Source organism: Rhinolophus sinicus, chromosome 6 (assembly GCF_057876585.1).
Source record: "Rhinolophus sinicus isolate RSI-liver-muscle chromosome 6, RSI-T2T, whole genome shotgun sequence".
In the NCBI taxonomy this organism is placed as follows: Eukaryota; Metazoa; Chordata; class Mammalia; order Chiroptera; family Rhinolophidae; genus Rhinolophus; species Rhinolophus sinicus.
In genome coordinates, this window is record NC_142506.1 from 23,304,355 (window position 1) to 23,376,443 (window position 72,089).

Sequence of the window (72,089 nt, forward strand, 5' to 3'; positions counted from 1 at the left end):
AGGGGATCAAATATATGACAGAAGGAGAACTCACTTTGGGTGGTGAACACACAATGTGATTTATAGATGATGTAATACAGAATTGTACACCTGAAATCTATGTAACTTTACTAACAATTGTCACCCCAATAAACTTTAATTAAAAAAAAAAGGTAGATTAATTCATAATCTACGGATGAGTAGTGATTAAGTGACAGAAGAAGGATTCAAACCTGTGTCTTTAGAATCTCAATTCTGTTCTTTATTGATTCTTACACCACCTCTCCATGCCTTTCCTTTCCTGAAATCATCTTAACAATGTGCGTACCTATTTACAGCCCAGATGTTGTCACGCTTACTCATAGTTTGTGCTTTTGCCCATAAAATTCCCTTTTCCTGAAAATGTATATTTTTCAACTCTTTATCTCAAGATTTTACCCATTTTAAGGACCTCTTAGAAACATTGCCTCCTTTGTGAAGGCTGTCCTGATATCTTTAGAAAGAATTTACCACTTAGTCCGGGTGATTTCAAAGCACTTTGCAGATCTCTAGGCTACAAAGCCTATTTCATTGTAGCTATACATATGTCAATTTACAACTGAGGACAGAGGTGGCCCTCACCTAGCACAGTTCCTGGCACATTGTAGGTACTTAAAAAACTATTACTTAATAAATAAAATTTCATGATTTTTACATTCACTGACTCTAATTGACATGGGTCTATGAATTGGAGAATGTGTAATCAAAGTTAACAGAAGCTAATACTTACAGGCAGCTATAAGAATTTATCAACTCAAATCATTGCCTTAGATCACAAAGCCTGGTTTAAAAAAATGGTCTTTGGAGTCCAGCCGGCTATGCTTTAATCAGATCATATCAATTCTTCCATTTGGTAAAATGGATTTCAATAATCGTTTATTCATTTCTCTACAGAGTACAGCTTAGACTTGGATATATGCAGACTATTCAATCATTTAGATTTAATTCTAGTTTTAATGCTGGAGGTTGCTACAATAGTGGGCTCTCCGTCGGAAACCAAGATTGTGTACCTGCAGGATGTTCAGGCATGTCCAGCTGTGTCTGAATGGCTGACAGGGAGAGTAATTATCACCAGCAATTGTTTTTCTTTTTTTTTTTTTTTTTTTTTTGAGGGAATCTAACAACCTCACCCACAACGAAGGAAATGTTGAGAAATGAACTCTTGGTGTGAGTACAATGGGGTATTTTGAATTTAGCAGGAGTGTGACTTACGGCCCAACACTACTGGCATCAATTAAGTAATATGTGAATTCAGGCCATCACCATTGTTCTTTTTCATGCTACAGTTTACCCTTGAACAATGCAGGCGTTAGGGGTGCCAACCACATGAGCTGTTGAAAATCCACCTATAACTTTGGTCGGACCCTCCACATACTCGGATTCCCAAACATCAGCTGACCCTTGAACAACTTGCATTTGAACTGGGCTTGTCAGGTCAATTGAACTGCTAGGGTCAATTGGAAAAACTCTACATATAAGTGGACCAGTGAATTTCAAACCTGCATTGTCCAAGAGCCAACGGTACTTGCATACTGATAACAGAAATATTTTAAAACTTTTAGAAACTTGCTCTCTCAAGTAATTCAAAATATAGAGGTGCCCCTGCAGTTTTCTAAGTGTGTGAGTTATTCCCAGGTGATTCTTGGTCCACAGCTCCTCTCTTTCCTACATCCATTTCTTCAGAAAATCTCCCCCCATGACTACTAAGCCAAGGACTACTGGCTCTAGCTACCTGACATTCATTGCCCCTTCTTCTTCCTACACAAATCCTGATTTTGCTCAGGTATCAATACCTGTACCACACAGGCTACATGATTAAGGGGAATTGGACACAGTCCCCAGTACCAAGGGTGGATAATTTTTAGCCTAAAGGAATCAGCATGTGACATTCTCTTGGCAACTGTTACTGATGTAGAAGCGGGCTTCTGACTTTAGTTGGTTCAATCAGATTTATTTCCATTCTTTGGCAGTAATCTCTCTCTCTTCTTCTCGATGTGAACAAGAAACCATGTTGCTATAGTTGCTGCAGGCAGCCATCTTGTGACCAAAACAAAAAGGACCCTTAGGATAAAGAAAATACTATAGCTAGCAGAGCGGAAAGATAGAAAAATCAGGATCCCTGATATCCTAGCTTGAGCCACTGAATCAAATCCTCCAACAGTCAACTGCTGTACTTCTTGTTATGTGAAATAATAAAGTTTCTTACTGCCTGATGAATCATGGCTTCTGTTATTGCAGTTGAAACCATACCAACTGATACATTATAAAAACAGCTAATTATGAGGACTGAGAACATAAAATGTTTTGTTGTACTCAAACAAAACAGAGTTAAGCTGACTCATGTAGTGATTTATGTAATTGTTATCACACCATGTAATAATTAGATATATATGGTAAACAATTCACAAAAATGACTAATTTTCCAGGGAGATGGTGGGAGAAGCTGACATGGAGAAATAAAAAGCATACCTTGTTTGGAATTATGGAGAGAAATCTTCTACTCTTCTTATTTCTAAGAAGAGGAGCCACCTATAAATTTGTGATCAATGATCTGCTCTCAAGTGGAAAAAGCCAGGCACAGTCCCGGGCACTTTTTACACAGCTGGAATCAAGCAGTCATTAAGCAGTAGATGGGGAGTCACTCAGAACTGGTTCTGTGGGTGCCCGTGCTGGAGCTGGCCAGTTCCGAATTGAAAGAGTAAGTGGAGTATATGTCTTTCCCACTCTGCTTCATCCAAATTCCACACTTGGATTCCCAAGACTCCCAAAATTAGTCCTCTTAGCTTAGTCAATCTTTCCCAGCACACACAACCACTATGCCCCAAGGAACTGGTTCCAGAGAAATTCCGAAATTAACCACATGCAGAGTCAGAATCAGCCCTTCCATGCAAACTCTTAGGCTCTTGTGTTAAGGTTCCATTGAAAGCCCCTAGCTAGTTATGCTTTTCATCAAGGTAAGTTTATGTCATATTGCTGTTTCTTGCCAATGAAACCTGATCAGAGCAATCCCAGATAGACCCGTCAGGTCTCCCTAAGTTCTAAGCTCAGGGCTGTGATTCCCTGACTCTCAGAAGTCCCATGGGTTCCCAGGGAACTCTTCTGAGATCATGACCTGATGAAGTTACAAAAGGTTTAATTTTACACAAATCTAAGAGTGCTTACTTTCCTACACGGGAACAAACAAGGGGTTTGCTCAGGTGACCTTCACTTCATAAAGAATTTTAAAAATTTACATAAAAACGACATATACAAATTATACACATGTATATGTACATGTAAAAGCAGATCATTACACAAATGCTATATATCTTTTTAATGGTTCCATGGAATTCCTTCTGTAAGAATACCATAGTTTACTTAATCTTTTAATACTGAATTTTTACATTGATTCTAATTTTTTCTCTCTTATAAATATTTCCTTGCAATGAAAGCTAGATACATAAGTTTAAATGCTCCTGTAACATTTAAAAATTTTCAATTCAATTTATTTGGGTAACATGGGTTAATAACATTATATAAATTTCAGGGGTACAATTCTATAATACAACATCTGTATATTGCATTGTGTACTCACCATCGAGAATCTAGTCTCCTGTCACCATCCCTATATAAGTCCTGACAATTATATTCGCAAACTCATTTTAGAAACACTGCTACATACCTCATTGCTAAATATCACTACAGTCACCTTCGAAGTACTCACCTTGGGAAGCTATGCACTGATGCTAGCACCTAGTCCACCCTTCAAAGCAATTTTGGAACTCTTTCTGGAATGGCCATCAGAGCTCTCGTCGTATTACGCTTCATGTCCTGAATGTCATCAAAATGTCTTCCTTTCAATATTTCCTTTATCTTCGGGTAAAGAAAGAAGTCATTGGGGGCCAGATCAGGTGAGTAGGGAGGGTGTTCCAATACAATTATTTGCTTACTGGCTAACAACTCCCTCACAGACAGTGCTGTGTGAGCTGGTGCATTGTCATGATGCAAGAGCCATGAACTGTTGGTGAAAAGTTCAGGTCGTCTAACTTTTTCACACAGCCTTTTCAGCACTTCCAAATAGTAAACTTTGTTAAGTGTTTGTCCAGTTGGTACAAATTCATAATAAATAATCCCTCTGATATCAAAAAAGTTTCGCAACATCATTGCAACAAGTTTGCAAATTTAATTGTCTGACCTCGTATTTGACCCCCTATAAAAGGCCTTTCAAACTGAAAGTGAACTCAGGGAAATCCAGGTTTATTGTAAAATAATTTGGGAACTGCTTCCCACATTCCCTTCCTCAGTCTTTAGTGATTCCTCATTACTTTCCCCAAGATGACCTTTAACCAAGGCCTTGCTCCATCCCAACTAGGCATTGGGGTGCAATTGAGAACCCAGCCCAATGACTGCTTTCTTCCTGAGCTCCTTTAAGAATCGACAGCTTGCACCAGCCCTGCTCTCTGGTGAAGCACAAAGAAGTGAACATACCAGGGTTTTTCTTTCTTTCTTTCTTTTTTTAAACTAAAGTTTACTGGGGTGACAATGGTTAGTAAAGTTACATAGGTTTTAGGTGTACAATTCTGTAATATATTGTCTATATATGACATTGTGTATTCACCATCCAGTCAGTTCTTTTATCGGTATTTCCCCGAAAATAAGACGTAGCCGGACAATCAGCTCTAATATGTCTTCTGGAGCAGAAATTAATATAAGACCTGGTATTATATTATATTATAGTAAAATAAGACCGAATCTTATATTAATTTTTGCTCCAAAAGATGCATGAGAGCTGATTGTCCGGTTAGGTCTTATTTCTGGGGAAACATGGTAACGTGTTCGGATTAGGGTGGGAATATAGGCAGGATGGAGAGCTGTGCTAGGTAGTTGAAAACTTAGGGAAAACAACTTCAGAGCACAGATCCCACCCTTTTCCTACGTGCCTCATAGCCATTATATTTTACTTTATTTCTTCTTTCTGACTCAGACTAATGTTTCAGTGAACTGCACCTGAGCTGTAAGTTTCATTTGTTTTTGTGTTTTATTTGCAAGCAGCTGGCTGGGCTCCTATATTTTACTGAGCTGCACTTGCTTCTGACTATTCTTCCTTCTAACTTTTCTTGGATCCCCTGGGGCCCCAGGTGCCTCTCCTTCATCAGGTTCTCTTGGTAATGAAGTGGCTGTGTTGCTCAGTCATTTATTCAGTCATTCCTATTCAGAGAAAAGCATAAAGACAATTTTCTTAATTGCTGTACTTGATGCTGCGATGTGTCTCCCAATTTTCTATGTGTGGTTTCATCTGTGTAACAGACACTCTGCATAAATTCAACACTTTTAATTGCTGGGGAATTTTCTCCAGGAGAGGTAATATGCAAAGAGGGAAATAGACTTCTAAGATTCCATTTAACGAACGATAATTTGACTCTGGTCTTATTGGGTACAGGGGGCTCGGCTGAGCTGTTGCTTTGTGATTTACATGTACAAACCAAAATTAAGCTTCTGGTTTGTATTCCTCATTTGCTAATGAAAGTTCTGTTTTATATTTACCTATAGGTGAAGATTTAGATCTCTCTCTCTCTCTCAGGAAATCTGTGAAGGAGGTAATAAGAAATTTGATGGTCTCTAAAACATGGAGAGAGAAATGCTGCAGCCTTTCACCATAAAAGTGAATTTGTGAATCCATAAATTAACAGCTATGGATTGTGGGGGCAGTATATAGTATAGACTCTGTGACCTCCCTCTACATGCAGTGGAAAAATTCAGCAGGTCTAAGTTGGTTGGGATGACTGCTTTGTGAGCTCAGGTCAGTCTGGAGGATTTCAAAATAACAGCAGGAAGGAAAATAAATACCACTGAATACATTTGGTTTTAGCATCTTAACAGCGAAATCATCTTGTTTCATTGCAAAATTCCATTTTATCAGGTGTCAGTTGGTCAAACTAAGTAGATATTTGTCTTTTTAGTCATTTACTGTCTAATGACAGCCAAATATGTTTCATTCTGGCTCTGCCCCTCACTCATCCCATCTGAATGCTTGAGGCTAGTTCTGCTTGAGAGAATGTCTGAAACCAGGAACACTCATGTCTGTTGCTGGTCTTAGCGCCTCTTGTTGGGGGAGGGTTGAACTCGGATTCGAAGTAATCCTTGGGATTTTCTCTTCTTTCACATTTTTTTTTTTTTTTTCTTAAGTTCCAGAAAGAAGAGTAAACTAGCATGTCTACTTTGTTCCTCAAACTTAATTTTCAGTATAACTATAATTTTCACTGAATCTAAACTGTGATTCTGTCTGCTGCTCTTGTGGGCCAGTGCCTTTCATTGTCTGCACTCCTGAGTTGATTTGTATTCAAGCAGAAAGGCACACCAGAGGCAGAATTTTGTGATGAATGTCTGAGAGCAGAGATGAGGGGAGGAAGGCAGAGGATGGTAGATGTTTTTCCTTAGCCTGAACTCAGGCCAGATGTGATCTTCTAGCAAGAGAACATGTGCAGGTAGAAGCTGAGAGCTTATTTTCATAGGAATCATGGCTACACACAGAACACAAGCAGTGGTATCCAGAACAAGGTTATTATAAAAGATGATGTAAAATAGGGGAAAGAGGCACATTTTACATGGAGCAGGGAAAGAAGTGCAGTTTTTTTCAGCAATTCAAAAACTTTGCACCTTTAGAAGTCAAAGGACATGGTTCCCTGGGCAAAGCGGCATTATCACGGTGAGAACTGGCAGCCATGGCAGCTAGGAAACGCTATCCTCGGGTGGTTTTGCATTCGTGAGGGGGGCAGAAGTTGAAGAACAAGGTAAGAGAGGTCCTGAGCATTGTGATACACCCCCAGGTCTGTAAGAAACAACGAAAGTGGAGGCTGAGGCCCTCTGGTTAGACGGGTGAATTGACCAGCCAGTGAAGCTGTATACTAAGGCTAATGTGACTTCATTTGTGTCTGCAAATTTTAATTCACTTGGAAACAGAGACATTGCACTCTTGTCCTAGGGCACTTTGAATTAGTGCCAAATTATTGGCAGAGAAAATCATCCTTTTTGCTGCATTTCCATTATTTCAGCCTATTTGCATTTGATGTCTTTTTCTAAAATCTGATGAGGAAGACTTTTATATTCTTTTTGTGTTGTATCAAAGAGAGAAGATTGGAAGAAGTGGTATCATCCTAGAGTTGATACAAAAAAATGTGGAAAAGTTTATTTCATATACCTATAATTAGAGTTTTGACATCAGGAAAGCTAGATAGAAATTATTTTAATTTTAGCATACATAAAAGTTCGGTTTTATAATTTCGGGTGGTTTTAATTTTGAATGACATATGTGTGCATGTGGGAGAAACTATATATTTTAGTGCTGCTAAAGATTATAATGTGACCCTGGAGTCTGGAGTCCAACAAAAAGGCTGGTTTCTGTCTCTGCTTATGTGCTCCAAGCCCTTGGGCACAATGTGATGTGATGTGAGCTCCTAAACAGGGCTCTGAAGTCAGACTGTCTGGATGCAAGTGATCCTGAGCTCTCTGCAAGCTGTGTGACCTTAAGAAATGTACCCATTGTCGGATGGTTGCTGGACTTATCATGGTGATCACTTCTTTAGGTATATAACTGTTGAATTACAATGGTGTACACCTGAAACTAATATAATATATAATATTGTATGTTAGCTATATATTTATAACAATCTTAAAAAATAAGTAAAAATCAAAAAATAGAAGCTAAAAAAGGCAAAGGAAGAGCTTTTACCATGGAGTGTCCAGAAGGAATGTAGCCCCATGACCCATTTTACATTTCTGATCTCCACAACTCTAAGATAATAAATTTATGCTGTTTTAAGCTTCTAAAAAAAAAAAGAAAGAAAGCAATATATTTACCCATCTCTCTGAGTTGTAGTTTTCGTCCTTGTGAGTGAGGGATAATAACAAGACATTATGGAATAGTGTTAGAGATCAAATGAGACATGTTCTCAGTTCTTTTTATGGCGGAGTTCCTTCATTTATAGAAGGAAATACATAGTACACATCTCATGGGAATCTTGTGAGAATTATATGAGATGATACATGCAAAACGCTTGGCATGATGCATAGGGTATAATAGATGAATGTTATTGATTTTTTTTACTGCACATTCTTAAAACAAGGAAGCCACTTTTTGGTAATATGTCTATTGAAGGCAAAGAAAGATTTTCACAAATTTCTAATTTGGACAAAGGAGATGTTCTAATGCATGAAAATATTGTCAGTAAAAGGAAGTTGCACAAATGCATCAAAGAATTTTCACTTGAGAGCCATCTTTAAGGCTCTCTTCATTCTCTATCCAGTTCCTCTTCCCCTACACTAATGACCGTTTTCCACCAGTGGGCCCTGCCTGCCTTATCTGACCAGCTATGGAAAGCTCCCCAGAATGTCAGGAGACTGTTAAAAGCCAGGAAAGCAGAAAGCAATGGAGAGGTGTTTGCTCGTTTTATTTACAAATGTTAATTATAGTAATGATGATGACCTACCGGGTGCCAGGTACTTTACATACATTATCTCTACTCTTCCGCAGCAACCCCAGCAAGGTTATAGTCTGCATTTTCTGAATGAGGAAACAGCTCAGTAAATTGCAAAGGACACCCAGGTAATAAGGGCAGAGGGAAAGTTCAAACCCAATTCTGACTTTAACGCTGCTTTAGATTGAATGCTTCTGTTCCCTCCAAATTCATATGTTGAAATCCTAACCCCAAAGGTGATGGTATTAGAAGGCCTTTAGGCGAGGATTAGGTAATGATGGTGGAGTCCACAGGAATGAGATTAGTACCCTTATAAAAGGCGTCCCAGAGAGATCCTTTGTTCTTTTTGCTATGTGAGGGCACAGTGAGAAGATTGCTGTCTATGAACCAGGAAGCAGGCTTTCAGAAAACACCAAATCTGGGACAAACGGGTGGCTCAGTTGGTTAGAGAGCAAGTTCTGGGCAACAGGGCTGCCAGTGTGATTCCCACATGGGCCAGCGAGCTGTGCCCTCCGCAACTAGAATGAAGTCAATGAGCTGCCGCTCAGCTCCCAGATGGCCAGATGGCTCAGTTGGTTGGAGTGCGTCCTCTCAACCACAAGGTTGCCAGTTCGACTCCCACAAGGGATGGTGGTCTGCACCCCTTGCAACTAACAACGGGACCTAGAGCTGAGCTGCACCCTCCACAACTAAGATTGAAGGGACAACAACTCAACTTGGAAAAGTCCTGGAAGTACACACTCTTCCCCAATAAAGCCCTGTTCCCCTTCCCCCAAAAAAGAAATTATATATATATATAAAAAAAAACAACCCACCAAATCTGTCGGTGCCTTCATTTTGGATATCCCAGCCTCCAGAACTGTGAGAAATAAATTTCTGTGGTTTATAAGCCACCCAGTCTATGGTGTTTTGTCATAGCACCCCAAAGAGACTGAGACAAAGGCCCAGGCTCTTTGCACATATGTACTCTGACTCTTTTATATCTATAGTTGGTCATTGTCTCTACTAAATGCTGTGATCAGTCAGGATATGCTATAGTCCCAAAAAACCAAATGTATCATTGGCTTAACACAACTAAGTTCACTTGTTACTCATGTATAGTCTGATGCAAATCTGGGTGACTCTCTAGTTGGATGTGTTAGTGAGCCAAGCATTTTGATTTGTGTCACCTCTGTCATATACATATGTTATCATTTTGCCAGCAGGGAGAGAGAGCATGAATTGTGTGCTGTATCTTAAGTACTTCAACCTAAAAGTTTAGCCACAACTACTCATATGACACCACCCAATTGCAGAGGAGCTGGGATATGTGGTCTTCCTGTGCCTGTGATGGTGAAGAGAATTAGAAATTTTGATGCTTTCCACGATGCTCAAATAGCTTTACGAGACATGGCAGCTCCAATTTACCTTGACATTTTTACAAATTTCTCACAATACCCATGTCTATTGTTAATGAGTGTATTAATGTGCCAGGTACTTTGAACCCATTTCTCACCCATACTTACCTAAATCTTTAGTTTGGTCATTTTATAGGTGCTCAGGGAAATTATACAGCCACCCTGAAATCACATAGCAAGTAGTTGTAGAGCTGGGATTTCAACCTAGATCTGCTTTGCTCTAAAGTCTCAAACGTTTAGAGTAAGTTTCCATACTGTGATTTGATATTCACGAAGACTGGACTCATCAATTTCTGTAGCAACTGATGAACACTGAGATCATCTTCCCTTTGAATTGATTCCTTTCTCCCACTGAGTGGGATTCTGAAAGACTAAAGCGTCTAATTCCTGACACACTCTTCTTTGCAAAAACTGTATGGGTTGTTTTCCATCATATAATGACCAAAACTTTTTTCCCCTAAAAACTCTACATAAGTCTCAGCACATAAAGTATCCTGACACAAAACAATCCTTTAAGTTATTCTTTTATAATCTGCATGTTTTGTTACTTGTGATCCCAAATATTGAAATTTATCCTGGTACTTGTTATAGATTTTGGTATGAGAACACACACACACACACACACACACACACACACACACACACACACAGGCAAGAGATCTTAATAATTTTTATCGATTCTGGAACATTCTTTCATTCCTAGTTTTGTGGTTAATCAGAGTTTTAAAACCAGTAAACAGGGGTTTCTTTCTCTTTCCAATAAAAACTTTTTGTTTAAAATATTTAAAACATACAGATCAAATTCTTCAAACATGTACCAGCTTTGCTCTGGCAAACAGCTGGGGTAACACATGTTTCTGCTCATCCCATCCCTGAAAAGACAGACTGAAATTTTCCTTTATCCGAATAGTAATCACAATGTTTAAGTAGGTGAGGAAATAGGTCAGGTCTGTCTGGTCTTTGACTCTCTGCAGTCGCCTTCCCAGGGCTGGGGCCTCTTGCCCTCTCCTTGCAGGCCCAGTCCTATTCCAGGTTCTCAAATAAGTTGTGACATCAGTTGGCTCTATATAAGCATGTAGCTCATCACTGCAATGAATGCACAGCATGATACTCAGTGTGGCTCTGATTATTTACATTGATGTCTGCCTAGTTAGTTTCTGAATAGCACTAAATTCTTTCAGGTTTCTTCTGAGTCAATAAACAATTCTACACTGGACTCCCTGTTATCTAATATATGTAGTGTATTTTGTATTCTACCAGTCATAGTGTTGGGACATCATAGACGCTCACTTCCCATTGGCTGCCTTAAATTGAATTATATGCACCCCATTTTCCCTAATGGACTGGATTCCCTCTCCACTTCTGTAGATAGATGGGCCTTCACCCCAGCTTTCTACACAGCGCTTGCTTCTTATAGGCAGCAGTTTTGATGCTGGGTCCCAACTGCTTTGTGTCTTCTAAGTGTAGCTCCGTTTGCTATATCATGCCAATCATAAGGCATAGCAATGTTCATTTTTACAAAAATCCCAAACATGTATAACTGACACAAGAAATTAAAGGACAGCAATTCATATTAATTACACCCATTGCTATTTCTGATCAGCAAGCAGAAGGACAGTGTGAAATACAGCTTAGGTGAAAAGTACATGATGTGGGTAAACTTAGCAAATGCTCTATTTGAAAGAAGCTGTAGTTCACCATTTGACTATAGAAACCAGTGTTTCCACATCTCTTATATCTTGGCATTAAGAAGAATGTGTTCGATGATCCAAGCAAAGGCAATGATTCTTTCAGCTATCTCAAATCATCTGGTGGCCAATTTCATTCTTTCGAGATAAATGACTGATTGGGAATAAAATAAAAGTGTTCATATTAAATATTGAATCCTAAACTCAAAAAGAAGATTTTCTCCAATAGATCCAACACAAAATATGCTATTTCGAAGTTATTTTCATCGATTCTGTTTTATCTTCTTGTTTTTCTTCTCTTCATCTGACTGTTGGGGTAATGTCTCAAGATATTTCTGTACCTTCTGTCCAATTACAGCTAAGACTAAGAAGCTAAACAAACAAACAAATATTCTAATTGTTGCTATTGTCACCTATTTTTCAGAACTTGGAAGTTGCCACAACCCTGTCACCTGCCATCATAGCTGAAGACATGAGACATGTGACATTTAAGGTGTGGAGTGTGGGGTAAAAGTTAAAACACCATTTGATCATTAATGCTAGAATTTCTCTGAAGGGAAGTTGGCAAAGGTAGAATCATTAGAAACTCCACGGAGTCAACCATTTTATAACACCCGAGAATGACTGAAGTCATGTAGTAGATATATATTTCAGTGGATGAACAGTTATGTGGATGAAGTGGAGAAAGAAAGATGTCTACGGTCACTCTGGGCTCCCTATTATTTTATACTTTTGTAAATTCTGTAATCTGGCAGTGTGTGTGTGTGTGTGTGTGTGTGTGTTTGGGGTTAGGATGTGGCTTTTCTGGCTTATACAGCTATATAACAAAATATGAAGCTAACTGACTCAACTGAAAGCTATTCAAAAGGCTCCTTGCAAAAACGCCCTGCTACACTTGAATTGTGGTTGGATAGTTATGAACTTTGTTAGTGATTCGGGCAAGAGGGTTTGCCTACTTTTGCCATTTGAATAATATTTTTAAAAACCATCTTAATGTCAAAATAATGTGGGGCTGTATAGGGGAAACATTCTAGATCAAACTGCTTTCCTCCTGGACTTCCACAACAAACATTTGTTATTTTTTTCAGTAAACATATTATTAGGGAATAATTTAGGTTTACAGACAGGTTCAAAGAGAGTACTCTTATTCCGCTTACTTTGTACTTACACTAAACCAGAAGCAAGTTAATAAAAATAGTATTTGTCATACCCGCTTGGGCTACTATAACAGAATACAGAAGCTGGATGGCTTATAAACAATAAAATTTTTTTTCACACAGTGCTAGAGTCTGGAAAGTTCAAGATCAAGGCACTGACAGATTTGGTGTGTGGTACATAGATGGTAAAGTTCTTGCCAAATAACATGGCAGGAGTGAGGGAGCTTCTGAGGTCTTTTTATAAGAACACTAATCTCATTAATAAGGTTCTGCTTTATGATGCAATCACCTCCGAAAGCCCCTACCCCCAAACACCATCACCTTGGAATTAGGATTTCAACGTGAGTTTCAGGGGGACACAAACATTCAGTCACACAAACATAACAGTATTATGATTTTCAGGCCTGATAGTTCCAGGAAAAAGTTCTTAGTTTGACAATGAAACATACCCCAACTAAATTCCCTTTTTGAATTAGTGCTATCTCATTTTCAGATCATTATTCTGCCCTTGATAGTCTATTATAAACAAATTCATTTCCCATAGTTTCTATCACACTCCTCTGTCTCCACACCATCATATATATTCATGTTTTGAATGCCCCCCTTTCCATCTACTTCACTACATAGTTTCTCTTCTCTTTCACAGCTTACTACCATTTAGCATTCAGCTCATATTCCAATGCCTTTCAAGGTCTCTTCTTGATGACTAAACCTGCAGTGATTTCTCTCTCTTCTGAACTTTGTTGGTAATTATTTTCTGCGTTAATACTTAGGGAACTATGCATTTCTTTTTTTTTTTTTTTTCTTGGCATCGTGAACTGGTAGTTAAATTTTGTACTGTTACCTAAATTTTAAATGCTTGCATTTGGTCTCTTCAGCCAGATTGTAAGATTCTTGAGAAGAATTCTTATCATCTTTGCCTTATCCTAGGAGCTAGGGAAGTGCCTTCTTCACAGCACTTCTCAATGAATATTTGTGATTTGACATGGTTGGAGCTCCTTGTCCTAAATCTAATTAGTAATTGTTAAAAAATGTTGAGTGCATACCATGGGCCATGTATCTTATAACTGATTTTATGTGTAATTCAATTTAATCCTCATAATTCATGCATGAATTAGATGCTTCTATCTCCATTTTATAGATGCAATGATTATATGCTGTATCAAATATTAATACTTATGAGTATAAATATCATGAGATAGAATGAGGAGAACAAAAATGAAATTAAATGAAAGAATCTTTTAAGTTTCAATAGAATCGAGGAATAACTATTATTTCCTGTGATTTATAAAATGTGTGTTATACTAGAAGTAATAACTGATATACAATATCAGCTCTTTGAGATTTTAGAAGGCAACCCCTGATTGAAAATACATTGAGGTCTATTCTCGGTGTCAATCTCTCACGATGATATTTCTGATCCATCAATCATAAGACATCCACTCAAAAAATTGTAGCATTGATGGTACCCCAAAGCTGGGCTTCAAACAAGGATTTGGGTGCAAATGTTATATTTTGGAGCTGACTTCAGGAAGCAGAAGTGAGGAAATTGGGAAAGTGAGACACAGAAGGAAGAAAACTTAATGAAGCATGTGCTTTTGAGCTGGTTACCAATATGGAGAGTGGGGGCTTATGCATGCTGAAGATCTTATGAAGAATAATTTTGAAAATGCCCCAGAAATACTCTCTCAGAAGATGAGAGGCTGGAGCATTTCTCTATTAGTTGTCATCCCTTACTGTCGTATGTTGTCTCTAGGGGCATTAACTCCCTGAAATCCTTGGCTACTTATGCTCAAGGTGAGTAGCTTTGCACCACTTTGGAGACAGCTGTGAGGAAGACAGGCAGAGTCACCTTGGTTTGCTGGAGATGGGAGAGAGGCAACGTGTGAGGAACTGTCCACCACAGCTGTGCTGAAATCATGGGGGCCAAAGAGGAGATGTGGCACAAAGCTCCACAAGGGACTGCTACCAGTGGTTTATTTACATAGAATCATCTACATTATCTACCTTTTATAAGAAATCTATCAGCAGAGCTGGTAGTTTTGTGGAGCGGGAGGTGTGGAGCGGGACATTTAGTGGGTTTTCCTGTCAGAGGAAACAGTATAGAATCATGAAGCTGAACATATTTAAGATTAATAGGAATAAGTGGATGGTGCTTGAAATTGAAGAGACTTGAGACTTTCAGTGTCTACCTGAAACCTACACTCTTAGAAGTATTATCTATGATATAAAATGCTTTCTGTTCGTTAAAGTTAATTCTTTAATAAGCACATTCATTTATATACATTAACAGATATTTTTGAAGCATCCATATGTGCCAGGCAGTGTGCTATTCACTGCACTTTACTAACCATAGTAAGCCAAGGTGTGTCTTCATTGATTTTTGTAGCATTATCAGGAGATCTAAGGAAGAAGAATGTGCTACTTTGTAAAATCCGACTAAACCAAATATGCGGGGGAATTGAGGAAAAGCTATACAGCTGGAGGTGCTAGATATTATAATATAAGAACAACCGAAAAGTAGATGGTGTTAGTGGTGGCAAGGTTGTTCTATTCCTGAATAGAGAGGATTAATCCTCTCTTGTTCAAAGAACTCTACAGAGTTTCAAATGTATGTTTCATTTTATTTTTCCCATGTTCTCCAAGTATTAAAGGATGAGGTCATTCAAGCAAAGTGTGAGATGTACTTAAACAAGTATTTCCTTTACATGCCCAAATGAACTTTATCAAATGGAGCCTGTTTAGTAGAGCAGCCAAACCCCCTTCTACACAGAAGTGAACTTTATCGTTTGCATATTTTTGACTTGACTATTCCAGGTAAATTGGACATTAGTTGGAATTATAATGGTAATGGAAGAATCTGTTCTACTATAATACACAAGCCATTGAGTTTACTTTTCTGTTGTTCAAAAAGGGACAGTTAGAGACATTTGAAATGATCATTTTAGTGTTACCTGCCACTTATATAACTCTCATGGTTTTTGCTTTATCTAATAGCAATATTAAATGAACTAATTAATATTATTAACATCATGAATTTGATGAGCTAGTTATATTTGGTCCAATACACACAAAATTTGTTATTAAAATGAAAAATGTCTGTCTCTGTGTTACTTATAATCATCTCCCAAAACCACAGTGGTACATGTTAGGTGCCCCTGGATTAAAATGAAGTTCTTCTGGGCAAGTGGTTTAGGGTCAACTTACACCAAAAATGAAATAATTTGGAAGAAAAAGAAAGGTAAAGAGCCAGTTCTTTCAGTTTGAAGCTTTATTGCTCAATATATGTATATATATATATATATATATATATATATATATATATATATATATGAACAGATACAGTTTCCCACAGCAGAACATGTAATACCTGTATTTTCTTAAAGAAGAGTCTTTGTTCCACAAGGATGCAACGATTGATTCCCAAGTGATAAAGAGAGCCAGCATACAACTTTCTAGAATCGATAGAAGCAAGCCAATGCATTCAGAAGCACATCATAAGCAACATGCAAGTACACAATGTTGTCACAAGGAATCTGAAGCTAATCACTACATGCTTTTCAATTTCCTATTTAATTTTGAAGCTTAAGTTCATAAGGGGCCAAGCTCCCCGCGCTAGCTCTGATCTCTAAGTTTAGCATAATTGGGTTAACCTGCAGTTATTATGGACCCCTGAATAATATATACAGGTATAAACACTTTTAAATATTTGGTGACAATAAAATATAGAAACAAATACATATATATATATATATATATATATATATATATATATATATATACATATATGTATGTATATATATGCTGCACTTGGAAAATTAAGACTATGATAATACTTTTAAAATTATAACATTTATAAGACAAATAATGCACTACTACATTTTTTATAGATTATCAATGAAATTTACAAAGTTTAGAAAATCAACATAGCCAACCTATATGCTTTTTAACTCTCTATATATTCTAGTGTATGAGTGACTATTTCCTCACCAAATATAAGTACAGGTAGGTCCTTGATTTCTTTTCCTTTTCCTTTACTTGGGCCTTACTAGTGGTGACAAATATTAAAGGACTAGCTGCCTTCCTTAATCACTCCCCCATGAAATGGACTTGCCTTGGGCACAAAGCCTCCGGGTCCAGAGCCTTGTTCTAAGGTTTATTGCTGTCTCCCTGCCCTCACTCATCTAATTTCTCCTACATGGATCGTCTTTCCTTTAACTATCTAAACCAAACGTATTCTTGAAAAAAGTGCTGTCATCTTTACGAAGTCATCTTTAATGATTCCAGGTCCTATTGACCTTCTTTTTTCCTCTGAAGAGCTCAGTTGCTGGTAGTTCTGAAATCACAATTTGGTATGTTGTTACTAAATTGTAATCTCCTTGAGGGTGGAGGCAATGTGTTAGCCATCTTTATTTCTCATTATTAAATTAGGGCATGAAAATGTCAATCATTGCATGCATAAAGGATTATTCTGAACATGATCTAGCATGCTTAATGCAGTGTCTTTCACTGAGCCAAGGGAGCTATTTAGGAAAATAAAAAACAAATAGAACTAGTTGCCTTATTGTGCAGACAGATCTGCAGGCAAATTGGACATCACCAGAAGACCTCCAAATGTATTGCTTAGTTTGGGATTCATTGATTCATCCACTCATTGATCAGACTTTGGGACATCATCCAAGTTTAGATAATGTATGGAATACAAAGATGCAATAGACTTATCCTCAAGGAGTTTTCCATGTAGTGTGTTTATTAAGAATTATGCGATAATCAAGAGCCTTGGAGCTTCTACATGGGGAGCAGGACTCGTAGTTTTCAGGGTATGGTAAGACTGACTATAGGCATCAAAATCACCTAATAAATGAAAATCTCTTGGGACAGGGCCAAATAAAGCACATTTTAAGGAAAGCTCCTACGTAATTCTTATACACACCAAAGTGGGAGTAGTTTATCATTCCTGGCTAGGCAGTAAACATCTGGCTTCCTTACGGGAGCATTTTGTGCCATTTCAGGAATACAGAGACTGTTTTTGTTGACTTCTGAACTCAGACCTCCGGTAGGTGGGGTCTTAGTCTACTGCTATGCTGGGTTTGTTTTTATTTTCTGAAAAGTCATCTTTATCCATATCAGTCCATAATATTCTTGAGAAAGTTCATAGTCTCTCTTTTTCGCAAGTCAGAGAACAGCCACGTGTACAAAAATTAGTCTATTGCTCTGTGAGGAACAAAATAGTCACTGATGGGTGTGGCTTCTGGGCTCAAATAAGTGGCAGAAACTCTAGCCAATGCCATTGTTTATCCCATCCTTTTAACTTTTATAATTTTCAAAGTGCTTTCATTTCCATTATTCTAGTTGAGAGCCTGTGGTATGGACTTGACCCACATGCTCCTCCGTGAGGACGTACAGGCCATCATTGTGTGGATTTGCTGTTATTGGCCATAAAACTGTTGTTTCCTTGCTGGATCCAGAATTGACAGATCTGACAGTGTGCTGTTCCGGCTGTCCTGTTTCATTCAGCCCCTTTATTTTTCCAGATGTAGTTTCTAAAACATAAACCAGTCACCTCAAATTGGATTTATTATGAATGTGCTTGGGGGTAGAAGAATGTTAACAATCCTGACAACATTCTGTACAAACATTCACAACCATTTGTTTCAAAAGAGATTATTTGAATATTAAAATTGGAGCCATACAGATCTAGTTTCCATCAGCATGTGCATTCCATTTGGTGGGTAACAAAACTGTTCCCCAGTGTGCAACTCTTGTGAGATTTTTCTGCTGAGTGATTTGAGAGTATACTTGTAGACCAAACATATAAACAAAAATATTATAGGGTTTTATCTGAACTTCCCTCCCTCCTGAAATCAATGAAGTTAATAATTAAGTTAATCAATATTTCTAATTATAGTTCATAAAATAGAATCATAATATGTCAATGATCTTTATATTGAAAGTCATCTTCGACACTTCTAAATAGACTTTTAATAACTGCTTCTTTAAAACATTTATGAATTTTCTAATTTATAGTCTAAATATTGCCAAACTGTTATCTTGAAATGATATCATATTGGTCTTGTTCAGTTTTTTCAAGGACTGTGAGAGCCTTAAGATTAGGAAGAGGTTTTTATTTTCTGCAGTGTTTTTTTCACATATTGACTGTTCTTTTTTTTTTTTTTTTTTGGTTTTTCACTGAAACCTCTGAAATGCCAAGCTTCTTTTTTGTTCTGTGAGGAAAAAGCCATAGTGAGCAGCTCAACTCTACACATGATTTCTACCATAAAAACGGGGATGTCAGCTAAATAGAAATTCTAGAACCATCATTTTTCCATAATTTAAACATGAGTTTATGAAAACATGAAAGTGTTCAGAACAACAAAATATTTTCTTATAAATAAACATATTTTGAAGAAACATTTACACTTTTACTTAAGATATTTCATGTCCAGGTTTAGTCTTAAATGAAGTCAGAGGAAACTGCCTGCTCTGAGGAAAATGATATTTATGGAGGGATAAGAGTTTGATAGCGGAGGAGGGGAGAGAGAAAAATATGTTTATCACTACAGAGCTATATGAGACTTCTCATGTGTATTACTCTGAAAACATATTTGCTCAGCCAAGTCTTGGTTTTGATGGATATTTACTGTAGACAACGGAACATAAACAGAAAGTACATTGCTAGACATTTTCATCCTCTGCTTCTTTTAGGGGGAACAAGTGATTCCAAATATTTGGGAAAAATTTCTTTGAACCTGAGACTGACTAGTTGTTTCCGAATACTCTCTCATTATCTAGTTTCCTTACGCCGTTCTTAGTCTATTCCTTAATGTTGAATATAATATTTATAAAATTCACAGAATCATGGGTAAACTATTTAAAATCTCCTTTTCGTCCAAAAATTAATATTTTCTCACTTCTATCATGTTTACAGATTTCACATAGTTTAGAATGATGTAACTCTTTTACTCTTCAAGAGCAGTTCAAAACCCTGTGCTCCCAGCTTTAAGACAGATGGTCCTTATTATTCCAATACATTCTTCTGCAAATGAAACAATTAAAGTATCCATTTAAGATTTAGTTACACTAAACTAAGTATTATGGCCATAGCTTTCCTTTGACTTTACTTGTGAGTTAGCTCAAACCACCCACTTGTTTTGAAATATTATTAAGGTGTATTGTTCTGTGCAATTTCACCTGTTTAAGAATGAATATAATTTGAATTTTTTCCATTTCTCTTCAGCATTTACAATATTTGTGTTGACTGAAGCTCTGGAAATAGATCAAAATACTGATGGTGAAGTCCTAAGAGGGAATTTATGCTCGCTTCTTTTATTAGTGATCTGCGACCTTTACCTAATTACCTCAGGTGCAAGATCTAATCAAAGACACCCAGCAATTAATGAAATTGGAAGTAATAAAACGATGCACAGAGTTTTATTAAGGGAGGCCCTTAATAATATTACTTCACTCCATCAGCAATTTTTAATCTAGTTCTTTATTTTTCATTTGACGGTATATGTAGTTTTGATTCTTCATGGAAATACTTTATGAGTTAGTACAGTGTGAGAAAGAACACTTTAAGAAGTTATATCTCTTCTGTGTAAATCCAAATATCTATTCAACATTGCATGAGAACATTTAATTTCGTAACGGTATTTGCTTTAGAGTTGAAACACTGTGAACTATGTTCCTTTGAATTTCCCATGTGGTCTAAAACCAACAGATTATTAGCAAATAACTTTTTAAAATTAAAATGGAAAAACTGAGCTCATATAGTAAATGTACAAAGGTGGAAAGGGTATACTGTGGTCTCTGTATAACATGTAAGACTAATTGTAATTTTTTTCAACATGTGATATTATCAACCTGCAATATATATATATGTATATATACAATTTAGGCCATTGGGCCACAAGAATTTTAATCAGCATGCTGGCTTAAAAAAAGGAAAATATAAAGACATATTTTCTCTCCCCGGTATCTACATAATTTAGGGGAGCTGCAGGGGTCCCTGACCCCTGGTCTTATCATCAGGGACATCACAGCTGTAGTGAGACTCTGATGAAGATAATGTAAATTAAGTACCCACCAGCATCATGCCTTAGTCCTAGTTAGATGCTCAATGACATCAGTTCCTTTCCCGAATGAAAAAAATCTAAGATATGCCAATACATCTTGTTAAGCAATTTATTTACATGTGTATATGTGTTTGTATACACTTGTACGTATGCTTTGTGATTTGGGGTTGGGTCATTCTGATGCTCCATCTATTTGCTTCCAAGATTAATAGTTAATCCAGGATAAAAGTCGGTTAGTGTCATGCAGATAGACTTTTAGGGTATTTCCTATAAATATTTGCTTACACTTTGTTTACTGATTCAGTGACAAATTAAGAATATTTTCCTGCAGTGGATGAGGCCAATTTTCACAAGAGCATATTCTGGAATGAGGTTTTGTACAGCAGAGTCTCCGTGAAGCAGCATTTTAAAACTGAAGTTTCCGAAACAGAATGCTCTGTTTTTCATTAAGAAGGTAGTGAGGGGTAATTATCATTAGTGATCAGGATCTAGAAAAAAATGCACAGAAAAAGATGCAGGCTGGAGAGGGAAAATTCCAGCCTATGGGACACTTAAATGTACCCAGTACTTTCTGGCCCAGTCATTAAAAACCAGCCATTACTGAATCATCAGCAAGATCAATTTATACACTTGGGAATGCTGATTGGCCAAAGGGATTTGAAAGAGATTAAAGTAAGACCAGACACTGTGCCTAGGCAAATTCACATTCACATCTCTCTAATAATCACTGGAAAAGAATAGCTGGTCTAAGTCATAACTATAAAGAGATATTGATTATGAATAAAATCAGTTTTATCTCTATTGAAAAGAAAGCAATAGAATTTTGCATTGCTTTGATTTAGACTGTGAACAAAACATTGCTAGCATTTGGAAAAAAAAAATAAAGAACTTACAAATAAGAAGCAGGCAGGAACAAGTAAGCTTTCGAAAATGTTCCCGATTTTTAAGCTAGATTCAGTTAGAAGGATTTATTCACTTGACATGGCTCAGTATTTTATATACAAGAATACTTGCTCAGAAAGGATTGTCTTCCTTAAAAGTTTCATAGAAAAAGTGAAACCTTATTTTAACTACTTCGTCTTGTCCTGGGTATACTTTTCAATATTAATTTTGTGTTAGTTTATTTCTTCACAGTTATTTAATTTGAATATTCCTTATGTCTCATCCATCATTTAGGAGGCTCTAAGAGTTGATGAGAGCTGGATTTGCCTAAAAATTAAATCTACATTTCCTCATAATTTGTCATTTTGGCTATTTTGAGGTTTATTTTACATTAAAGTTGAATGATGACCATCTATTTTGTAAGATATATAACTCACCTCAGAATTCTATAAGCATTATGACATGTGTTTTTTGTTTTACTATAGTGAACATATTTGTCTGAACTCTCATTTTTACTCCATAAAAAAAGTATTTTTTTTCTATTTTTTTCTGTAGTCTCAGATAGTCAGGAAATAGCACTATACTTTGTTGAAATTCTAAGTACAAACATTTAAACATTCACATTACCAAATGTATAATAATTTGGGGGGCAGTTAAGAAAAATCACATTTGATAAGTTTATTATGAATAATGTAAATTGATGTCTCGATTTTATCTAAACATCAGAGGCCCCTAAACTAAAGCGAATTTCTCAAATTAAATGGAAAGGGCTACACTTCCGATTTCCACCCTTTGGCTATTTTACAGGTCTGCTTCATTTTTTTTGTGATACCAGAACTGAAATATGAGCCATTGACATGGGTTAAAGTATTTTGGGGCCAGGACTTGTTGGATCATTGGCAAAGACTTTATGTATTCTTTCTTCACAGACGATTTTTGGCCTTTTTCTCTCTGGGGCTGCACAAATTTACTTTGTGGTCCATTTTCTTCTAATTCATGAATCAACTTTGTCTAAAGGTTATTTCAGAAGCCAGGCAGGTGTCATCAAAGGACACTTTTGTGGCAGACAAATAAGTGTCAGTGACAGTAATATCATCAAGCTCTGTGCTGAAATGATCTGACTCCTTAATGACACTGTAATTTAGAGCCACACTGTAGTTAGCAGGTTTCTCCATTGGCTTCTGTTTACAGTTGCAGAGTTTTCTGAAGGCTGCTCGGAATTTCTGGGACATGAGATTGTAAATCACTGGGTTGATGGCACTGTTGAGATAAATGCAAATTCTGCAAAAGAGTAAGAACCAATTTTCTTGGAAAGGGCTGGAGAGAAATGAGTTGACAACCACAAGAGTCCGGTAGGGCATCCATAAAAGGGCAAACAGAATTACAACCACTGCCAGCATCTTGGTGACCTATGGAGAGAGAAATAGAGAGAAATGCAGTGCAAACATGAAGGAGGATAAAGCAAAGCAGAAAAATGAAATCAACACCCCCTCGCCCACCCTGCACACACACGTTTAGTTCCCAAGATGTAGTCTGAGAAAAAGATTTAAGTATAGGCAGTGTATTTGGGAGATGGTCCTACGAAGTCGGATTAAGCGTATAAAGGAGAGTGCAATTGAGGAGGAAAAACCAAAATAGGGTGCTGAGACTACTCCCATTGTGGGCAACTGCAGATCAAGCAGGGCACTTCAGGCTTATCTATCCAGAGAAAGAGAGGCGAGGGCATTTATCCACTGGCTGCCATCTCCCATTTGTAGAGGGGTGCCCTTGGGGACTTGAACAGTGCTGCACTTCCAGGAAACTCCTGGGGGCTTTACAGAGAACCTTGAGGCAGAGGAAAGGATACACAGTCAGGGCACAGTGGGTATGTGAAGTGGGCTGTTCTCTGCATGCAGAAACCATTCACCGTACCTATGGCTGAAATCAGAGTCCACCTAAGAGGACGTGACACAAGACACTAAAAGTGTCTGTGACAAGTATTAGGAGACCTAAGGTTTAATACCATCTTCATTTACCTATATGTGATCCTGAGAGATGATCATAACCTTTCTTACAGCTTGTCTGTAACATGGAGCCAATATTACTCCCCTTTATCAAATGAGGTCACACAGAAGTTTGAAAAGGATAAAGTGTCTTAAGCAAAAAAATCAATGGTGATTGAATGTCTATGTGCCAGACACTATACGCTATGCTTTACATATGCTACCACATTTAAAAAGCTTAAAAACCTCCCAAATAGGTATTGCATCCTTCATTTTTCAAATTAGAAAATGGAGGTACAGATGCGGGGAAGTACTTTGGCGGGAGTTGTAGAGTCTTAGAGTTGGGATTGGAATCGAAGTCTGGGAAATCCAAAGCTTTTGCCTTCCCACTGCACAGCTTTCCTTCACGGTAAAGGGAGATGGAGGTCAGAGAAAACAAACTCTGGGACTTAATGTAGTCCTAAGTATACAGGTACAAGCAACGCACTGGAGCTAGGACGATAGGTAGGATGAGGTTTAAAATCCAAGATGGCCCAGGGACAAGATCATCACAGGATATAATTTAGCAGATTCTTCTCTCACCTCTGTGCTCAGTGAACAGCTGGGAATGGGCCTGAATTCAGATTTCAATCGTCTGGCTTTGACTTTATAAGTGGTTTTTAAGACCTTCATAAAAGTCATTCAGCTGTACTTTCATTTCTACACCTGGAGATATGTCTGATCATATTGCTTCATTTACTTCATAGAGACATTGAGAAAATAAAATAATGTGATAAAAGCTTTGCAACGTTAAAACACAATGAAAATATTACCCTTTGACTGATGACACTATAAACAGACCATAGTATTTGAACTATAGGAAGGGTACGTTAAAATTGTAGCAGTGAATATCTTTGGGTGGGGGAGATAATAACTGATTGCTTTTCTTTAAGAGCAACACTTGACACATTTACCACTGAAACAGAGGCTTAATTCAGTGGTAAATATTCTGAGCTTTGGAAGTAGCTATAGTAATTGTCTCTATGATGATGGTGAGCATCATCATTATCACTCACATCCCTGCCTTTGTTCCCTGCCTACGACTCCAGCTTCTTTGACATCAGATCACTGCTTCACGCTTGCCAATATCCTCCCTCTCCTTGCCCAGGACTAAGCATCCTACTTTGGAATCCCTGGCTTGATTTACAGATAGACTGCTACCATCACATTTGAGTCCTTTATGATGCTCCATCACAAAGATATGTAAATATTATCTTACTTAATGCTTATAATAACTCTACATGGAAGCTACTAGTATGTCTATTCCGCACATGAAGAAATTGGGGTTTAGAGAGTACATGTGATTTGTGTAAAGACACATGCATAGTAAGTGACAGAGTAGTAATTCAACCTAAGTACTTAAGTCAAAGCCCATCCTGTTTTCTTTATACTTTGCTCTCTAGGAAAGTCTTTTGCATTTCAATGATGAGATTTCTGCTGTGTCATCCCCACCATAGTTGCCAAAACATTTAACTTCTAAGTATAAATCCAAAACACTTATTGCTGTTAAATTTCCGAACTTAAAAATTGAATTTCATCTAGCTTTATATTTTTCTCTACAATTGTCAGGTGAAACATAGAAACCACAGTTAATATCTACCCATCTCTCAGTTAATGTCAGCAAGAGAGCAATTCTCATTGTCTCAAAGGAAAACAATGTATTTTGAGGTTAGTTTCTCTGCCCTGAGCTTTCACAGCTCCCCTCACCCCCACCCTCATGCATATTGTGACATCACTCCCAAACTTTACTGCAATGGGCTGTTTGTCCCTTTCTCCAATAGACAGCGAGCATGGGTAAGTTTATTCATTTTTCTGGCTTCAGGGATTCAGTACAGTAGGTGACTTACAATTACCCTCAGTAAATGTTAAATAACTTCAAACATGGAAATAATTATTTCAAACTATTTAACAATGATCTTTCTCTGGGTTCTAGTACTCCAACATATTGTTAGAAGATTTTTGCAAATAATTTTTTTATTTACTATTAAAAATTCCCTTATAAGCAGAGACTGGTTAATTCATAAAATGAATCCTTGATGCATTTCAGCTTTTTGTTTGAAATATATTTTTAAAAATTTAAGGAGGTGTGAAATGAAACACATATAATGATTTTCTAAGATTGACCCATAGAAAACTATGTCTCTGGTGGAATGATACAGAATACATGTAATCCCACTCACAATTATTTTTAGTTGATTTCAAATATCTTTGATTGAACTGAATCAGTTTCCAAAATGTTCACGTTAGTGTAGCCATAGCTTGGATTTTAATAGCTCTTAGTCAATATTGGGAGCAAACACACAGAAAGGAAATGTCCTGAAGATTGTCTTTCATATGCAATTAATTTCACAGTGGTTGCTAAAGTTTTATTTTTGTTGTTATTCCTATCTGAAATGAAGTGACAAAAATGCACATTTGAAAATACCTTTGGGCCATCGCTTTTAAGCATTTCCATTTTTGCCAAGGCAATGCATGGGCTATGGGGTGATATGAATAGGATGTAAGTGTCCTTGAGAAACAGCATGACACAGTCATCAAGGGGGAATGATCTTACAATATATTTTTGATTGGGAAGGAATTGATCTATTCATTCTAGGAGATCCACTTGCATCTCTACTATGTACCTGTCAGTGTCCTGGCCTGTGAGGATTTGATGGTGATCCAGAGAGCCATTGCCAATGGTTTCTTGTACTTATGATCTGATGGGTAGTTATAATACAATGAGATAAATGCTAAGACAGAGGAAATTTTGGGTTCTATGAGAGCACTTGATCTGGACTTGGGGTTGAGGGGTAGATAATGAGGGCTTGCTGATTTCAGTCACATCGAAGCCAAAATCTGAAGGTAAAGAGAGGCAGGAAGAGTGGTCCTGCAGAGATTTGGTGTGTGTAGGATAAGTAGGAGGCATGAGATAGTGGGGCATATCATGGGGACCAGAAATAATTTAGGTCCAGTTGCAGACCATGTAAAGAAGTGGAGCTGTCTCTCTAGCAGGCTTGTGGAAACCATTACAAAAGCCATCGTTTTTGTATGATAGGTGATGTCACACTCTGAGGGCTGCTTGGCCTTCCATTGCTAAGACAGAAGGAGAGATGCAGCTGCCAAAGGGGATGGAGCTGCAAGGCAGAGTTTTCTGAAAATTTCCGCTCCCTGGAGACATTTTAGTCAACTAGGAAGTAGACAGCCATTTTTGTAGAGTATATTGAAGGCAAAGAAATGAGGCTGTAAAAATCAGTTGACTAAAATATAGTGTTTAAAGAGAGACATTACCAGCAGAGATGGTGAGACAGGTTAGTTAGCATGTTGTTAGGTAAACAGGGAGGTCCCTGGTGGAATAAACAAAAGGCAGCCATATCTTGAAACTCCATATTCTGGAATGTCTCCTTCACTCCAGGACAAAGATATGAGAATGCACCTTGAGGTTAATAAATTCATAAATCCCATAAATCCCTTTTGGCTGGACAAAGGAGCAGATCTGATAGATAGGAATGGGTTCGTTAATCCCTTTAGGGTGGGCAAACAGGACAAACCTGATAGATGAATTCCATTAGAAGGCGCCAGCCCCCTTCCCCAAGTAGGCAAAGGAAGGTATAAAAGTAAGAACTTTTGCCTCAGTTACTGGGCAACCCGGTCGGGAACCTCTCTCGTTCTGAGAGCTGCGACTCTTTACTCTTTACTTTTAATACACTATCCTCTTTTACAAATCCTTGCCTCTCCTTGGTCCGTGCTTCTATTCTTCGGTTTCACGAGACACGATACCAGCATAAAGAAAACATTCTACATCAATGGTTGAGAAGAGCAGCGCGAGAAAAAGAAGGTCTAATAGCTGGATGAGCTCTGTCCTTGGCCACTGTGGTAAAGGATTATCTTTTCTTTTTTTGTGCGGATGAGCTTAAAATTTTGAAATTAAGCCCTACTATATATATATTTTACTTTCACTTAATTATGTGGAATATTGGCATATAATTCTCATAAGAGTGTGGATTCAGTCCTTCTCAACTCTTCCTTTTGTCATCTTTATAAAACCTCTAGATAAAGACTCTATTTAGGGATTCTTTTTCTTCCTTTTTTTTTAAAAAAAAAAAAAGTGAACTGGATAGATTTCTATCTGATTGTTAAAGTTGAAATTATGGTTTCTTGAGTGGGCATGAGCTCAGCTCTGCATATGTGTGCTGCATATGAAAAACCAGAAGCTAACTAGGTTCTCCATTCTAGCCTGCTGAGCAACCTTGTATTACTAACTACTATCACTATTCCTAGTACTATGACTTTTAGTACAACTTCTAAAACATTAACAAATACTTATACATTGCTGTTTTTTAAAAGTGTTGCATTTATAGAAAAGTTGAAAAGATAATACAGTTTCCATAAACCTACTTCAAAGTCCCACTACTACTAAAATCTTACATTAGTATGGTGCATTTGTCACAATTAATGAGCCAATGTTAATAATTTTTATATGGAGTTAGCACCATACTTTATTCAGATTTCATTAGTTTTTCCCTAATGTCCTTTTCTGTTCCAAGATGCTATCCTGGATATCACATTATATTTAGTGATCACATCTTAGTTTCTTTGCATTGTGACAATTTCTATAACTTTTCTTTTTTTTGATAGCTTTGATAGCTTTGAGGAATATTGGTTCGGTATTTCATAGACTATCTCTCAATCTGAGTATGGTTGATGTTTTTCTCATGGTTAGCATTAAGTTATGGATTTTTGGAGGAAAGCCACAGAGGTGGAGTGTGATTCCCAACAATGTATATCAAAGGTGCATGCTATCCACTTGACTTATGGCTGATGATGTTAACCTTGTATATTGCTTTATTGAGATACAGTTTACATATAATTAAATTCACCCACTTGAAATGTACAACTTATGAGTTTTTAGTGTATTTCCAGAGTTGTACAACCCTCACCACAATCTAATTTTGGAACATTTTCTTCAACCTGAATAGAAATTCCATACCTATTCACAGTTACTCTCCACCTCCCATCTGTCTTCCCAAGCCCTAGGCAACCACTAATATACTTTATTTCTCCATAGATTTGCCTGTTCTGAACATTTCATATGAATGGAGTCATGCAGTCTTTTGTATATGATTAGCTTCATTCACTTAGTATAATGTTTTTAAGTTTCATCCTTGTTGGTGTCATGTATTAGTACATCATTTCTTTTCATTGTTGAATGATATTCCATCCTATGTATATATCACATTTCATTTATCCACTCATTGGGGTGATTTCCACTTTTTGCCTACAATAAATAGTACTGCTATGAACATTTATGTACATATTTTTATGTGGATGTTTTTATTTTTCTTTGGCATATACCTAGGAGTGGAATTGTCGGGTTGTATTTTGCTTTTTAAATTATAAAATATTCAAGAATATTAAACATTTAATCTTTGAAACAATTCTGAGAGACAATTATTACTATAATACTTAGTAAAAACTATAAATGACTTTACAGATATATTAAGACTCAAGAAAGATACAGAGTAAAGACAAAACTAAAATAGTTGGGATGCATTCTTAGGCTGCTCTTGTTAATTGGAGAAAAACTACAAGACAGGAAAAAATGAGTAAAAGGAAATGGGTAGTTTTGGAGAAAATTATTTATATTATTAAAAACTTTTGTTTATCAGACAAGCCTATTTGGAGTGGGTTCAAGAGAAGATGAGAAAAGTTGGTAGTGATTATAAAAATTTCTTTTGAGACTTTTGTTGGAAAAGGGAGAGAAATAGAGGGGTCACCAAAGAAGAATGAAGAGTCAACACTTTTTTAAAAAAATAGAAGATATTAGAGCACCTTTGTTTGCTTAGGGAACAATCCTGTAGACACGGGAAATTTATGATCTAGGAGAGAGAGGAAGGTGACAATTGGAGGAAATACGTTCTTGAAGAGGGAATAGAGTCCAGTGCAAAAGTGGCAGGGTTGGCCTCTTCTTAAGCGTATACACAAAATTACTTTTTTGACATCTATCCTTTTTTCCTGAGACATCAAACTAATGCAGGAGAAAATGCCACCTTTCTTGTCAATACCCTGAATCCTGAATGGAATCCTGAGAGCAGTTAATTGTTTAATTTCTTGGAATTACCAAAATATGTTCATTGTCATTAAACCATCTGTGTTCATATCCCTGTAAAACCCATAGGATAGGTGTTATTACTCCCATTTCATTGTTGAGGAAATGGGAACTGAACTCAGAAAGGCAGAGCTAAAGGTCATACAGCTCACATATAAGTAGCGACGTTAGTTATTGAACTAAGGTCTTTTGACTCTAGGTCTAGGTTCCTTTCTAGATCATTACAAAAATCAGCATATATATATAGTGACTTGAAGACTTCCAGTTGTTATTAATGATGTTTATGAAATATTTGGAAATAATAATATTGTTAGTAGAAAATACTGATAGCCTGGAATCATATATGGTTTTTTGCCCCAAATTGGAGTGCTACATTTAGAAAGTATTGATTAGGGAGAAGAAAGTTGTCATAACAAGAAAGATAGGAATCCTTCACATCAATCTATTTCCTAGGGGAAAAAAAAAATCAAACAAGAAAATTTAAAAAAACCAAAAGTAACAAAACGGAATAAAGAAATAAAATGGAAACTTCCATTTTTGGCGTCACAGCCTAATTAATAGCATGCCACTTATGAGAATCTGGTTACATGGGGTCTGAGAACATTTTCATAAATTATCAGATATTAGTTCATTAGTCTGAATACAAGGTCATAGGGAGTTAATTGATACTAAGTTCTCTGGGAGATTTAGTTGGAATTCTTATACTGATTCAGAAAAAAAAAATCTGCTTTTTGTGATTCTATGTATGATTCAGAAAAAAATTTGTGCGCAATCGTAAGTTTTGCTGGACATTCTTCCTTGGGAGATAAAGGCCGTGGCATAGTCCTTCTATATGTTAGTGAGTAACAAAGTGTAGTGAGTACAGAAGAAAGAGCTGGAATTGGCATCCAATATTTCGGTTTCACAATCCATCTGTGACTCTGAGGAGACCTGGGAGGTCACATGGTCTTAGGTCTGAACCTCATTTTCCAGAATCAGTAAATGTACAGTCTGGATTCCTCTCAAAAATCTCTTCAGTTCTAACATTCTTAGAAAATATAGCTTATATGTTACTAATGGTAACACGATATTCAGACATGTTTGTGATAATTTTCACACAACTGGGTTTTGCGATATGGGGGTCATAAAACCAGGCAAAGGGAAATAGTACCTTCAGTGTCTTTATCCCTCAAGGTGCTAATAAACCATAAGAGCAGTTTCAGTTTTTAATCACAGTGATGGTCAGGAATCATCTTAAATGCTGCATTCACAGAGGCGATGCAGTTTCCTGAAGTGCCGAAAAAATTACTAGAGTACATTTTAATTTCCTATAGCTAATGAAGAACATGGTGCACCTCCAGACTCAACACCCTGGTTTACTGACCTATTATTCTTTTCTCTTTTAAAGTTCATTATAACTGAAATATTGCTGTAGAAATGGAGTTATAGACAGGTTTAGAGATATCCCATTGAGAAGAAAGCAAAAACTGAAACCCTTTCTAGGGAGTACAGTCAATTTAAAGACAATCTATACGACTTTTTAAAGAAATATACAGACAAAAGTTATTTAATAAAAGGTATCAGGGCCCATTCAAACCTTTGGCTAGCTTTTAGTCACATAGTATCTACATTAAATAGTGAAGATGGTTTCTTGATATTAAATAAGGCAAAGCCATATGACAGGAGGTGACAAACACATCAGTAAACTTATATTTGAAGAGTATGTGCCACTTTCATGATCAATGATCTTCAAGAGCATCATGGGAGGTACATTTAATTTGTGACTAGGCTCTTTATTAATTCTGGACCCCACATTGTATAATATCAGAGCTCTATTTTTGGCTTCATGAAAAAGGAAATCAATAACAAACTCTTATTGAATCCCTACTGCACCAAAGATTGGGAGGTCATTAGTACATGTGCCTGCCACATAATAAGTGCTCAATGCACAGTTGAATTATTGAGTAAATATTTATTTTTCACAAATGTTAAAATATAATTGTAGAGGTATGTGTGGGTTTGGGCTCTAGTTTTTTACCCTGGCTGGAATGGTCCAATTTTTCAGAAGTGCACTTCTTTCTGGAAACATTTTCTTGGTTACTGAATACAAAACAGCTAGCTTTAATTTTCCGATGCCATTCTTAAAGGGTAACAATGTATTCTGCATTTGGAGGCTGTCCATGTCCTGCAATGCTACCTATTAATAAAGTATCCTGTTACTGGGGATAGATATTTTGCTCTTAGATGGCCTACAGCAAAGTGATCAATGACCCTTTGCATTTTGTTGCATTAAATAAGCCAACAGGATAAACTTGACTAGACAGTTATATAAACCTGAATTGGGCCAAGTTTCTACACTGACTGGGGCCTCTGGGATTTTCCTCTTGTAGATCTTTCTGCTCTGTTTTGACATCAATTTTTAAAAGACAGTTATAATCAATGTGGGTGCTTCCTATCATGGAGTGAGATCATTGGTTGGGCTTAGAAATTGAATGATGAGGCCGGAAAAGGGCTTGGAATCAACTCAAATCAGTTAAAGTATAATAAAAGTGAATAAAATCTGAGTGGTGATTCACGGTGGGGCAGATCATGGACTGTCACATCCTGCGTTGTGGATTACATTTCTTGACAAGAAGCCACCCCGAGATGCTAATGCATGGGTTCTTAACTCCACTTGTCAAGTTTAATATTTAAATGTTCCATCCAGAATAGCCATTCTGGCAAGAATTATGGAGAATTTTCTGGGCTCTGCTCTGATTGAAAATACCCATGGAAATATTAGCAGAGATTCACAGGAGAGAAACTTGGGTTGTATTCGGTGGTGCTTGAGAAAGGAGAAGAAGGGATTAAAAGAAAAAATGGTGACATAAGATTTTTAAGTGTCAATGTGTGTGGTGTGTCCAGTGAAATTGAAAACAACAACAACATTCTCTACAATTCTAGGGGTGCTGAGGAAGGTAGACTGATCAAGCAGAGCTGTTTCTTGAGTGAGACATTTGTGGGGACAGGAAACTGAACTCTATATCTTGGAGGACTGCATATGTCAGTAAGGTCATGAGTTGGCACTGCTGTTGGTAAGATACAAGAGCATGGATGACAGCTGGAGGTACAGGATGGCATACTTCTGTGCAGAACACGACAGACCCTTCCTCTCTGCTACCTCCAGTTCTCTAGTAAAATTACTAAGCATCATCAAATACCAAGTGTGAGGGAGGTCCTTAAGGAAAAATAACAGAGTTTTGCACCCAAATCTGATGTGGGATGAGCCCTCAAAGCCTGTACTTTCTTTCAAGAGCCAAGTTAGAAAGAGGCACAAACACATGAAGAGTGGAAAAGAGTGATGGAACATTGAGCTGTCCCGGTTAGTGGGTCTAAGGTTAGGGCTCAATTATACCAAAACCTCTCAGGGGAAGAAAGACCCTGAGTGCTTGCAAACCTCACCTTCTGAGAAACTCTGAGACTTTGTGTTCAATAGAGGCTGTGCAGTATTTCTTAATATGTTTTGATCTAGAAAGAGGAAAATGGGATGAAAATGGAAGGTATTCCAATCTAGCAATACAAACTAGCAGATGAAAGGGAGGGAGAGCAATAAGATGTATAAAATACCTTCCATTTTATGTGCCAAGCATTGTGCTTGGTATTTTCTTCACAACAGTCCTACTTTATCTGCATTTTATAGAGAATAAGACCAATGCTGAGAAAAGCCATATGCTAATGAACCAAAGCCACATATATGTTTGACTCCAAAGTCTCCTTTTTCTCTTTATTATAACACCTTGAATTTGGGGAAGAAAAAAATTTTTTCTGAGGTTTGCAAACCAAATACCAAAATTTGGGTTTAGAGGCTGTATGTGAGAGTGGAGCAGGGAGAATGCACAACTAATTCATATTTCTACCCAAGGGTTGCTATCTCAACAGCTAACGAGGATATTTCTATTCACGCTGTGATACTAAGTCCTGATGAAATGTAGTTTTTGACTGTTTCTGATTTCAAGGTTCTTCTGCTCAGAGTGGAAAACATCTACGTACTAGGTAATATTTGCAGCTAGACTCAAGGATTAGATGCACAACTTTCCACAACACTAGCAACTATTGTACTGTGGAGATGAATGTATTGATTACAGAGTCTGATGATTGTGTATGGTGAAAGTCTGGCTTCCCTCCTGTCGCTTGGATGTTTTCTTGTTCACAGGAGGTGGATATTTGGAAACATGCTGGGGAGGGAAAGACTCAGCTGGCAAAACTGGGATTCAAAATTATAATATCTCAATTTAGAAAATAAAATATCCTTCTGAATTCTTTCATAAGCCATGCTGAAACAACGCTGTTTATCAGCCATGGGTTGCATATGCTATTTAACCTTTTCTAAATGTTCTCTCTTCCAGGTAAATATTGGCGGATGGCTAAGCATGTGGAAAAGCCTGCCTTAATATGTCTGCTTTGATTTTCTTTCCTTTGATCTCTAGGGTATGTTTATTTCTCCAGTTCATTTTTCTCATTGGAACCAGCCTTAGAAATTCTGAATGAGGTATCTTGGCTGGCTCTGAGCTGTGAACACAGTTGCTAGTGATAACACTTCTGCAAAAAGATTGATCTTTTCTGAGAGAGATATTTCCAATCTCATCTCTCCCCTGTGCTTCTCTGGACACATAGCTTGATAAGGGTGACATTGTAGACTGTGATACAGACAAGCGATCCCTCAGCTGCTCACGCAGCAGGGGATGGAAAATCAATGAGAATATTTTAAAATGTAAAATGTGACTGATGGAGGGAAACGGAGGTGTTCTTTAAATAGAAGTAAAGCTCTCAGGGCTGCCATATTTTTAGTGGGCATTTAGTTGTCTTGCTTCTAAAAATCTTAGACAAAGTTCCTTAGCATGGGGCTGAGCGCACCTGAGAGGCAGCCAATTCCTTCTTTATAGGGAGGCTGCCTATGTTATGCTTGAGCCCGTCTGAAGTTACAGAGCTAATTTTCTATCTGTCCTGAAAGAACTCAGAGAGACAGCCAAAATGGTGGTGGTATGTTTCTCTCCTTCAGCAACCCATAGAGTCAGCATTTCCCATGGATTTTCAGCTTTCCAATGTGCTAAACACGGGACTCAAAATCAGAAGATTTGGTTTGAAATTTCAGCTTTACCACTCATTACCACTCAAAGCTTTCGGAGCCTTGGTGTCCACAGTTAATATATGAAAACTTATGTTTGAGGATTAATTGCAAGAAGGACATGAAAACACATTGTAATGGATACTATACCTTTTAATAAAGGGCTATGATATTTCTGACCCTGCCTTGAAATCTGCATCCTTGGTAAGGAGTGATAGCTTTAACATTCTGTGTTAACCTAATAGATGGAATGAAGCATCTTTGCATTTATCAGCTTTTTACTGTTTGACTAGAAACTAATTTGAGTCTACGAGGTATAAGATAAAAACCATGGCATGCTGCTGCTATCATATAAGGACTAAGTTTTCACCACAGATTGTTAAGTCATCACGGTCTCTTTTTGATAATATTTTTTAGGTTGCCTTGTAGTATCAGTAGAGTGGTTAAGGGATCAGGCTGTGGACATAGCTAGATTCTAATTCTAGTTCTGCTTCTTACTAGCTGTATGCCAATGGGCAAGACATCTCATCCTTCCAAACCTCAGTATATTCATCTGTAAAATAGAAGTAAGTATAAAAAATAAATGAGGTAATTTGTGTAAAGCACTGGCATACAGTATGGTCTTCAATAAACAATAGCTCATTTTACCCTTAGAGTGTGAGGTTTCTCATCTTTGGGAAACGTGGGATTTAACCAAATGGAAAAGAAACCTTTGATGATGATGATGATGATACTGTAGTGAACACGTAATATATCTAGAGACCCAAAGAAGTTAATATTTCTAGAGAGAGTGGTGGTCCTAGTCCTTCTCCGAGTTACTTTTTTCATATCTCCCTGTTTATTTCATCTGTTCTAATAGTCACATTCTGAAAGGATCCTGTTGCTTCATTTGTTAACCTGTTTATGTGTCTCTCTTTCCTCCCTAGAATGATGGCTTTTTGAGGGTCCCTGCCCTACCCTACCTGCAAGGAGCAACCAGGCCTGGCACCTGGGAGGTGCAATACGTATTCAGGAAAGAAGTAAAGGAAGGAAGGAAGGTAGAGAGGAAGGAAAGAAAGGAGGGAAGGAGGGAGGGAAAGAGGAAGGAAGGAAGAATTCACTAATGCTATTGTTTGGTATTTCTAGTTCTAACACAAATGTCATTATTTTGGGTCTGACGTCCTTTCTGACATGTAAGATCTTGATGGCAGGAATAATGTGTCTAGCATATTTTTATTGCCAGCCACTGAAACCAGGTTTGGCATTAAAAAAATGCTTGAAGTTAAAAATTAAAATTAATGTGTAAAGATTCAGTCTCAAAAAGGGGCATGATAGATCAGACTGGAATTATGGTGAAGAAAATTTTCTGGGTAACTTTATTCTATTATTTAGTCTGTTATTCTGTAGAAATAAAGAGTTGTCATATATGTTGTTATGAAGAACCCAGGACATGTAAAGAGCTAAGGCTATGCTAACTCAATATGATTTAAACTGAGTTTATTTTCCAATACTGGATGTGGATTGATACTGTATTAATATATATCAAAGTAGGTGGGATTTGCCTCCACAACATACATATTTCACTTTAACAGACATTCTTCTTCTGTCTTATCTGTTTCCTTTCGTATTTAATTGTCTGTGGCTTCTCTGTCACTCATAAAACTGTAGAAAACTTTATCTTTAGATGTCACTCTGCATCTTAAATTTGCATTTTTAGAGCCCATTGAAATCAAGGATTCTCCCATCTAATGAGCAAAGCATTTTCTCCAGGGACGACAGAGTCAAGATGAAGGCAAGGGATACACTAGTGGCTCATTTAGGCTGCCTGTAATAAGTGTGAATGTTCCTGTTTATAGTCATTTTGTGGAATCCGAAATTATTTATTTAATATGTATTTATCATTTATTTCTTGAATACCTGTCACGTACCAGTGCTTGTACTAAGTATATATTATTTGCACAAATAAACTTTTAAATGGGAATATTTCAGCAGACTTTTATGGTGAAGGGCCAGATAATAAATATTTTAGCTTTTGTGGAGCTGTACAGTCTTTGTCACAATACTCAACGCTGCCATTGTAATGTGAAAGCAGCGATAGATGACAGAAATGAGCGGGCCTGGCTGTGTTCCATTAAAACTTCATTTAGAAAAACAAGTCGTAGCGCTCGATTTGGCCCATGACCATAGTTTACCAACCAATGGAACAGTCCAACACTTCTAATAAATCTGACAAATGACATATAACCTATTTCAGATCACTATTGTGATTTGTGGTTAAGTTTTTCAAGTTCTTCACTTAATTATCAACAGCTCTTGTAAGAAATATGGACCAACTAATGCTGGCTCTCAGCTTGTGAACCAGTTTTCATTAAAAACTTGATGTCTCTTATGACAGAATCATGGTTAGCATTACCACTCTAAAAAATGTCACCTAGAAAATATAATGGCATCACTGTACTTTTAGTAATCCTGGGAGCTACTTCCCCAGAAGATGTGCACTCTTACGGAAGATTAAATCAGGAGTGATGTAGAAAACAGTACAGGAGCCAGTCGGAGAACGTGCACTGTTGTATTGATGGTAGTGGCCCCACTGGCTCAGAGCGAGGCAGGCTCTTGGATTTTATATCAGACTCTCCTAAATAACCCATGTCAAAGACTCCTCTTTGACAGCAGTCAGTCTGTGATGGGATCCTGGCTACGCCACTTACCGACTTTGAGATTTTGGGCCCGTTACTATTTCTGAGTCTCAGTTTTCTCTTCAGTAAAAATAGTGAAAGAAATATTACCTATTTCCCAGGGTTGTTACAGGTAAACGAGATGACGTATACTAAGCTCTTATGCTAGTACTTGGAACGTAGTAAATGCTAGAAAAGCAAAAGCTATTTTTGAAACTAATGGTAGAAAACACTCATTACTTACTGTGCATCAAACCCCGTTTTAAGTGCTTAATTTGCATACTAACTCATTTAATCTCAACAATGGCATCCAGAGGAAGGTACTATCATTACCTCCATTCCACAGTTGAAGAAACCCATATCCCACTTACAAGTGGTAAACCTGGAAGTTGATCCCGACAGTTTGCCCCTCTACCGACCTTAAAAAAGATGAAAGTCTCTGGTCTAGCTGTCCCTAAGAGGGCATTGTTTCTTATTCCCCAAGTGAAAATAGGTAGAGGTTGTCATACTTTTTGTTACAAAAATGAAGAGCGCTAATGCTGTATTTGGGTAAAGGAATACTCATCACAAACCTCTTTCAATCTCTCACCTACCTAGAGGTCCCACTCCCGCCATTGGGACATGTTTTGATTCTGAATTAAAACATAGAATGCATTGTCTTTTAGAATAATTGTTTCAAAAGTTTATAGAATTTAATTAAACAGCATCACGAAAGCTATATATACTTTCTGTGCATAAAAGCCAAATGACTTATGTAGGCCAGCCTGGTGTTTTAACATTTCATTAATGGGAACAACTCTGCTGTTTCAGGCATTGATTTAACAAATGACATTTGCTAGTGCCTTGAATATAGAATCAAAATAGCACTGCACTCTGAAAATGGGCTACTGATTTGATATCTCTAACTACCCTATTTAAAATTGTACCCGTTGTATTTCAGTATTTCATGTCCTTCTTATTTGCTTAATTTTTCTCCACAATCTGATATGTCACAATCTGATATATGATACATATTTGTTCACCTACTATGTGTACTTATTCCTTGATTTGCCCCCTCCTCCTTAGAACGTAAGCTCCGTGGATAGGAATTTTTGTCTTATTTGCTCATTACTCTGTTTCCAGGGTCTAAAACAGTGCTCAGAACATTCAGCCAGGTGTTCAACGTATTTTGGGGAACGAATGAGTCCATTTAATTGTTACATATAGAAGAAGAAAGTCCCTTTTTCTTAGGCAGATATAGCCCATACTATACCTCCTCTCTGAGATACTATTAGTACCATGTTGCAGTGTGAGGAAGTAGAGGATAGTATTGCTATCAGAGGCTTTGGATTCGATGCTAGGATGAGATTCTTTGCTCTTCCATTTTTTGATTGGGTGACCTTGAGCTTAATGTGTCTAAATCTCAGACTTTTCACCTTTAAAATGGAGATGGTATATTATACCTATGTCATCAGTGCAAATAAGATGATGCATGAAAATCCTTGAGCACCATGCCTGGCACATAATAAGAGCTCATAATTATTACCTATTCGAAAGGTTAATAAACCACTGACACCTGTGCAAGTGGGACAGACTAGTTTCTAGGGTACAATGGTATATGATAGTAACTGAAGAATCTAAGCTGGAATACTTAAACAGTGACTCTTGAAATGGGAGGGGAGGCTTTGAGGAGGGTCAGGAGAATCTCCTGGAATTTTCAAAACTCTCCATGCTCCTGGAGAGACGACAACATTCTGTCCCCTTTAGGATTTGTGTGGGTTATACTTCTGCTGCTGAAGGGGAAAATGTCCTGCTCCTCTGGGTCTTGGGAGTGAAATAAAAGTTGATAAATTTACAATACATTAGTACTATGTAATATGTTCAAATTTTTATGATTGCAAACCTGGTATACAGCTGAAATATTGGCTAGTTATTATACAAGGAAATCACTACTCACTACAGAGGGTTTCCCGTAGCTGAGCGTTTCCCACAGCACTGCGATAACAGTTTACCGAGATGTTTTACTTCTGAATGCAGACATTTCTATTTCTCTTTGGGGAAAAAATGACTTTGTGAATTTCATCTTTGCTATTCGTTGTACGACAAGTTGTCTTTATGATAAATTATTGGTGCTTTGAAAGAATATTGCATAGTCTAAATAACTTGACTTTACTTTTAATATTGGGATCATACTGTGTCAGTTTAGCTGAGGCAGAAAGGTGACCTTACCAAATAAATAGAATTCTGATTTTAATCGCTTTCCTCTGTAATACCTTTAAAAGACACTGGTATTGTCTCAAAGTGGGCTTACTTTAGGTATCAGTTTGCAAAAATTAATGTACCCTCCATGTTACCAAGAGCTTCTTAATGACCATTAAAAATTATTTGAACAGGTAGTTCATATTGTCACAGCCCAGAAGTTTCTGTCATTTGACTAACTGGGTGTAATAAGAACACAAGTTTTCTTTCAGGGCTGTTGTCTTCATGATTTGAAAAAAAAAAAAAAAAAAAAATGTCAAGACTGCTTTTTCTACCGGTGGTGTTTGCATGCATCATTGTCTTTTTTTAAACATGTTTAGGATGGGGACAATCAGCCTGATGTGATTTAGTAACCTGTCTTGACTCATTATTCTGTTGGGGAGGAGCCAGCAACCAAAACAGTTATTCATTAGCTTAAAAGCCATGGTCAATAGTAGCAGTTTTCCACATATCTGAACTGTGGGTCTGGACTGGATTTTGAGTGGCTGGCACAGACTTCTTGAGTTGGGAGTGTTCCCCTAAGGAATAAACAGACATCCTGCCTGATGGCTGAAGTGTGAAGAGTGGTGTACTGATCAAGAAAGTGTTATTCTGTGGAGCCTCTCTGGCTTTTACCTTTCGTGTCTCAAGGGTCTTGGTGAGGCACAAAAACTCAGTATGCCTGCAAACGAACGAGAAGAGTCAAGCACCCTCGATCGTGCAGATCCTTGTTTATTCTCTGCACCTCATAACGCCATCTCTTTTTGAGATACACTCAGTCACAAAGTAAAGTCAAGAACTGTGCAAAATGGAGTGTGTTGCTTTTGTCACAAGGCTAATTGCTTTGAAGTGTGTTTCCGGAATCCTTCAAAGATAAATTGGAAAGAGCTGAGATAGTTGAGGGAAGAAAAAACAGATTGTGAACACCAGACACGTCGGTTGGAGAGGCTGATAAAGGAGAAACCTGGCTTAAGATGGTGAGAACAGAGTTATGGCCGATGAGGAGTTCTGTTCACAATGTTTTTGAGTAAGGGGTTTATTGAGGCACCTCACTGCTATTTATCTGGAGGCAGGGCTTCAGAAGAACTTTTTGGTGAATGTAGAAATCCCTGCCCTGTAGTAATTCCTCAGCTCCGATCCAGTCTGGCCCTTATCATGAAATCGTTGCCTCAGTAAAGAGGGTTGAAGGGCTAAATGGGAAATTGTACTAGTTGTGGGTATGTCACTTGCCACAACAGAAAAGGAAACAAACTTGAGGACAATGAAATGGCTCATCTAAATAGGACACCATGTGTAAGGACCTTCAGGATCAGTGCCTCTGGCTGTCAAAATAAAGAGAGGCATTTCCCTAACTATCTTGAGATGTTCATTTGGGAATGAATCCCCGACAAGCCCACTACACAGTGTTTAGAAGTCACTAAGAAATTCAGATCACCTGTAATTTACTACTACACCAGTTCATTTTTTTTTTGGAAACATGAATGGGACTTAATCCTGCTATCATTCTAATCGTCATCTACCTATCCTGTTCCCCACCATGAACTGCCACGCCTCTATTCATGTCCTCTCCCTCCGCCATTGCCTCTTCATTCTCCAGAGTAATCACTTTGCCTATACTCTTTATGGTATATTTTCTTGCCTCCTCAGGAACCGTGCCGTATCACAATTGACCCTTGCTCGTGTACCTACAAACAGTTCTTCGGACTCTACTAGCTCTTTTTCATTGGAATTTAAACAGGCTCAGGTTTCTTCTGTCTGAAAAAAGTAAAGCAAAACAAAACAACAAATAGAAATGCTCAGCCTTATTTCTGCCTGCCATTACTCCTCTCTCTCCCCGCCCCGAAGTTGTTTGTTAAAACAGCTGTCTACTCTTACTCTTTTTATTTTCACCCCCTATCAATTCATTCCATGAAATCTAATTTATTCCTCCCAAAACTATGGGAACTGCACTCGCAAAAGTTATTAATGCCTAATTGGGTTGCTTTTCCAGTTCTTATCCTGACCTCTTCCTATTGATCATTATTGCAAGTCTCCTCCTTTGGCTTTTGTGATTCTACTTTCTCTTGGTTACCCCCCCCCCCCGCAATTCCTTTTGTTTATTTTACAGGCTTTACATCCCATTCTCCCCAGAATTCTAGCTACTCCAGAGTTTCTTTTCTAATCCACAAAATTTGCCCAGCCATCATATCTACTCCAGGTCTTTTACAAACCATCTATATACTGATTGCTCCCAATGTATATATAGGTGCTTCTTTAGAGCTGTAATTCTATATTTCTAACTGTATCCTTGTAGTCCACAGACACTTAAAATACAACATGGATAACTGAAAGGAACATGCTCACTGCCCTGAAATACGTTCCTCCACTAATTGTCCTCACTTAGGCAAGTTACCCTATACAATGAATAATAACAGTAGCTACCATTTATGATTTCCAGGAGCCAGGTACCATGCTCAGTTCTTTGTAAGGATTTTTGCACTAACTCGTAGTAACTACCTTTCTAGGATGTTATTAGCACCCTTTTTACAGATGTGTAAACTGAGTCAAATTAACTCGTTCATATCACGTAGTCAGGCGCCAAACCTGGCTCTGACCCCAGAGCATGAGATTCTGGAATGCAGGCTCCCAACTGTCCGTCCACTTTCTTTCTCAATGAGTTAGCTTTGACTCTTTTCTCTCTCCCTTTCTACACATCTACTCACACCACATCTATTGATTCCATTCCCAAAGTATTTATTGATTTCTGTTCTTACTGCTATTTATCTTATCGTTTAGGCTTTTGTAGAATCATTGTCTTGCCCATACCGTTACAGTATTCTCCGAATTAATGTCCTTGACTCTGGTCCAATCCTAGCCTACCTACATCGAACACCGTAATCTTTCTGAAGCATAGATCTGATTATAACATGCTTTGCCTTGTAATCTTTGAGTGACTTCTCATAGCCTTTAGAATATTGTTCAAATCTCTCAGCATTTTATATAAAGACCATATTTCCTGGTCCCTGTTTGCCTCATTAGTCTCATCTTTTGTTGTCTAGCCCTAATGAGCTACTTGAAGTTCTCTGGATTGATCGTGTTCTTTCCGGACCTCTGGTCTTCACCTCTACAGCTTCCATTGCATAACTGTCTTCCTTCCCTTCTTCATCGACAAAACTACTGTTAATTTGCAAGGCACAGCTTAGGAGTTTCCTTTCCCAAAGAGCTTTTCTGTTGCTCACCTTTCCCCAAGCCATCTAGGTGAGGTAACACTAATCTGTGCACTTTTCCGTAGTAACACATATTCTTTTATGGCTTTAGCTATCAGTTTACTTTCCTGTGTTTCCTGTTAGACTGTGAACGTTTTGTGAGCGGGTACCCTGTTTTGTTCATTTTTATATTCTAGTACCGAACCCAGCACCTCGTATACAGTAGGTTTTCAATAAAATCATAGATAAGTAGGTACAAATCTGTCCTCACTTCTACGATTTTCCTATTCCGTATAATAATGCCCTGGAAGGACTTGTAATCATTTAAGAAGACCATCTTTAATTTCAAGATAACACTGCCACTGTACACAGCAGTTGGTTTATACAAAAGTCTTGACTTGATTTCTCTTGACAGGGTCAGAGGGATATCTAATCGATTCATGAAGAAATGCCTGGAGGTCCATCCTAGCTTTTTATAATCTCTCGTTAGATAGTTCTCCTGTAAATTTACCCTGAATCTGAGCCTATTCTTATCTTTTCTGGCAACACAGAAAATATATCAGTTTATGCTTTTCTCCCACTTTCCCCCACCCAAATTGTATGTATGCATAATCTTTCAAATGTTTGCCAAGTAGTATCAGTCATATAGGCAAACTCCTGTCAGAGGGAACATGGCAGGGTGTCAGCCTGCATATTGGTGGAGGCTTTCATCACTTGGTTTTACCAATGATCTTTAAAATTTCATGGGGTGCTCTGCACTTACCCTGCTTCTGTCCTCTCTAATTCTCACAATGGTGCCACATCTCTCTGAGTCACTTCCTTATTTTCCAAGCTAAAAGCTGCTGCCTGCAGAAAATATGCTGCGTTCTCCCATAGTCATAAATTCCCATAAAGCTCAAAAACCAAAGGCAGAGAATGGAGAGGCATAGAATGCCTTACTTACAGCTACTATATAATTATGTTCAGGCCATCTATCCAAAGGGCATAGCCAAAGGTCACCAGTGTTGTTCATGAAAGGTTGCAGAATTCTCTTTTCGAAAGTGATAGTCTCTATTTTTATTTCAACTCAAGATGACTTTCAGGTGTTTTCTATTATTCATTCTATTTCATGTGCACAGGTATTGAGCCTTTTTTAAGTTTTTGAGCTGATTCAATTTTTTGTTTATTCAAGTTCTTCTCATGTGCCTCTCAAGCAGCTCTGAAGACCTGTGTTTGACGCTAGTGACAAGACAATGGCTTCTCAGTTTTAGATAAATCCACTTATGCTGTGTTTTAACTTTAAAAACAGATTTTTATGCCTCCCATGGCAACATTTTTACTATTTTGCATATTTTATATTTGTAGAGTAATTCACTGTTTAAAATTGAACACAAAATATATTTGTTGAATGATGGATGAATATTCACCAAGGAATATATTCATTCTTTTTTTTTAACCTTTCAGAAAATTTTTATTTTGTATTTTTTTAAAATTAAAGTTTATTGGGGTGGCAATTATTAGTAAAGTTACATATGTTTCAGGTGTGCAATTCTGTAATACATCATCTATATATCCAATCTCCATCAAAATCCCAACGGCATTTTGTTTTAAAGAAATAGAACAACAAAAAAAAAATCATCAGATTTGTATGGAAACACAAAAGACCCCGAATAGCCAAAGCAATCCTAAGAAAAAAGAACAATACTGGAGGTATCACACTCCCTGACTTCAGCTGGTAGTACAGGGCAACAATGATCAAAACAGTATGGTATTGACAGAAGAACAGACATGCAGACCAATGGAATAGAACTGAGAACCCAGAAATAAATCCACATAAACATGGACAGATAATTTTCGACAATGAAGCCAAAAACATACAATGGAGAAAAGACAGCCTCTTCAATAAATGGTGCTGGGAGAATTGGAAGGGCATGTGGAAAAGAATGAAACTAGACTGTTATCTGTCACTGGGTACCAAAATTAACTCAAAATGGATTAAAGTCCTAAACATAAGACCTGAAACAATAAACTGCATAGAAGAAAACATAGGTACTAAACTTATGAACCTTGGATTCTAAGAGGATTTTATGAATTTGACCTCAAAGGCAAGGGAAGTAAAAGCTAAAATAAACGAATGGGACTGTATCAAACTAAAAAACTTCCGCACAGCAAAAGAAACCATCGACAAAATAAAGAGGTGACTAACTGAATGGGAGAAGATTTTTGCAAACTGCCTCCGATAAGGGGCTAATATCCAAAATATATAAATATATTCATTCTTTTAACTGAACCTTCTCTCTCTCCTTGGCTCATTCTTCTTTCTTTATTTTCCCTCCCAACTGGGACCATCCAGTAAAACGCCATCTTCTGCCCTCTGGCCATATTCCAAGAGGGGAAATTAGGTCTTTTTTTATTATTATTTTTTTCTTTCTCCTAGCAGCACCACAGTGCTCTTCTAGGCTCTTAAATGTAAAGATTCCTCCAGAACTCAGTTTTTGTCAGTCTGTGTTTCCTCCTTTTAAAAATCAACTTTAGTCAATAGTCATACTTTTTTTCCCCTCATTATTCTAATGATTCCTAAATCCACATATCTGGTCTTGACCAGTTGTTTACAATCTAAAATTTCCACATCCTCATTTTAAACTGAACATTTCTGGTGGTGTTTTTTAATATCTCTCCCTCAACATTTGTATCAACAATTCAATTTTCAGGCCACTGAAAAAAAATCTTTAGAGGCATATTAGATCTTTCCATCTTTCTCATCTTTTATATCCAGTCTTTACTAGTTTAGTCATTTATCAATATGTTCCTGGACACCATGACACTAAGTGGGCACAAAAATGAATGGGATGATGTTTCTGCCATTGTGCTGTGTACAATCTGGTGGGAAAGACATTTGAACAAATTGTCACAGTGACACGGTATGCTGTCCAGATGCAAGAGCAAACTGCTACAAAGAGAAGGAAGAAACACCAAACGCTGCCAGTGGAAATCAGGAAAGTCTGCTCTGCTGGGTTATCTATGAGAGGGTAGGTGAGAAGTAACAGGTCAAATGAGGGGATGCAGAATGCTTGTGGCTGGAGGAGTATGCACCCTGGCTTGGAAGCATCATAGAGTATGGCCAGTTTAGGAAACCGCTTGTCAAGTGGTATGTTGGGGACAGGGATAGGATGAGTTTGGGAAAGTAAGCAGAGAGCAGAACATAAATATCCCAGTATGCCATGATAATGACTTTGGGTTTAAACCTAGAAGAAATGGGTATATTGGAGGATTTTAGGCATTGTAGTGATACTACCAAATTTGCATTTAGTGATTGCTGGGGGATGATTTGGAAGAAGGCAATTAAGAGGCAGAAAGATTGGTTACAAAGCATTTGCAACAGTTTGGTGAGGCAGAGAGACTGGACTGCTTGTCTCAGGTGCAGAGAGGAAATGACGAGACTAGAATTGATGAGAATGAGTCTAGCAATAGCAAGGAGGGGTTGGACATGGGAGGCATTTCAGAAAAAATAATTCCAGGTACAATGACTTGAGGGGAGTATGAAGGTTTGAAATAGACATTTAAGGCATGAAAAGAGGGAACTGATTATGGTCCTGTAAAGGGATATGTGGAGATCACCGAGGGCCCGCTGGAATGGAAACTCCAAGGGTGAAGTAGATGCTATCTATAAATGTGATTTTCCTTGTGTTCCTCAATAGCATGATGAGGAATCTGAGAAGGTTGGGGGTGGTGGTGGTGATGGGGGTGGTGATGATGGTGGTGGTGGTGGTGGTGGTGGTGGTGGTGGTGGTGATGGTGGTGGTGGTGGTGATGGTGGTGGTGGTGGTGGTGGTGGTGGTGGTGGTGGTGGTGATGGTGGTGGTGGTGATGGTGGTGGTGATGGTGGTGGTGGTGGTGGTGGTGGTGATGATGATGGTGGTGGTGGTGGTGGTGATGATGGTGGTGGTGGTGGTGGTGATGGTGACACTGTGCTTGGTTTTCCGTCTTCATTGATCCAGGTCCAGCCTATATGTCCTCCAATTTTATAACACTTCCCAAGTCTCCCAAACTTGAACCTTTGGTCCACATCTGGCTAATCTCATTACTATTCCTCAGAGAGCACATGCTTTTTTAAATTCTGGGATTTTTTTTCTCCTGTTATACCCTTCCCTTCCTCCTTGTTTATCTGGAATGAACTCTCTCCTCTCATTCTCCTTAACTAACCCTCTCCAAACTTCTAGACACCTGTCTACTAGCGCCAGGAAACTTACTTTAACCACCAACAATCTCATCTTTATTTGGTTTTCTCTTGCCCTATGATTGATATTATAGAAGCTCTGGAACAGGAGTGCTGGGTTCAAATCCTGACTTTGCCACGACTAGCTGTGTGACCCAGAGCAGGTCACTTAGCATCCTTTATGCCCCTAAATCCTTTTCTCTAATTAGTTCCTACTTCCCAAGTTTGTTGTGAGGCTTTATTGAGTGAGTTCATGTAAAATATTTAGAACAGTACAGAAGACATAATCAAAAGCCAATAATATGTAGCTTCTGTTATGGGGGTGATTTGGTATTGTACTTACTGTATTTCTCTCTGGGCACATAGTAGAAGCTCAAGAATTACTTAGTGACTTGAACTCATGAATATATTGTTAGAGGAACCTGAAGGATCTACCTCTATTATAACCTCTAAACTTTATCTTCTTCGGGAAAGAATTACTAGTTTCTATTTTTGCTATTTCATGAATAAGGAGGGAACAAATGATATTTTAAATATAATATATAACTTACGTACAGTAAATAAAAAGTATTGAGTGCTTGTTATGTATTAGACATTTATTTCCTCACAGCAACCTTATCAGTGGGTATCATTAGTATTCTATTTTTACATATGAATACACTGACATATTAAGAAGTAAAATATCCAAAGTTATGGAGATAGGAAGTAGAATGCCTGGAGCTTGAACTATGTTTTTCTGACTGTAGAGCTCATACTCACCTCCCTTCCAGTATACGTCGAACGTATAGAAACCCTTGATCAAACTGCAGCCTGAACTGGGATCTTGAGTGTTGCTTATAAGAGTGGAAGCATCAAGAGTGGAGAGGGCTTTATAAGAAGGAAACAATTACATGAGTAAGTTTGCATAGTACAAATGAGCTTGGTATGTATGGGAAAATCCGGTGCGACATGTCTGACTCTACAGAGAAGGAATAAATATAGATAAGACGTCTGTGCATGGTTATTAACTCCACTGCCTGTCTAGTCACCCCAGCTAGGACTCTGGGACTTCCTGTAGGAACTTCTTTCATCTTCATCTGCCAAACTAGTAGTTAAATCCCACTGATTTGACTCATCTACATCCTTTCTAGCCTTCCCTGCTGTTACCTCTTAGCTCAAACCTTCCTTGCTTCTTGCTTGAATTGCAAAATCCGTATTTTTATTTCCCTGGTTCTATGTTGGCTTCATCGTGCAATTTTATGAGAAAAGTTCCCAAAAGTCAAATTCCATTTGCCACTGTCCTTGTTAGAGGTCTTCATTATGTAAATGACTACTTCTGTTGGTTTGAAGGTCTTGTTTTTCCTGTTGGCCTGGTGAATGCTTACTCAAGGCTTATGTAAGAGCGGAAGTGACTCTGACTCAGCAGGAGGCTTGCTCTCCAGCCTTAAGTACAGTGTGCACCCCTTCCTTTTGGCCTCTTCTGCACACTGTACAGGCTGCACGTGTATTTTCCAACCACTTTTAAGTAGTGATCTTTCATATTTTATTGAATGTTCCATAAGGTAGGGGCTATCATTGGTTCTCCGGAGCAACGCCTGGCATGAAATTTGTGTTCAATAATTGTTTATTGAATTCCCAAAATAACAGATGAATGAAGCCAGAAAAATGATAAAAAGGCCAGATTTCAGTGGGCTTTGAAAGCCAGTCAAAGGAGATTGGGGATATTTCTTTTTGAAAGAAGGTGGTGTGCGCAAATTGTCTTAGGGAAATTAATCACATAGGAGCCCTCAGATAGATTGATTTTCATCTTTATACCTCTGCTCACACTGCTTTCCTTCCCTTAGTTGCCATCCCTCTGCATCTTGGCCCATTCTAGCCAATGTAGCGCCCTCATTGTGGAGGGTATTTTAAACACTCATTGGAAAGCCAATGGGATTTTGTACAAAAAGCAAATTATTATTTGAGTCTGTCATATTTTTAAGTTAGCCTGTTCTGTCTGAAAGGGGAGAGTCTTCCTAAAAAGTCTTACCTACTAACAAACTTACCATCATACTACCCAGCAGCCAGTTTGGCTATTTTGGAATTCAAAAGAGATTTAATAAAAGGAAATTTTAATTAAAATTGGAAAAGAATATGGCATAACTGAACAATAAATTTTCAGAAGGCAAAACAGCATGTTGGATTTGACTGAGTTCCAAAGTATGCATGTAGGTACTCTCAAATTTTCATTTACTATATGTAAAATTATATACGACACACACACCTACACAGAAATGCATATTTAATGATCACCTCTCCACAAAAATGGGAGGGTTCCCTGAGTTGTCATATTTGCTGATTTCTGTAGTTTAGGTACTTCAACCATGACCAATTTTAAGTAACCAGTGTGATGTCACAACACACAATTGGGAAGAGATACTAACAACCTGATCCTGCAAAGTCTATATTCTTTGGCTGCAACACACGACTGTGTATATACACTTTTGGGAGCCTGCTATGTGCTAAAGTCAATGCTGAGGACACAGAGGATATAAGGTCCTGCTCTTAAGCATGTTAGTGGCAGTGGGAAGACCAACAAGGTAACAATTATGATACATAAGATTATGAAACTAGAAGTATATGCAAAGTACTGTAAGAGCATAGTTAGAACACCTAACATACATACTTATAGCTAGGCAATCAGGTATATAAATCTGCCAGAGAAATTCAGGGAAGGCTTGGTGGGGTGCATGGGGACAGCATTTGATCTGAGACTTGGAAGATAATTGGGAGTTTGCCAGATGAAGGGCATTCTAGCTGAGAGAACATAGCAAGTTCAGAGAACTACAAATGATACAGTATCACTGGAGCATGAAGTGTAAGTTAGAGGAGCGACAAGACATGAAGCTGAAAACATAGGAAAGAGCCAGGATCTTATCTGTTATCCTGAGGAGTTTAAACTCTAGGCCTCAGGGAGTTATAAAAATCATTTTGATAACATACCTCTGTGTTACAGAAATCTGTTAGAGAGCAAAGTGCAGAATGATTGGAGTGGGTAGGGTGGGAGTCAGAGAGGCTGGTGAGGTGTGTATTGAACTAGAGCAGGTGACAAATGGCGGACAATGGTAGTGTGATGGAATAGGTCAGCTGTGAGAGTTACGAGCTAGAAGCAGTAGGAGTTGGCTAGTGCTTAGGTGTGCAGGTGGGTAGGATGGAAAGGCACTGAGAGGGACTCTTAGATTTCTGGCATAGGAACCTGAAATAGGAAAGAAAGAAGGAGGTGTTTATGAGGGACAATAATGGGCTTCATTTTAGACATACTGGATTTGATGCACTTACATAAGGTCCAAAAAAAAACAAAAAAACACCACACAAAAAAACCATTTAAGTATGGGTCAGGAAATATCTTTGCTAGGGCTGTATACTGGAGACTCATAGGTGGTAGTTGTGACCATCGACATGGATAAAAGTAAGCAACATGACAGAGGGCAGAGCTGGGAAGAGGACCCAGGAGTTAGATTTAACAGGACTACAGTATGGTTGGGCCTCCCCTCACTAGACAATTCTCTTTTTGTGTTCAACTGTCTTCCTTCCTTTTCTCCCTGTCTCCACATTGCTGCTGTTAGACATTCTGCCCATAGAGGCCCAGCTGAACACAATGTACTCCATAAAGCCCTCCTCCATTTCCTCCCATTTTTCTTCTCCCTCACAGATGCCCGTACTCTGTTGTACAACGTGAAGGTCCTCTCAGGATTATTTGTGTACATGACCAACAGTGACATCCTTGAAGGTGAAGCATTTGCCTTTACATATCCTGTAGTTTCCACTCCTAGCCTGATGCTGGGTGCTTTTTGGACTGTGAGTGAATGTTTAATTACAGTGAGGATGCTATTGAATATAAAATAACCTACTGCACAATTTTGCGAAATGTTGAACTAGCTCTGGCTTTATACCTCTTAGTCTTTCTCCAACGGATTAAAAACAAACAAAATAAAAAAAGAAAGGAGCTTGAGAACATAGATATAGCCCACCTTCATCTGTTTGGAACTTGGGATACCTGTTTGCAGTTTGAAGAATTCACAAGAGGCTATATAAGGAAGCATAAAGTAGTTTGTCATTTTCAAGGTTAGCTGATTTTAAGGTGTTTTTGTGTGGCCAAATTGAGAATTCTAAAGGAGTGCAGGTTTTCCCCTTTTGTAGGCATTTAGGAAAATTAATTTTTCTCTGCTGGTGAAATTATGGCTTGAAGCTGGAAGTATAAAATTGGGAACAAACAATGTGTATTCATCTAACCACAGGATATAAAGCATGTAACTGCAGGGGATTTTCACTTAGTCAATTTATGGGAATGTACAATCTTTCCTTATATAGGACGTGAATCAGAAGATGGAAAGCTATTTTTTAATAATAGAAATAAGATGGCACACTTAGATATCTGTGTGCTAAGTGACAAAAATTGTACTTTTGCCCCCCAACTTAGAAAGCTTTATCCTATTAAGGATATAGTTGAACCTAGGTGGAGCAAATAAAACAATTAGAAATAAAAGATGGGCCTGTGAAAACACTATACAAACAGTCCTAGAAAACTGCAGACAACTCTAACGCTGAAGAACTTAGTATCATTAATTTGCCCTGTAATGTTAATTAGTGATTAAGCTGCCCATACAACTTAAGGCCCTGCTGCCTGACATTCCATCACTATACCCATTTCCTTCGTGTCTTAAAGGTTTTTCCGTGTTCGAGATTTCCTCTTTAAAAAGTAAATAGCACTGGAAGCAGGAACTGAACAGAGACAGGGAGAGGAGAAGACACATTTAAGCCCTTTCTTTATCCACGTGTCTTCATTTTCCATGAGCAGGAAATGGCTTAAGAGAGAGACAGGAGAGAGACAGGAGTCTGCCTAGGGGATGGAGATCACTGGGAAGGACAGGAGTAAGGGAAGGGTAGCTGATGGGACAGGGGGGAGGAGAGCAAAGATGCATTTCGAATGATGTGTCTCGCGTAATTTGAACAACAACCCTATGAGTCATTGCTATTCCCATTTTATTGACGAGAAAACTGAGGCTGAGAGACATTGACTCACAGTCGTATCTGTTTTCTTTCACTCTGTGCCATTTTCCTTGAGAATATTAATTTCAATATTTTGTGTAAAAGCAGAACATAAAATTACACATACAGGCTGTAAGTATACAAAAAAGAAAACATGGTAAGAAAAAGAATATAACTACATGCTAATAAATCATGGTTTGAAGATGTAGGATAAAGGATGCTTTTTCCTTATTCCTAGTTTTCTGGGTTTTTCATAATACACATGATTGTAGTAATGATAGCCACAATAGCAAAAGGCACGTGTTACTCTACAAAGGAAAACTGCTTTTGTTTTTTGGGCTACCAACCAACATTCTTCTAGTAAGGTAGAGGCTTTTCAGAAATTTATGGAGACAAAAGACTGTTTAGTATTTTAAAGGCTTATTTAGTCAAATAAAATCCCTAATGAAAAATTTGCCATAAACTCTTAGAGTTTCTATTTGGACCATGTTACTCAATTCCCCCACCAGTTATACTAGCAGAAAACAAACAAACAAACAAACAAAAATATTAGAGTGACTCAACTGGAAATAAAACTGGTAGTCTGATCTATAAAAAACTCTAAATACCCCTGCCTCCTGTGGAAAGCAAATATTTGAATTGAATGTGTTTATCCATATGATAGTCCTTTACCAAAACATTTTTTTTTTGCCTTCAAAATACCGAAAAAACTAATCAATTCCTTTGAAATATCCAGTTAATATAGAGATATTCTATCTACACAGTGCCGAACACCTGAAGGGACTGAACTGACTCTTTCAACATCGTGCAGGTGCAGCTGAAATGCGGCAAACTGATAATTTAAAACCTGTCTCCTCGATATGAAAACAGCCATTTGAAAAGAAAGATTTAGTCAATCAGAGAATTCTTTGGTCTATACGATCCAAAGTCATTAATTTGAGTAATTTACTTCATTGAATTTACCAAATATTTAGTTCGTTTCCTAAAACATGATTAAATCTCTGAATGATAGAGGAGAAAAAAAATAACATTCTGGCCTGGGTTTTCTGCATAGGGGATATAAGTTAAAAACAAACCAAAAAATCACATTTGTCCCTTTTGAGAACTGCAATATAAATGCTCTTTTATTTCCTTTTTAAATGTAGGTTTTTTTAGGTTATGTACATTTGAATTTAACAACTTGGTTAGAAAAACCTGGCCCAGACAGAATATTTATTAAAATGTAAATTAAACTTGCCTGAAAAAAAAAAAAAAATCAGAGAAAACATTAAAATGAAAGTCTGTGGATTATAGGAGGTGGAGGTTTCAATCTTTCAAAGATTTAAGGAAAGAACAATTTCTTAAGAGGAAAAATCCACATAAAGAGTCATTGATTTTGGACAAAGCTGACTCCCCTTCATGGCTCCCATTCTCATTTACCAGGGGAACCACCATTTTTCCAGACTCAGAACCCTGGTGCCACGTTGAATTGTCCTCTCTGTGTGTTCACATCTCACCCTTCCTTTCTTTGAAACATCTTTCTGGTTCACAACTTATTTTAAAATGTCCTGATAGAGCATTTTATGACCTCATACCTGAATCACTATCACCAACTTCCAGATTGGTCTTTCTGCCAGTCTGTCACTCTTCAAATCTACCTTGTCCACAGCTGTCAGATTTATCATCGGGGAACACCACTTTCCTCACTGCGGCTTCCTGCTCCCCACTCACACACAGTCTTTGTTACTTTTGCACTAAGTTCGAACTCCTTTCACTGCTTGGTAATTGGCATCCTTTACAGCTCTCTCTCTCTCTCTCAGACACACACACACACACACACACACACACACACACACACACACACTTTTCTTTCAATCCAATCGTACTCGTTACTTCTCCTCCAAATACATCATTCATTTTGATCAACCACGTCACGTTATAGCATAAAAATCCCACCCTATGTGCCTGTCCTTGCCCCTTCTCCAAACCTCTGCCATTCTCGTCCCAACCACATCCTTTCTGTGTGGAGTGCTGTCCGTCCTGAGTTTTACTTTCCAAATGATCCCCATCTTTCTAGAGCCTTCTCAAATGCCACCTCTTCTATGAAGTCTTCTCTGATGCCTTGAACCCCATAATTTCCGTTTTTCCCCTCAGAACTCCCATCCGATCTAAAATCAAGACTGAATTACATGACATAGTACCTAAATGCACTCCTATTGATTTATATGGCATCCCGTGTTTCTCAATGAGGGTGTGATTGGCGTTTGTCACAGGCGTTTGTGCTTGATTGACTCGTGTGTTTCAGGACATTTGGCATCCCTGGCTCCTGAAGTTAACTGACAGTAAGAAGCATTATTGTGACACCCCAAATGCTTCCAATACATTTCCAAATGCCTTCATTATTAAAATGTTTCTTAGAGAAGTTACTACATCATGTACACACTTGTTCAACAAATAATATTTGTTTAAATGGCAAACGGGTATTTCTGAGAGTAAATCTGCATTTCCTTTACAGTTGCCAACCTATTAAACACCTAGGAAGGAGGCTAATTCACTCAGGTGCTAACCACCACTGCATTTTAGGTATCTTTCATAAGCTAGATCCTTTACAACAACTCTGGCTGTTGCTATTTCTCCTCATGTTACAAATAAGGAAACTGAGACTCAGAGAGTTCTGCTTATCCAAGATTGTACAGGTTGATTAGAACCCTGGCATTTAAGCTCAGGATTGTTTGGAGCCAACATTTTGGCTTTTTCTTCTACCACACACCCTCTATAAAGCCAGACTGTCTCTAACAGCTTTGAAATAAGAGTGAACATGTAACACGATTAGCAATTTAAAGCACATTATTAATGCTGATAGGTACTAATGGCAACGATTGAAAGGAAGGACATTAGACCAGATAAACAACGTTTTAGAATTTATAACATGAACATAAATTGGAATCTAATGAATGAATTTACTCCCGACCTTCTTGCTGAAGACGTTAACCCATGTTTCATCTCTAATTGAGATGTACACATTCTTTACTCTCTTACTGTATTTGTTAATGTTTGTCTTGGCAGGTGGTCAACAGTTCTCTCTAAATTTCTCTTAATCAAGTTTTGGGTAATAGATGGCCAAATAGGCTTTGTATTAGGCAGGAATGCTAGACCCAAAGAAATAGAAATCTAAGAGCTGGCAACAGTTGCTCAGGTCCATCATCTAGGTCACTTTAATAATAAATGTTATATATATCAAGCATCACCATATTGTCTAAAACGCTATAAATATTTCTTCTCAGTTATCGTTCATCATTATTCATTTTATGTATATCTAAAGCACATACATTTATTAGTAGCTTATTTCACTTGTGCCCAAGTGTCCAATTACAATTCTTCACATATCAACTAATCTAGAGTTTAGGAAGTGATACATGGATGACCCATATGCATACTTTCAAAGGTATACTCAGTTTCTATCTATGCACACAGGAAGAATTGTATTCTCTCTCTCTCTCTCTCTCCACACACACACACACACACACACACACACACAAACACACATCAACCCATTTAAAAGAGCCAGTATTGTTGATTTCAAGTTTTCTTTTTCAGCTATGAGACTAAATGTTTACTCTGTGTTTATTTTGTTTATCAAAGACAGAAAAGGAACTGAAAGCTAAGCTCATAAGTAACTTAGAACAATTGTGTAAATACAGATAAATGTGTATATGATATAAAAGTATTTTATTCTTATATCATCTTATAAACCATATCTACTGTAACAAAGTTGCACTTCATTCACTAGTGAAACCACAATACTACTGCAACTACATGAGCATTCAGGTGACCTGAAACTGTAAAGGGATTTTTAGTTATGCGTAGAAGGAAAAACAGACATTTAAAAAATTCGATCATTTTTTTGGTAACAAGTTGAGCTTGATGTTAGCCTTGTTATTAGAACATTTCCTGAGCAAGGTGAATTTTCAGCTTCTGCATGCTGGGACACTTTGTAGGGACCTGGGGGAAAGGTGATAGAATCTTTTCCCACTAAGACTGAAAAAAAAGAAAAAAAGAAATCCAGGAACCCCTCTCAGTTGTGAGAAACTATAGAATGGTAAGAGAAGTTTCCTTATTGCTTCGAATTATCTTTTCTCAAACTATCTTGTCAAGTCTTTGTAGTGCAATAGAATTCTTAAAGATATTCAGCTGCTCCCCACAGAAGCCAGAAATGGTCTAAATATTTTGATAACATTTCTCAGAGAGGCACAAACATTTTAAAGGTGGATTTTTAAAGCTTCTGTTTATATTTCCTTATATTTTAATTACACCTGAACTGGTACCCCACTGATGTGCTATCAACATTTCCCCCTCTATTTTTAGATCTTTAGTTGCTTTAGAGATGAATTTAATATGTAAAGCAGAAGCTTACACTGTGAAATGTTTGCATGACTGTGTTTTGGTTTTGCCATCAGCTAAGTAGGGCAAAGTTGATCCCCTCTCACAAGGAGCTCTAGCCCACATTTCCTCTGTGTACCTGGACATTCCGGTTTGCTTACCTGCTTCCTTGAAGACACTGTGCTATTAAAACATCTATTAGAGGTCTTTGAAGTCAAATTCTTGCTCTGATGAGTTGAGTCACTGGTGCACATCTTAGAGTTTTCTTTAGGATCCGAAGGAATGGGATTTAAGAAGAGGATCCTAGCTATGAATCCATAGAGGACAGTGGCCAGGATCATTGGCACAACGTAAAAGACAGCCAAATCCATTAGGTAAATAGGGGAGTAGTAATTTCTGGAGATCTTGTAGCCACATGACACCACAATAGCATCTTTGTAGGTGCTAATATTGAGATCCAGCAAGAAGAACCAGAGCATACAGTAAATGGATGTGAAAGCCCAGACAAAGATGATGATCTTTTTGGCTCTGGAGAATGTGCAGAGAAACTGGGCTTTGATGGGGTGACAGATAGCTATGTACCTCTCAATGGTAAAGGCTGTGATTGAGCAAGAGGAAGCATTGATGCCCAAGTACTGGAGATAAGTAATGCAGAGACAGCCGACGTAGCCATAGACCCAGGAACCATAGATGCTGTCTGTTATGTTGGGTAGGCCTGCGGCCACCAAGACCATGAGATCGGCTACTGCCAGACTCACCAGGTAGCAGTTCGTGGGCGTCCTCATGTGCTTGGTTCTCATGACCACCAGGACCACCATGATATTGCCCACGATGCCCAGACCGCAAATGACGAGCACAAGTAAGATGGTGACCACTTGGTATTCTAGGGCCACCACTGCTCGCGGCTGAAGCTGTGTTTGGTTCAGTTCACTTACTGTTTCGTTTTCCATCTTTAGTAGCTTGAAGTTTCTCTGAAGCACTTCTCAAAACATCTTCTCTCCAGGGCCCTGCCTTTATCACGGTGCTTCTCTCCCCCTGTGAAGAGGTATAATCCATATTCATTCATAGTGTCACCATTTTAGATCCAGTCACAGTTATTGCCAGGTAACTCTCACCTCTGCTCCTTTCACCTCCCATTTTTCTGCAAGAATAGGGATCAGGCATATTTCTGAAAACTCCTTTTATTGAAACTCTAGCGTAGGATGGAGTAACTGTTTTGACCAGCATACAGTGAGAGGGGCCAGTTTCCTCTTGGAAAAAAATGCTTAAGAAACCAGGAACAGAAAACCTCCTTGTTTTGAAAGAGTGCCCAACGGGAAAAACTAAAACAGTATCTGCTAGCTGAAAAATAAATGCAAAGAAATCTCTCAGATGCTTGGGAAAACTATATAAATAAGGTAAAGGTACTGGGGGTAGGAAAGCCAAGAGGCTCAATAATCAAGCCCGGTAGGAAATCAGCATTTGCCCTCTTTACTCTCAGAAGGTAAAATCCCTTTGCTACGAAACAGCAAGCCTTCGAGCCTGTATCTCCCCATGCCCCCTGCCCTACCTACCCCAGAGAGCACAGTTTCTTCTCTTACCTTTTCTTCTGTAGTGCTGCCCGTTTCTCTGGGTGGATGAAGCAGTAATAAGTCCAAGTTTCCAATCCTGCAGCAAATCTCATCTACTTTGTTTGACAGGGAGCCCACTTAGCAGTGCTCAGTCTTCAGAACTGCAGTTCCTCTAAACCCTCGCAGCCCTTTGCAACTGATGACATACCATACAGCCGCAGCAGGAGCAGCAGCAGTGAGGCTGTCAAATCATAGATCGTCCCCTAATGAGAACACACGGTCTCTCTCGCTCTCGCGCTCTCTCTCTCTCACACACATTCACATACACTCACATTCACAAATGCCTGTCAGTCCTCACTGATTCTTAATCTTCTCCCCTTGGAGGATACACTTTTCAATGTGCTGATGTTACCGTCCTCAATCTGAAAGGCTGAAATCACAAGCGTGTGGTCTGGAAGCAGGTGGTTTGCAGAGTTGCTTATGGTCGAAGTTGTGCAGCAGCTTCAGGACCTGGGCAGCCGGGAAATGTATTAACACTCTCTGTTCGATAGGACTTTGGGAAGAGCACATCTTTCTCGGTCCAGACAGAGACCTTGAAGCTTGAAATATCTGTCTGAGCTGAAATCAACTTCTTTCTCTACTATGGAAAGAAACCCTTGGACTATTTCTCCAGTAAACCAGTAAAATTGTCTCCTTCCTCTCATATTATATGAATGGAAAATGAGTTAAAATTGATTTTAAACCATTTCAACTGCAATCTTCTGAGGCTTATAAAGGTTATTTTCTTTTTTTTAAAAAAAGCGATTTGAGCCAAGAACATCAATTTAAACTTGCATATGATCTGTTAAGTTTATTTCACTTCTGCCTCTGCATCATTTAATATTATAGAATTTCCCTAATTGCTCTGGGGATCTTTCTCCTCTTCACCCACCCTCTGGACTACCAATCACATGTACCACCCAGCAATGTTTTCTGTCAACTTATTTCTAGGTGAAAACTCATCCAGTGAAAATCTAGCCCGTGCCACTCTTGTACCGTGCCTTTGAAATGAAACTTTATAGACTCATCTTTTTTATTCCTCTCTTTTTTATGAAAAGTGTACTTCACCTTGATTTTTATTTGTCTAAGATAGACTGTGGGCTAATCTTTATACTTTTTTTTATGGAAGCTCAGAGAAGAGGTCTCCCTTCTCTAGGCACCATCTAAATACACCAAATGTTAATGCTTGTCCACTTTTATTAACTGTCTATGAAAAGCAGCCCCTAACTGAATTCCCTGTATGGTGAATGGGTTGATTCTCTGTTTTAAGAAATTTGGATGATCTTCCTTCTAGAAGATATCAATGGAAGAAGGAATTTTGAGTAGACAGGACCATGGGAATATCAAAACCATGTTGAAGACTAGGTAACAATGAGATGGAGGTGAAGCTCTGGATCATATTGAATAAATTCCACCCTCTGAACCATCAAGGGCTCCTTCAATATCTATTTCTCCTTCTAAATGATCCATGATAACAAATTAATGACCCACGACCCAGATTCAGCTTTCAGATGTGTATTACTTGGCTGACACAATGTAGACTCCAGTGTGATTTAAAGTAATAAGAAAATTGAGAAATTGTACACTAATTCTGAATTTCTGCCTTTCATAAAAATTAGGAAGATCTGGCAATCATGGGCCCATATTCCTACATAGCAATTATTATCTGAAGCTGAGTAGTGGTTGTGGGTAGCAGTTTATGGGAGCCCTTGATACAGGATGAACCCTCTTCTATTTTCCTCACTACACACTACTTCCTTCTTATCTGTCACACATGCCAGCTTCACCCAGTTCTCACACATACCTGGTCTCTGTAGCTGTTTGAGTCTGGACCCCTGTATCACCTACACATTCCTGAGAGCAATTGGAGAGTGACAGCCAAATGCAAATTCTTTTATCCCGAGTAGAATTTCAGCTCACAGTCTAGTTTGTTCCCCCAACTGGGTTAGCAGACTGGACAATGGATGCCCCCTTTACCTCTCTCTTGGGACTAGAAGACATAGGTTACTCTGAATACCCCATTTCTTAACCAGGCCTCTGCATTTCAGATTAAAATGTTTTCAAAGGTGAAGACATTGACTCCCTAACCCATCCCAATGCTACCATCTTCAACCCAAAATGCCTATGAAAAGTCATACTTCATAAAACACATCTTCCCCTGTCATTCTCCACAGGGCTTTAGCTGGCTTTCAGCCCTCCCCACAGAACCTTAGCCAAGTCTTACACTTGGGTAGTAAAGATGAAGGGAGAGAACATCTACAATGCTACGTACTAGGGCATTCCACTTCTGCTCCAGATCTTTTCTTATCATGTTCTTCAACATTTATACGCAAGGGCATCATTCTGAGGCTCCATTTTTGTCTCTATTCATTCTTTCAGTACATAATTAATTGTTAAGCTCTTACTATGTACCAGGCACCTGGTATCTAAAATTTTGTTTTTACCTTGAAATAGGTCATGGCCTACTGGGAGAAGCAGAAGTATAAATAATTACAGGGAGCTAATGCATTAAAAAACATATGTTGAGAGGGTTTCGGTTGTGAAGAAGTCATTTGTGGGTGGTGGAGGCAATAGACTGAGGGACCACAGTGAGCATAAGAAGCAAGACAACATGTGAGAACAGTCTCAAAGAAAAGTACAGCTCCCTTTTGATAGGTGGGAAAGGGAACATTTTCTGACTGGAGGTGACAGGCTATGTACGGCCCTGCTGTGGAAAATGGCAAGGATTTTGGAGCGGAGGGGAAGGGAGGGAGAACAATTTTATGACTCTGCTTTGGCCATGAGGAGTTTGAGCTGCTGATGAGACACTAATCAGGTTTTCTAGTAAGGAGCCCTCCCTTCTGCTCTGACACACACCGTCCTTCCCTCCCCCTTAACTTGTTCTTTCACTTCTAGGGCGTCCATGTTTCTGACTTCACCATCCCAGGCTTACTTGTTCATTGTGATGCTGCTTATTTTCAATTAATTTCATGCTCCTCACAAAATTGTATTTTCAGTATAACTGATTTCATATGGTGGGTTTTTTATTTGTAAACCTCAATGAGATAATATCTAATAAATGCTCCCTATGTGTAAAGAAATGCACAAAGATAGGGTACAGGGCTGGTCCAGTGGCTCAGGTGGTTGGAGCTCTGTGCTCCTAACTCTGAAGGATGCCGGTTCGATTCCCACATGGGCTAGTGCCAGATGGCTCAGTTGATTGGAGCGAGGGCTCCCAACCACAAAGTTGCTGGTTGGACTCCTCGATTCCGCAAGGGATGGTGGGCTCCGACCCTGCAACTAAGATTGAGCACGGCACCTTGAGCTGAACTGTTGCTGAGCTCCTGGATGGCTCAGTTGATTGGAGCATATCCTCTTAACCACAAGGTTGCCAGTTCGACTCCCACAAGGGATGGTGGGCTGCGCCCCTTGCAACTAACAATGGCAACTGGATCTTGTTCCCCTTTCCCCCCACCCCACGCAAAAAAAAGATAGGGTACAATTAGAATAAACCTTACACTGGGTTGACATTTTTTTCTCACAGCAATATCTTAAATGCTAACCAACTGTAGCTTTATTATTTTTTGAATATTTCTGACTAGAGAGAAATGCATCCTTTGAAAACAGTTCAGTGGCATCTGTTTTGTAAAAAAGTTGGTAAGTCATGTCTACAGAGGTGTAGATGGCAAACCCAAAACCCTGCACACCTTTCATGCCCATTTCAGCCTCACTCTGTTTCCTCTGACCATATGTCATTAACCAGGTCTTCTCACTCCTATATCACTTGGCTAGCATCAATAAAAATGAGCATCAGCATTCACAGGCTCCTCTGTAAGAATGTCCTTGGAATCCTAGTTGGGACTATTGTTTCTGTCTGGCCTCAGACTTGCCCCTTGAACTTGAGAAAAGACTTGGTACTTCTGCTTCCCACCGACCATTGACATTCCTAGTCAGATGGTTTGCTCTTGGTATCTGGCTTCTCTTTCCTTGCATCTTTCCTTTCATCTGCTTGGCCAGGTCTCTGTCCCTGGAACACAGTGTATGATATGATATCACTCCTGCTGGGCCCACCTACCTCTACACAAGAGAAATTCAGGTAAGCCCTATTCTTGTCTCTGGAAGTGATCTAGGTAGTCGGTGGCCTTCCCCTGGTTGTCACGAAGACGTTCGTAGATAGGTAATTATTTAAGCTATCAGCACTTCTCAAACTTTAGCACGCATCTGAATCTCCTGGACCTTGGTAAAACCTAGACATCTGGCTTCATCCCCAAACTGCTGTTTCAGTTGCTCTGTGATTCAGACCTGAGTATGTGCATTTCTTATAACCTTCCATGTGATGTTGATGCTGTTGGTCTGTAGAGTAACCACAGTGTAACTCTGTGACTTAACTCCAGGTCCTGATGTAGGAGGTGGGGAGCAATGATGAATCAGAGACACTTAGAGAGAGTTTTACAAAATGTACATAGCAGCCCAGCTGTCCTATATATTTTTGGTATAGGTATGTGTTTCCTACAATTGGACTATGGCCTGAGAAAGAGATTGGGACTCTGGGCAAAAGTGTTCTTCTCATTCTCCATCTTGAACTGTCATAACTGGAGTGGGTGGGGGATTGTTGGGAAAGAGAATATCTCTGTGCTTACTAGAGTCAAGCCCCACTGAGCTCACAGAGAGTGGACAGCATCCAGCGGGGTCAGTGGTTTACAGAACTCAGAGCAGGATGAGGAGAGGGCAAAATTTAAGGAAGTAACAAAAACCTCAGTAATTAATATATTTAATATTTTAAGGCAACTTTTAAAAATTAAAAATAAAAATTAATGCGAAAAAGTCATTGATGAATAAAATATCAAAAATGTAAAGACCAGACCAATATTATGAGTTTTCCCTTTCACCTCAGGCTGCAAGTACTGATCCTTTACTTAGATCTAGGTATTTTGTTTATTAAGGATTATTTGCCATTCATTTTGATTTTTACAACTATTGCATTACTGGGTTTTTTGGAGCTCTTTTGAATTTTGCACCCTCACTTGCCTCACCCTATGCCCTGCTTTCTCATCCCTGGTTGAATTTCAGAATCATCTGGAAAGTTGTAAAAAATACAGATACTTTGGTCTCTCTCCCAGATAGTCTTGTTTGATTAGTTATGAAGTGAAACCCATGCTTTGGTATGTACATACAACAATGGTCAAGAACCACTGGGCTCCACCAACAAACGTTGTTCTCTGGAGATGAGGGATGGGTGGTACATTGCGATCCTCACTGCAGGACGGCCAGGGAGGTGAAATAAACTGGATGCAAGGCCCCTGCCAAGACTCAGAAAGGGGACATCAGAAAACTTTGGGAACAGAACTCTGGCACAAGACTCTGGTTCCTGAGAGAAATTGTATAACAATGCAGTGTCTAGGCTTGGAAGTGCTGAATGTGGTATAGTATATCAATTTAAGATTCAGACACAGAAACCCCGGCAAAGACTTGGTCCCTGGAATCCGGATACAAGGTCTGGATTCTGGAAGTAGAAAAAAAGGATTTTTAATGCTGAGTCACCTAGGTATTGAACTAAGGATCCTTCAGTCTCCTCTGTTCAGGTGTAACTTCCTCACAGAGCCTGAGGTGGAAGAAGGCATTTGGCAGACTTCATTCAACATCCATTTTTGCTGAAATTTAAATATTCACTAAAAAATAAAAATGGTTGGCTGCTGATCGAGAAAGGAAAATACTTTATGTAATGGGATTACAAAGTTGTGTTTGTGTTTACTGGAAAAGACATGAAATCTTGTTTACTTGGAAAGGTAAAATATGCTGTATCGTGATTTGTATATTTTGAGCACAAGCTGCCCTTCCTTTCTCTTTCTCTTATCGTATATACTTTGATATACCTTAGTATTTGTGGAGAAAAGAGGATCTTAGATTGAAAAACAAAGCTCAGTAGAACTCAACCTAAAAATGCTTAAGAATGAAAAAGTATAAACCCATATGTAACAGAGTGAAACGCTCTGCCTCTCTGACTCCATCTTGTTCAAACCTGCGAATAGACATGGTAAGCATTAGACGCTTTCTGCTTGCTACTTGAGTTTTTACAAAAACAACCCCCCGCCCCTATCCCCCCGTTGGCGGAAGGTACCTCTACAGAGGAGATGGGGGAAATATGTACAAAAAGAATGATTGTTTATCAAAGATTTGCAGGAGCCTCAAGACCGGACTCAGACCAGCTGGGGTCAGGAACAAAGAGATTTAGAGATTTCTCCATCTCCCTCCCACCCCTGCTAGTGCCCCATGACTGCAGTTATCAATCACCTCTTGCCCCTCCCATTTTCCCTTCCCTTGACATAACAGATGTCTGAACTTTGTACTTTTTAAAGATGGATTTGAGAAACTGCTAAGTCTCCCATCTCCTGGGTTGGCGCCCTCTCAATCAATACACCTTTCCTTGCTCCAAACTATGACCTTTTGTGTGTGTATGTTTTCTCATGCATTTTAAAAAATTATTTCTTTCTTTTCAGTGACAGTGAATGTTCAATATTATTTTATAATAGTTTCGAGTATACGGCATAGTGGTTAGACATTTATATAATTTAGGCAGTGATCCCCCAATTAGTCTAATACCCATTTGGCACTAGACATAGTTGTTGCAACATCACTGACTATATTCTCTGTGCTGTACTTTGCATCCCTGTGACTATTTTGTAGTACCAAGCTATGGCCTTTTGAGTTTTGGCCTTTCGAAGCACTGGGCACACAGACCTCAGTAACATATACACATAGCTCCTTCTGCTCTTCAGTCTGTACTGTTTATTATCTGGTCAGGTGAAGCACCTTCAGGAAGAGTCAACATTGTTTACAAAAATGTCACCGAAATGTCACTTGAGGACACAACCTACACAAAAGTTTAAAGAGTAAGAATTTAATCATAATATCTAATTTCTGAACTTGTGTTTATCTTAATTTATTGCATGTTATATGGAACATTAAACATATTTTTTTAATTCATATAATTCAAAAAAGTTACTGTTATTGTTATTATCCATTTTGTAGCTGATCAGATTTTATTCTTTACTCCGGCTGCTAGGAATCTCAAGTCCAAATTTGTACCGTTACTTGGATAGTTGTGTAAGATTTTACCAATAAAATGTTTTTTTGGTTTTTTTGCCTACTAAATCTATCAATTTAATATTTGACCTTCAGGTCTTTCCCTCTTCTTATTTCTTTATTGGATCATACACACAAATGTAGGCATACAGTACTGCTTCCTAAATGTGTACATATAATTTTCTTAAAAATCAACTTTATTGAGGTACAATTTAGATAAAATAAAAAGAATTAATTTTAAGTGTAGAGTTTATGAGTTTTTGCAAATACGTAAACCTGTGTAGCCACCACCACAATTAAGATACAGAAAACATCTGTCATCGTAAAATGTTCTTTGAGTTCCTTCCCAGTTAATTCTCCATCCCCTGAACAATTCTGTGTTCGAGTAAATGTTTTGCAGCTTTTTATCTCTAGACTATATTTATCGTTTGAAGAGTTTCATATAAGTGGAATTACATAATACGTATTCTTAAGTGTCTGACTTCTATAAATCAGCATTTTTTTTTTTTTTTATGTTTATCTGCTTCATTACATGAATCAGTAGTTTGTTCCCTTTGTGGCTGCATAATATTCCATTGTATGGATATATAGATATATTATACGTTGTTTATCCATTTATCTGTTGGATATTTTTATTGTTTTCAGGTTTTGGTTTTATGAATAAAACTTCTATTAATATATACAAATACAATATTTGTGGAAATATTTTGTCATTTTTCTTGGATAAGAATGACCAAGTTCTTACTAAGAGTGAAATTATTGGGACATAAATTTAGAATATGTTTACATTTTTAAGAAACAGCCAAAATGTATTCCAAAATGATTACACTATTTTCATGAAAATCTGCATAATGGCTACATATAAAAAATTCAAAGCAGAAAGAAACCCTATGTGTTTAGAGTGAATTTTGCTTTATGTATTTATGTGTCCCTGAGCATGTTGCAGACAGAATATAGAGAGTACGCAGAGAGGGCAGTTTGTGTACAATACAAATTTGTTGTATAAATGAATGAATGAATTTTCCCAAGTAATTGATGTGAAATGTAATTCATAGAACAGATGTGATGAGTAATACATATACGTGACATAATACATATCCAGCACTCAGTCTGGCACTTGGCACATAATAAAAATATAGTATATTTACTACTCTATAAACACAATGTATTTGTGTTTATGAAACTGGCATTATTAAACTTGTTAAAACAACACACTGTACCTTTAAATATCTAAGTTATAAAATATATCTTGCTGTATCTAATGGAGTTTTTCAGTGGTTTGGCTGAGATCTATCTCTATGGAGATCCTAGTGCCATATCACTCTTATTCTTCTAAAACTGAGTTAATGTAATATATAACATTAAATGTTTTCATGTCTCAGTAATTTGATTAATTGATTAACAAAAATGCAAGTATTTGATCATTCACCATCATTATGTCCATAAGAAATGGGGAAATTTGTAGAATTGAAATTCTTACTGATGTCTTTGAAATTATAATGATTGTGATAGAAAACCTTGAAAAATTATTTATTTTCCTAGTTGGGATTGTTATCTTAAATAGTATCATAAAGCAGAAAGGAGAGTACAGAATATTGAAGCTGTTTATAATAAAAAGGAAAGGAAAGCAGTAGTTACAAATAATATAAAACCCAGTCAGTTATGAGGTTGTTAGTTGCAGGTGGATGTTTTGTGTTACAGATGAGATCATCCTAGCACTGATGTGTGGAAAGGGTCACATCTCCATGAGAGATGTTTTCTGACAGCCCCACATGTAGCCCAAGTGCATGGAAAAAGTGGGTGAGGTGGGAGCTCATTGGGCGTAATGGTGATAGAAAGTGGTAGTTTGTTTGAAGGAGTTCGGTAAGATCTGCCAAAATCAAAAGTATTGCATCATAGAGAATCAAAAGCTACTGTAATATTGGAAATGATTAGAAAACAAAAGTAAATAAATAAAAAGAGACATTAATGTGGAACAAATTTTCAGTTGGTGAAATCATCACAGTAATTTCCTCTGAAGCGAGACTGTTGTGAAGTATCTTATACTTTTCCTTAAACTTTCCAGTCTGGCGGGAAGCCTCAGTGAAGAAGAACGGTAGGAAAGAAGTGTGGTGAATGAGTTAAGAGACATTACAGAGTGATTTCTCACCTTCAGTGTAAAGGTTCAATTGTCTGTCCACCTTTTCATCCATTCACACTTGGCAAATGCTTACTTACCAAGTGCCAATTATTTGACAGGCTCTATGCCAGACCCTACAGATAGGAATGTGAATACAAAAAGCACAGAGGAGCTCCCAGCCAGGCAGGTGGATACTTACATAAACTGCTAATTATAATGCAGTGTGTTAGTGGCTATAATGGAGGTATGCACACATTTTTAAGGGTGTATAGGAGTGCTCATTCCATGGGAAATAGTATGGAGTAAGTTCACAAGACCAGGGAGAAAGTCAATAGGACTCAGGCCCAGGAGAAAAAAATAAGTAATCAAGTGTTGGACAAATATCCCCTGGCCAACCAGATGGCACATGGGCAGGAACCATGCATAGGAAATCCTCAGTGCAGAGCAGTAGGTGCTTGGTTTCTCTCTGGAGATGCCCATGGTGAGCAAATGCAATGCCTGATTCCTCATCCTGAAAAAACTGAGTAACATGGAACCCAACTTCAAAGGCCCACGGTCTTGACTCAGACTGACTGCTCTTTAGTCCCAGCTTATTTACTGTCTGTGGGACTTTGGCAAGTCGTTTTAATAGTAGCTATCTCATAGGGTGGTGTGTCTTTTTTAAAAGGATTAAATGAAATAATGAGTTAAAATTATTAGACTTATGCCCACACAGGGAGGGTACTGAGTAAATGTTAACCATTACTAAGAGTAGGGAAAAACAAAACAAAAACAAAATGACTGTTTTCTAGTTCTGCTGATTTTTGAGACATGGCCCTCTACAGTTGTATCCAGCTGACTGCTTATTGGTTTCCAGAAGTGGCAGGGCCATCTGTGGAGGCTGGATGCTAATGTGTATTGCAGAGAACTAGCAGAGAAAAGGTAGGATTCAAATCTATTTAATGATGAAAAAAAATGGACAGGGAAGCTCCTTTTTTGCTTATTCTTGAAATAAGTCATGGAGACGAGGTCCTGTTCTTATGACTTCTTCTGATTGACGATTTATAGTCTCTCTGGCTGTTTTAAAAACGATTTCCAAAAGCAATCAGTGTTTACCAAACTCGAGCCAATGAATATTTAAAAAGAGAATGAAATTGCTGAGCACTGCTAATTTTTTAAATGGTAGGACGAGATCCAATATTGGGTTGTGAAGTCAATGTAAAGTTTCACAACAAATGCTATTTTAGATTGCAGATACAATGGGTATTATTTCATAAATTTCTGGTTTCACTTAATTCATACAAGTAATAATAGGATGGGCAATGTTCTAAGAACTTTCTAATAACTCAGTTAATTCTCATAACAATCTTAGGAGGTAGATTTCATGACCAACTCTATTTTGCAGATGAGGGGAAGAAGGGGTTAAACAACTTTACAAGGACAGAGAGTTGATATGTTCCAGTGACGGCGCAGACCTAGAAGTCTGGCTCCAGAAGCTATGAGGTACCTGGTTATAATCTAAAATGTGCATCTTACTGTGGGCCTAGGTCAGACGAGTTTGAAAGCCACTGTGATGAAGAGAAGTGCAACTTTTACCACCCCAAAGTCTCTAGGAAAGTAGGCTACCTTTGCAATCCTTCCCACATCTTAGCAATCACAGCTAGTATTAATCTTCACATTTCTTCTGAGGTTCAGCCAAATGATTGAATCAATTTAAGAATGAAAGAGGAACATAAGTGTATGCAAAAGCGTAAGACGTCCAAGTCTTCAAGGGCATCTTTTTAGGGAGAGAAAATAGTGAACAGCTGGCATGGGCAGAGCAAAAAAACTTGAGCTAGCATCATTCACAAAACATTATTTTAGCAAATAATATTCACTGTGAACCTATATATTCCAAATATTGGGGGGAGCAAAGATAAATAAAACAGGGTCCCTTGTTCTCAAGTCGTTTATAGTCCAATGGTAGAGACAAGCAAACACGAAATATGAGTTTCTATATGACCTTGCAAGTTCAATGACAGAAATGTGAAGAAATGCAGGGAGCTCTTCAGTTGTACATAAGAATGGCCACCAACTTGGCCTGAGGGTCTAAAAAGCTCCCAGAGGAGCTAATCCTTGACGAGAATCTTGAGAATAGAAAGAGGAGGGGTTATTTTAGGTTGAGGGGAAAAGGCATGTAATAAAGTGAAGGAGTGGGAGGGTGGAACGTATTTATGGAACATATCATAAGTCGTTCCAACTCACGTTTCCTGGTAATGAGAATGTCTTTGAAAATGAACATTCTATATTTTTTCTACAACACCCTAATAACTGAAGAAATGTTGAACCTTGCCAAAATAGATGCATTCTCCTAGGCTCTAGTGAATGTGTGTAATTGAATACTAGCGCAGCTGGAAAAGGAAATTTCTACAACATTATCCTTGTTCCTAATGAATTCTGGCTGAACTGGCTTATCGAAGGGGTTAGTGTGCTTTAAAAATTGAAACACTTTGTATTCATTGATTGACTGCCTTTCAAGGAAGACACCACAGGCAGCAATTTTAAACTTCCCTTGCTTGTCTCAATTAGTATGTCAAGTGTTCACCAGCTCCCCAGGGAAGAACAAGTGGTGAGAATATCTTCTCATTCTAGATATATGTTTTCAACAACATGTTTCAACAAGCAATATTAGCTTTTGGCAACCCAGAGTTCAGTATAATGTGCAGTGATCCAATGTCATTTTTAAAAATAATTGGTCCATACTTGGAAGAGCAAGGAGGCAAGGGGGTAAGTATAATGGAAATGAAAGCCTTGAGTGTCCCGTGAAAGACTTGAGCATCTCATAAATCAGCTGGATGACTGGGTAATTTGCTTCAGTTCTCCGAGCCTCAGTTTCCTGGTCTATAAAATTAGGGTGTGGGAATAATTGACGTGTTGTGGTTTTAAATGTTTGATTTTGAGTATATTTTAGGTTCTCCTTGAAAACCAAGAGAAAAGATCTTTATGGTTCAGGGATCACAGAGTCTTACTCTAGCATCTCTCTTACCCCATCATCTCAAGAGAATGAAAAGGGAAAAAGTCAGTTTCCTCTCTGAAAGTGGATAAATCTGTCTTCTGGGCCTAGGCTGGGAAATTGGACCCTCTGGTTGTGTCCTTAGGATTTCATCCCATATCTGTAAAACTGCACAGCCTGCATTGTCTGGCAGCCTACAAGGCTGCTCTATTTGGCTCTTCTGTGTGGGTTTACCTTCAGCGTGGAAAACGGCTGAAGCTCTTGTGCATCACAAAAGTAAAGCTCTTAGCTTGCTGAGCCTGCGGAGATTCAGAGCTGCATAAGAATCAAGTTCTTGGGGACCTTTAAACCCACTGTACATATGTAGATGAGTCCCCTTGAGAGCACAGGGTAATATCTCCTCTTTGGAGATAATCATGAGATTTACCATCTTGCTTTCTGTTCTTATGGAATGCATATTAACACAAGAGAAAACTGGAGCTCCGCTGGGCAAATGATGTATATTTCATAGGCCTTTTGTTGTAAGTTCACCTCTTTTATTGGTTCCCCCCTTAACTGTGGTTTAGGGAAATGCCAAATCTGTTCCGGTCCTGTTGCTATAGAGATCCCGGAGATAAAAGTCAGGCATGAAGTATTCAGGTGAAATTTTATCAAACTAATGCTTAAATTAAGCATGGATCTCAATTTATTTATGAAAACATTCAAAATCTGGTGATCAGGGAAGCTGAACACTACCTTCCCAATTACCTTTGCCTTTTCCTCTTTGACAGCTGTTTTATGCACACCTGTGTCTTCAGCAGCAGTGACTCACTTGCATTTCCTTATTCTCAGGTGAGAATCACCAAACTATAATGAAGGCAGCTGAAGGGTCCACCTTTTCTGGGCAACAATTTGAACTTCTGCTCTTTAATGGGAGCTGTTGAATTACAAAGGGATTTTAAATGCTTCATTCCCCTCCTCCCACTTGAACACTGGCCTCAATATTTTTAAAGTCACAATTACTACATTGTGGAAACTTGGTTTTATTTCCAGTTCCATTTTGTAGAATGCCCTCATCCACTTTTGCAGGTGTGCCATGCTGATATGTCTATCCATACTTTACCAGACAAAATGAGCTGACCTATTGGTGATAGGTCAGAAATGTGCTGCTGCCTCCATTCACACCCAGGAGCAAAGACACGAGAGTGGAATAGATGGAGGAGAGGTTTGCCTGGATAGCAGTGGACGGACACTCGAGCTCGGCACATTTGGAGAATCCTCCTCAGTGCTTGCTCAGGATTGCCTATGCTGGGCACCAAACACACTTTTTGTTGACTTTGCAGACCACCTCTGCACTAAGTGCTCCCTTCTTGCACAGTAGCACAAGAGCAGTCACAGACAATATGGAGATGAATGAGCATGGCTGTGTTCCAGTCAAACTTTATGAACAATGAGATTTGAATCTCATGTCATTTTCATGCGCCACAAAATATTCTTCTTCTTTTGATTTTTTTCCCCCTCCCCAACCGTTTTACAATGTAAAAACTATCCTTCGCTCCTGGGCCACTAAACTAACAGGCAGTGGGCCAATTTGGCCAGCAGGCTGCTGTCTGCTGATCGCTCGCAGAGAACGTTAAGAGGGCAAAATCTGGAGTCAGCTTGTCTCTCTCTCTGCATTCTGGAGTCTTCCTTTCTACCTTGGCAATTAATTTTATCGATGTCTTGGTTTCCTCACGTGTACAGTGAAACTGGCAATAGTACCTACTGTTGGAATTTTTAAGATTTAAATAAGTGGCTAGATATACAGTGGCTAGAATTGCTTTTAACATAGTAAATGCTCATTAATAGGAGTAATTCTCCTCCACAGAGGACCTCAGGGCACAATGGGAG

The 72,089-nt window shown here is 38.2% G+C and overlaps 1 protein-coding gene across 1 annotated transcript; it reads right to left on the reverse strand.

Moving 5' to 3' along the window:
- Positions 1-18,872: 18,872 nt before the first annotated feature.
- On the reverse strand, positions 18,873-58,623 carry TRHR (thyrotropin releasing hormone receptor). The gene is made up of 3 exons (XM_019750570.3): positions 58,060-58,623; positions 56,641-57,514; positions 18,873-23,079 (listed from the first exon to the last, which is right to left on the reverse strand). Exons 2-3 carry the CDS (start codon positions 57,427-57,429, stop codon positions 22,672-22,674), a joined length of 1,197 nt encoding a protein of 398 aa, XP_019606129.1. The 5' UTR covers positions 57,430-57,514; positions 58,060-58,623; the 3' UTR covers positions 18,873-22,671.
- Positions 58,624-72,089: the final 13,466 nt, after the last annotated feature.

What these genes read in the sequence shown, in the direction of transcription:
- TRHR (XM_019750570.3), bottom strand. Translation starts at nt 57,429, where the DNA reads ATGGAAAACGAAACAGTAAGTGAACTGAACCAAACACAGCTTCAGCCG. An exon ending in CAGTGTCTTCAAGGAAGCAG is followed by an intron (nt 23,080 to 56,640) that starts GTAAGCAAACCG and finishes CTCTCTCCATAG; the next exon opens with GTCACCAAGATGCTGGCAGT.